Genomic DNA, 72,089 nt, shown 5'->3' with positions numbered 1-72,089 from the left:
GAGAATACCACCTGTCTCCAGATGTGGAATGGTGGTAGCAGCAGTGTACAGATTTACAGGAAGCAATGAAGAGGCACCAGGTGGAGACAGGGCTGTGTGAAGGGACTATGATCATCTTGGCCAACTGCCACAATTGTGTACTTGACTTTTTTCCTTGCAGGAGAAAATAAGAGGTGAGACTTAAAGTTAGGAATGGGATAAAATCAGGGAAGAGGTGTGATAGAAAGAGGTGGTCTGTTCATTTACAGAATCTTTAAATCAGAAAGAGAGCATGTATACTTTACAAGTGGAGATATGTGCTGTTTAATAACTCCACAATAAGCATTATTTACCACTTTTTTTTTTTCCTTGAAGCATTTATAGATCTGACCTGCAAATAAAACCAACAAAGTTCCATCCCTGGTAGAAACATCCCATGTAGTAAGATCAGAGAGGCAATAAAAGCCTGTCCTAAATAGCAGTTCAAGGCACTTAGACCTCAAGTCTCTCCCAGTTTAAGGATTGGGCCCGATCTTACTTTCAGTTAGCCTGGATGCAAAGTCAGAACTTTTCTCCTGTTTCCACATTCCTTCTTAAGCACTAGTTGACCTCACAGAGGCAATTATTAAGAAAAATTAATCAATCCATTTTTATGTTTTACTCCTTGGCTTTGTTTTCATTCCTGCAGCTATTTGAGTAACTAGCAGAAACTAGGCCAAACCACCTGTATCTCTCTCATCGCTGCAAAATCAACAAAGCCAGATTATGAATGTGCATTATAAACCACAAATTCCTGGGTACTTACCACTGGTTATACCAACAAACTTTTTTTTTTTTTTCTTTCCCCACTGCAACTGTTTACCGCTCTTTATTAGATGATTGAATTTATTCCCTGGAAATGTTCTGTGAGGCACTTGCAATGCTCAATGTGCTGCAGCACTGAAGGAAAGAACGGGCAAAACAAAACTTGTATAGTATGCTTTTTGCAACTAGACAAAATTCACTGTTTATTTACTGGACCAGTGCAGATAAGTTATTATTTTGTCATATATTAAAGCCCTGGTTATTTTTCCAGCATTTATTTTCAAAGTTACTCCTAAGGAGAGCACTTCAGTAGTTAACCTAACTGGCCTCTGCACACCACTTTAACTGCAATTAAATGTAACTGAACCAGAAGTTAAAATATTACTGAAATAATAGTTGTGAAAACTTTAGTATATTATCAAGCAGTCTTTTTTCATAAACATGCAGAAACTCACTGTTCACTTGAGACTTTACCTAAGTGGGAACTGCACAATTTTTTTAACCTTTATTTTTTATCTTGACAAGAAAATACCAAAAGCAATTCTGAAGAAAACATCTCAGCTTTTACTTATGGGGTTACTTAGAGGGGCTCACTTTTAGCATGTGCAAATGATCATGTAAAAATTAAACTGTATCATTTAACAATGTGATATTAAATGTGATAAATCACTCTGTTGTCATATATGTGATTCTCCAGTTCCTTTCTCATGCCCTATACTAAATCAAATGCAAGTGGAATGCAGATTATTTGCATGAGCTTCTACAGCTGTACAGTGTACCTGAAGACATCAAGGTTGCAGCCAAACCAGGAGTCCAGGTTTGGTGAACTTAGTTCATCATAGTAACAAGGAAAAAAAAAAAATCTAAGTAGTGAACATAGCTGATTAAGGAGTCCTGAAACCAAACTTTTCATATTCTGATGTAAAATAGCAAAATGGTCATGCAGGTTTAAAAAATAATAATTTTTATTAATAATTACAAAAAAAAATTAACTTGAAAAAATGCCCCTTAAATGAACACACTCTTCTAGATCAAAGGGGTGCTTTGAAATGCAAAATAAACCTCTTTTCTTCTGCCATGGGTTTGTGTATACACACAGATGTTAATCTGAGAAGCACTTGGTTAACTTCTGCTGACCTGAACTATCATCAGTTTAGATAAAAATTATGATTGTTAGTGGCCTTAGAAAGCTGTAAAACATACAGGCTGTAGCTGCAGTTGAAGGAAACTGAAATGGTACTGTCAGATCCATAAATCAGAGCTTGCAGTGAAGAAAAGTGGTTCAGCAGCTCCATATGGGCCTAGGCTGTGAGACCACCCAGCGGGACAGCGAGCCCGCTGTGCTGCACCTTCCCTGCACCAGTGACCTGCAGCAGCCTGTTTGGGCCAGGCTCAGAAGGGGACCTACAGTCCAAAGAAGGGACTTAGGCCACTGGAGCTCACTAAGCTCTACAGTTGGGTCTTTACTTACCCTGAGGTCAACAGGCCTCCAGAACTAGCTCAGATTTTTACTGAAAATAGCCCTGAAGTCATCTTCTGCACATGACCAACCCTGCCGCAGCAGAAGAGCTCATGCACGACATGCAGGCTGGGGTCCCGCAATGCCTGAGAAACTCAGTCGAGCACTTGGTCTCAGTGTGGAAGTTTTAAATCGAGCATCCCATGAAACGCAGCAGGGGTTAGTTCTGTTTTTCAGAATGCCATGCGCATGGGTGGGAGCAGGATACAGCAGATGGGAAATGGTCTGGATACAATCCAATCTCTGTTTAGTGAACCACTGTCCAGACTGTTTATATAATACTATAGGTGAATTTGAGGTCTTGGCCAGGACCTACTTAGAATCTCCAGGACAGAGCCACAGTGTTTCCAGGAATGTTTTAAATTGTGTCTTTGGGTTGTTGGGGTTTTTTTAATCTTTGCTGTATTTGTTTTGGAGCATAATGAGTTTGGTATCCTGGGCCATTAATATCATGCAGCAGTCTGTGTGGGGATGCTTCCTCTACAGATGCATACAAACCATGTAAGAATGAAGTGTTTTCTTGTTGGAGAGGAATTTTAAAGAGATACTGTCAATTTTAAGCTTTGGGGAAAAAACTACTATTATTTTAAAGAACAAAAGTGCTTCAGTATTTGAATAGCTGTTCTGCTTTTCTACAGTATTTGCTGAAATACCTTTTCTATGTTTAAACAGCCATAAATCTAGCCTTTTTTGCAGCCTGGGAAGCGTACAGCTTTGGCCATGGAAGCTTATGAACAAAAGAGCTTTGAAGTGGGCTGTCTCCTCTTCAACTGCTCCAAATATTTGACCTTGATGTATCATTGAGAATAAACTGGCAACCTTGTTGCTGATAAAAGCTTGCTGTTCTCCAGCTGTAAGGAAAGTCATCTGTCTTAAGAACAGATTAAATTATTAGTCTGTCGGGCATCTGAAATTAGAAATTTCTGCTGGTGCATCCCAGGTTTTGGAATGCGGTCCTATGAAATCTAACACTGCAGCGAGGCAATTAGACCTGATATCAGAATATCATTGGACCAAATTAACCAAAGTCCATGAAATAAGCCCTGAATATGATATTCACATGAAAACAGAGCCAAATTATGCAGGAGTAATAAGGCTGTTTTCAGTATGAAAATATAAAGGACTTTTCTCTTCCATCCTTATTCACCACAGACATGATCTGGCTACACTGACGTCAGTGGGAAACATCCTGTCCCTATATGGAGTGGAATATCAAGTATTAAAGTAACAGTCGAATAAGGTGGCATAGGCTAAAGAACAGTGACTGGACCTGCTGAGGTAGGAAAACAGTTTCCTTGCCCCAGTTTCTTCAATCTATAGAATGAAGCAAGGGGTTTCCCTTGTTGTAGTTAGCACTTACTTGCGTAGAGTAAGACACAGGCCTATTCTTCTAAGCACTTCTTGTAAAAGTTATTTTAGCTCAAAACATAAGAATGTAGCAATCACATGGAATTTGGAAGCTTTCTCTGCTTTGGACTGTAACAAGCTTTCAAGGCTGCTGGTCGATTGAACAGGGTGCTGCTATGAGGGGAGGAATTCAGGGATTCAACCCCACCTAACTTGAGCCACTTGCTTTAGGCATTTGGATAGTCATCTTTTCCTCTCTCTACAGTCAATAAAGAAAGAAATACCACCACAGATAGCCATCTGAGGACTGATCACACTGTGGTGCTGCTTCTCACCCAACATACTATAGACACAGCCTAGGTATGCAGCTTAGGTACAGTCTGCTCCATAGCCATGTTGAAGAAGGACATTAATAAATAGGATTTCTCAGAGCACCTAAACAGGCAGTATATACTGTAACAGGATAAAACAGTATCCCACAAAAACCATAGAAGTAACTTGAAACCAATGACTATCACACTGCCTTACTTTTTCTTTCTTTCTTTGGTCCATAGCACGTTAATGAATAAAAAGCTTTGCGTGAATAACCATTGGTTGTGGCTGATTACCTTACTCAAAAGGTCTTTATCCATGCACACAACATTCCTTTAAAGAATGTTTTAGAACAGATTCTAAAAATTGGAAGTATTGGTCTGAATCATTCCTGATTTTAAAATATTTTTTGTTAGTAACAGAATATCACTTCTTATATATGCACATGTCATTAAGATCACTGAAACATGATGATGAGCAACTTGTAATTGCTAGGTATCTGACATTATCTATCTCTTCTTGTTTTTAAAGTAAAAATTACAATAAAATTATTCAGAAAAGTAGACAATAATGCCTAAAACTATTGATGATGAAGATAGTGGTTTAGAAATCAACCTAGCTAGGATAGGCTTAGAAATAATAAGCCAAATGTATGCTTAAAGACAGGGATTCTTAGGTATGTGTGTGGCCTCAAATGGCCCCTTTCCACTTTCCACACTGTACATCTCTGCTGTAGTTGTAAATAATTACATTTTTACCTACAGAACTGTTCACTAGCCTTTTCTCTGTCTTTCTGCCAAGATCAAGACTGAAGACTGGAAAGCCAGTTAGAAATATGTCTTCCCTGTCAGAGCTGATAACCACATTCATTACCAGTTTGACACTGAATTCACAACCTGTATTTCTTCTACCTCCTGCCTTTCCCAGCATCTCCCCACCTTCCCATCTTGACTTCACCTTCTCACTAACAAACCCGGAAACACTTTGCAGAGTTATTAGTATCTGCCTGCCTTTGTTTTGTCGGTAAAAACGTAGTTTTTAAATGAAAAAGTGAGAATTTCTCATCAAGCCATTCCTATACAGGCAGGAGGAAGGAAAGGAGGAGGAAAGCATCTGTGTGTGGTACTCTTGATTTAGCTGAGGGCTTAATTAGTAAATATATTTGTCAACCCTTCTGTTCTCTACATGTCTTTAAAAGAAATGACTGTGGTGATATGATTGAGAAGGACTGTTTATAGAACTATGACTCCCTACCTAATTATGTTCAGTTTGCCAGCTGTGGCATCTATTTGCAAGGTTGCACTTCTGGCCGGGGATTATTAGCAGTTTATATATACCAGGTGATATATTTTCATACAATCCATTGCTTAATGCTTTATCTTCCTTGAGGGCATTAGAGATGTTAGGGTGAAACCTGGATTCATGTTGAAGGGTAATTTGCTTTAGGAAGAAAGAGGTTTTTACAGTGAATAAGAATTACATGCATCATATAAAGATGCGGCCAAGATTCTGGAAAGTGACTACTGAATCTGGGTATGTTTCTAAGATTCCCATTCTAAAGGATTTACTTTTCCAAAGCAACAGAGCAGAAAATCAAGTCCTTTAAAAAGAGCTAACTTGCACACCAGAAACATTGCTTATGACACATTAGCATTTGTGTTTATATCTGTGAATGTTTGTGATTTACTTCTCACTGAAAGAAAAAAGATTGGAAAAATTGAAGACAGTTGCCTGTAAGGGCACTGACCATATTGTTACACACAATCACATTTTTTTAATCATGTAATTTCCTGGACAGCTGAAATAATAGCAGCCTGTTTTAGTGCCCTTGAACCAGTTTCTAATGGTTGATTGCACTCCACAGTAAAGTCTGCAATACAACTGTCATCAAAATCAGCAGCACCTTAATTGTGACACTGAGTAACTACAGCAGATGCTGAGAAAATCTCCACATCTGCCCAGGCTTGGTTTGGCTTCTAGGAGAATCATGGAGATGCCAGTCCAAGTAGCAGAATATTTCCACCATTAACAAATTGGACTAAGTTTTACAAGGCCTGAATTAAACTCTCAGCTCAGCCACTGTGAAACAGGAGCAATAATGTTTTGATGTTTTGCTGATCGCTTTTATTTTCAGCATTTGGATCATAAATTCTCTCGGTAGAAACTAATTTTTCTGAGTGCAGTGATGTGAGGATGTAACTTAGTTTGGAGAGGGGGGCCTCCAGGTATTAATACAAAGATGGTTTGAGTGTAGTGTACACTGGAAAGACTGGCTTCCAGAAAAGACATACTAGCTCTTAAACACGATCTCTGTCACACAGTCCAAACCCAAACAGCAGTATGCATTTTGAAAACGAATTCAGTCAAGAAGTCAGCAACAGTGCAGGTAGAGCAAGAAAAAGAGGTTGTAAACTGCAGAAAAATCAGAAACTGACGGAATGAGCATCATACAACGGACTCGTAGCAGGTGGGGATGCAAATGACTAGTATCAAACAGAGTAAAGTATGGCTTAGGAAAAGAAGAGCAAAGGAAGAAAGATCTGAGACAGAGTGCTTCATTCAGAACAGGTTGGGCAAGTGACTGTGCAGTTTGAATGGGAAGACAGAGAAAGCTCCACTGATTTCTAAGTAATAAAGACGCTAAGATGAATGAAAAATAGTAAGGTGAATTAGGAATCAAAGAGCTACAGAAAGAAACAGGGCTGGAGTAGCACTCAACAAATGAAAAGACAAGCTGATGGAGGGGCAATAATTGGGAAAGTATTAAAGAAGGAGGCCTCCAGTCAGCGAAGATGCTAAGTGGTGATCACACACAAGAAAGAAGAGAGAATGGAACTGAGAAGAGGGGATGTTCAGAGGGGGAATGGGAGAGATGACTGAGGCTTGAAACTGCAGAAGGGATGTAAGGATTAAGTAAAGGTCATATAGAAAGCCATTGCTTCTCCTTCAATCAGAGGTATCTCATCTTTTTTGTCTTCTTATCTCCCTGTCTTGTTAGTTAGACAGCACTTTTGTATTTACACCACAGTTGCATTACTTGTTTTTAACATTTATTATTTCAAGCAGCTTGCAATACGACCTTAGGGGGGGGTTAAGCTTTTATAGCAACCTTTTACCTACCCACCACCTCTTCTCAAGCAATTTCCAGTTCATTCCTGCCATGACTGAAATGCTGCATGATAGCATCTTTGCAAAGCCTACAGAAGCAGCATAGGGCCAAAAGCATCTTATTGCTTCTCAGTTTGCATTTCCTTAAAGTCAGTTTAATCCCATATATTTAGTGCTGTAAGCAAGCAATTTCAGAAAATTAAATAGGAATTTCCCTATGTGTTTATGACATAGCAGTGATGATAGATTTTTGTTTGTAGTTAAATATTTCCCTGCAGTGTTTACCAATTAAACATTCAAGGCATACAGGGAAAGTGATTGTGGGCTTGACTGAAAGCCAGCTGAAGAGAGGAAATTTCATTGATTCAGCTGTGTTTTAGAATTGATAAAACCAGTCCAGAGACTGATTTGTGAATAAATGCCAGTCACGAGTGGTGTCCCCCCAGGGCTCAGTTTTGGGGCCACTCCTGTTTAACATCTTTATTGATGATCTAGACGAGGGGATCGAGTGCACCCTCAGTAAGTTTGCAGATGACACCAAGTTGGGTGGGAGTGTTGATCTGCTCGAGGGTAGGGAGGCTCTGCAGAGAGAACTGGACAGGCTGGAGCGATGGGCTAAGGCCAACTGTAGGAGGTTCAATAAGCCTGAATGCCGGGTGCTGCACTTGGGCCACAACAACCCCCAGCAGCGCTACAGGCTTGGGGAGGAGTGGCTGGAGAGCTGCCAGTCAGAGAGGGACCTGGGGGTGTTGATTCACAGCCAGATGAACATGAGCCAGCAGTGTGCCCAGGTGGCCAAGAAGGCCAATGGCATCCTGGCTTGTATCAGGAATAGCGTGGCCAGCAGGGACAGGGAAGTGATCTTACCCCTGTACTCAGCACTGGTGAGGCCGCACCTCGATGACTGTGTTCAGTTTTGGGCCCCTCACTACAAAAAGGACATTGAATTACTCGAGCGTGTCCAGAGAAGGGCAACGAAGCTGGTGAAGGGTCTGGAGCACATGTCGTACGAGGAGCAGCTGAGGGAACTGGGGTTGTTTAGTGTGGAGAAGAGGAGGCTGAGGGGAGACCTCATCGCCCTCTACAGCTACCTGAAAGGAGGTTGCAGAAAACTGGGGATGAGTCTCTTTAGCCAAGTAATAAGCGATAGAACAAGAGGTAATGGCCTCAAGTTGCGCCAGGGAAGGTTTAGACTGGATATTAGGAAGCATTTCTTTACAGAACGGGTGTCGGGGGAGGCAGCGGGTCTGCCACCAGCCTGACTGAAGAAGAATTTAGCCTTGATGAAATTCCAGTGTATCCATGAGGGGCCAGAAAGTCCCGAGAAGAGCTGAACAAGCAAGATAAGAGAAACTGTGAGCTGAGAAACAGCACGAAGAAGCTGCAGTTCTGCACATCTACACAAAGCACAAGGAAGAAAAAGAACTAGCCAATAGTAATGTTGAGAAACAACTTTATGACCAATAAAAAGAGCACACGGTATTGTAATGAGGATATATAAGAAAAATGTGAATAATAAAATTTAGAGACATTGCTCGCACCAGTTTTTGTTGTCATGTCTGTCTCTACCACGACAAACGGGTTGTTAGGCGTTGGAATGGGCTGCCCAGGGAGGTGGTGGAGTCCCCATCCCTGGAGGTGTTTAAGAGTAGGGTCGACTTAGCGCTTAGGGATATGGTGTAGTTGGGAACTGTCATTGTTAGGTTAATGGTTGGACTAGATGACCTTCAAGGTCTTTTCCAACCTAGACGATTCTGTGATTCTGAGATTGAAATGTGTGCATTTCACTAATACATTGGAAATGGGAACTCTTGCTTATATGGACAGGAACATTTATAAGACATTTAACTCCTAAACAGTTTGTAAATAGATTTCTGAACAGTTGTGTTCTACAGAAGGATATACTGTAAATGTGTTAGTTGGAGTCACCATTCAGACAGACTGCATACAATCCAGGCAATGAAATATGCCATGTATGATGTACGTGATATGAATAGGACTAGTCTGCCAATAACACATGAGCTATCCCTTAAAGTTAGGCTCCATGAATTATTATGAAGGCAGAAGTGAGGCTCACTAACAGAAGTATGCCTAAAGCTAATGCCACTGACAACATATAATTTGACTAGAAATATTACCTACAGGCAGAAAACTATGATCTCTTTCCCACCAAAAAGTACCATTTTTGTTTTAAACAAAACATATACAAAAAAATTTTTTAATGTATTTTTAGCTTGATATTATCCGTGAATGAGAAAGAAAAACAACAGGAAAATAAAACTCATTGAAAGTAAAGCCAGTTTGTTGCCAAGTGGTCAGTAGCCTAAACAGTCTTACAAGTGTAGTAATAATAAACTTGCTCTCTTGTCAAGAAATTTAAGAAACTTTTTAAAAAGTCCCTTAAGTTTACCCTGCAAAATCATAATCATGTGGTCCCATAACTGGAAGAAGGGATCCAACAGTAGGAATGCTGACAAGAACACATTTTCAGGGAAGCTGAGTACTTAAAGAGTAAGGTGCTTAGTAGTATTTCCTCCAACCATCTTGGCTTCCTCCTGCAACTCTATTGTGACTCCTCCCAGCATGATCCTACAGAGCTTGTTTCAATACCATCAGAAAGCACTGTCGCAAATAACGTTTCTGCAGATCAGATAGGCGTAAGGCACTCCGACATCATTACTCGTGTCTGGTTTATGACAGGATAAACTTTTATCTCTTAGAGCCAGGTTTTTTAAAACAGCTAAATAGTTTCAATGCAGGACAGTATGTGGGAAAGCAGAGCTGTGCACTGCTTCTACACTCTTACAGTGCTGGAACCAGCAGAGGCTCCACAATAAGTCTGGCTGCACGTAACTGCCCATCACACAAAGGACAATGGGTTTCATCTGCCAGGAAAGCCCTGGGCTCCTTGTGTCAGCAGCTCTCAGTGGCATAGTGTAACCATGTCAGAGTGCAACAAAATCTGTGGAAAATATTTCTGAAAGAATGGAATCAGGCAACTGCATAATTTTGTTCCAAAAGGTCTGCATGACATATTGGCTAAAGTTAAGCTGTATGGCATTGTTTGACATACTCAAAAGTGGTTGTCACACAAAAAATGTATCTTGTCTTCTCCTGAACCATTTTTATTGCAAAATCTGTTCTTCATCATACGTTGGTCAAAAAATGAATTAATACGCTTTCACATTAGCTCTTGCACACTTCCTAAGCAAACAGTAAAAGTTAAAGGCTGGCAGTTCAGTATTGTTTATTGTTTCATGGGGCTGTGTTAGGTGGAGTATGTGACGAAGAGAAATACAATAGTGTACACTTTAAAACAGGAATCAAGAAGAAAATACAATCCAGAAGTTTCATTTCAGCATTCTCAAATGTCTTTTTGAATCAATGTCTTTTAGCATTGGCAAGACACCAATTGGAGCTCTTTTGGCACAATGAGACACAGTAATGTAGACTATGACAGATGTAGTCCTTGAAAGCAGGGCAAAACAGAAAGAGAAGGCAGGAAGAAGTGAGCACTCAGAACAGAGCAGCTTTTTGCTTGAATTCATCAGAGTACAAACTCAATGCCACCATATCATTGCCTAGATCAGAAAAGAAACCTAACTGTGATTTCTAATACCCTGGGGGTATGACAATACATTCTTTTCTTCTTACAACTGAACCCCTGCATAGTAACAATTCCAACAAAACACTGAAAGCATAGGAGCCAGACCAAACTTAATTACTCACCATTTGCTTTAGATCATAAAAGTAATCTTTCTATCAAGATTTAATTGAAAAATTAAAATGTTTCCACACCAGAATTTCTAAGGAGACTACCTATTCATGGACATTCTTAATTTTGCATGTCATGCTAGTAAAGCTGGGATTGGGGAATTACAGGAAATAAAACAGCTACTTGCTCTTTTCAGGATTCATACACTCACAGAAGTAAGACTCTGAATTAATAAACCTTGAAAAAGAAAATACAATTGCATGTTATTACATAATATATTTGAAGTCCTTAAATTACAGAACCCTGTATGAATAGCCTTCCTTTTTGTAGACGAGCAATCTTAAAACTTTGTTTCCCCAAGCAACTGACATCTTTATTGCCTATGCTTTGACATAACTCTCATCAAGGGAGTTTTTTTCCTCTAATTTTGTCTGGAGAGAGGAAATGAGTGACGCTTTTATTTTTGTGTAAGAAATTCTTTTGCTCTGTCTCTTTTTGGAAGTCTGCATTTCTCTCACCATTTTCAGCCTAAAAGTCAAAATAGAAATGGTACTCAGAAGTCCTGTTTTTGAAAATTATACTCAGGTGTTACCAGTACAATGTAGCTGCAGTTTCTATTGGAAATTCCTTTAAGTATTTGAAAATCTTGCCGCTCAAGATTTTCACCTCACACCTCCTTGAAGAAAACCTTTCAGAATTCTGATGCTGGGACAAAAAAAAAAAAAAGTTGCATTTGAACTCTGCGTATGGTAGACATTCCTATTGGACTAATTTTCTGATTTTCTTACATTCTAGGTTAACATTGCTGGCAATAGTAGTCATTCTATAAGTGTTGCAGCCAAAACCGCTACAAAAATTACTTGTTATCTTTTGAACAACTGCTCAATCATTAACAATAGCTACACATATCATTTTGCGTTCATAAGAAGTTCTTTCAGTTCAAAATTAACAATCAGAGTAATGAAAAAAACCTAAAAAAAAAAAAAAAGAAGAAATTTCTTAACGTAATGCTTAAATAACTGGAGAATATAATAAAGACTGAGGAATTATTCAGATAATGTAAGGCAAGTAATAAAGAAGCATTATGGAAAATTTATGTAGACTATCAAATACATTGTTCACAAGAGAAATTTACAGTTAGCTGTTGAATTTGTATTTATTAAAATGTCACAGCTGAAACAGTCTCTATCCTCATGGATTTACAAACTAATAGAGAAAGCAACTACAGTTACCACCACTTTTCAGGTAGGTTCTAATTTATCCAAGGTGGAATAATCAGTAGCAGTTTAAGAATGATAACACTGATCTTCTAACTCCCGACCTACTGCTCTAATTAGAAGACATTTCTTTCTCTTAAAGTATCAGCTGAGATATTTTAGTGAAGACTGACCTGGCACCAGTGAGGGTCAAACTCCATAACCAAGTACACGTTATTTGACAAAATTCTGGGTTGCAAGCACACGTAAGTTTTCTGGTATTTATGACAACAGGCTGGTTTAAGCTGACAATTTTTATGTCAATTTGAAAAGTCATTTTGCTGTAATTAGTGCCAACTATTACTTTATTGAGTTCTGGTGAAGTTTTGGTATCAGACTACAATACATTAATATTTCACCCTATCGATAGGTTTAGTATTTTTATGTAAGTTTTGGAGGAGTAACTACATTTTTGTCTGTTTCTCCAAATTCGGTCTATTCATTGTAGCTCTAATTGTGAAAGTATTTAGGTGAGCTACAGAACAATCACTTTGGATTATATTCTTGACTATGTTTTGATTTAATTACCTTGCATTTGAAAATACAGATTTTTAATTAGATGTTACCTGACTTCTTAGAGGAGCTGCCTGTGAATAATCACAAAGTCCTCCACAAAGTCCTTCCAACTTTTTCCATGATGCTTTTAATAAACTCAAAAATGGTCTGGCAGGCAATAAAATGAGATCATGGCCTGCTGAGTCGATCGTTATTATCTTACTGTATTGTTTTTTCCCTTGGAAAACTCATCTCTCTTTCCTCAGCATATGTTTTTTCTTATTTACAATATAAAATGAATGGAGAAGTTTGTGCAAAAGTTTCTGCTAAGGAGTAAACTTAAAAAGTAATCATGGCTCTAACTCCCCACATGGCAACTTTTATTTCACGCTGAGAGTACCTCTGAATAGAACAAAATGAATTTAATATGTGCAAAGCACTCCATTGATGTGGAATTCACCTGAACTCTTCATAGTCAACAGATAGAAGCAGAGCACATTTTATCTGATCTGTTTTAGATATCTACTGCAGAGTGAGATGAGTTGCACCTTAAAAATGGCTCTCTGCTGGTTGTGAATGCAGTCAAGACAAACAGATCAAATGCAGGCTTCTGGACTGTAGACATCTGAAGCTAGATGAGATGAGCTTTGCCCACAGGGCTCACAGGAGAGCCTGATGTGGAACAGCTGTTCTGCACTGACACTTTGGCCTTTTAGACAGGCACCTTTATTTAATCTGGAAATCCCTTTGAGAAAGAGACCATCTTTTTACTTGGAATTTGTATTGTACTTGCAACCAAAAGGTTTGCTCATGACAGGCAAAATGATAATACCTTGTCACATGATAAAAAGCTGACCTAGTGAACATAAACTAATACGCCTTATAGAGTTACGACAGTGTTTATGACTTAATTGCAGCTACTCTGATTTATCGACATGTATTTAAGCATTTTGTTCATTCTCCCCAGTTTCATATTTTGAATGCAGTTATGTACAATTCTGCCTAGGAAGTCAAATGACCATGTAACAGACAGAGTATTAGTCTAATCTTGTTTGCAGGCCCCAAAGTCTGAAATTCTGGCTCCCTTGAGGTCAGCAGTAAGTTTGTCTTTGGCTTTGGTGGCAACAGCATTTCACGTAAGAAGTCCTGAATCCAGTGCATAATACAGAGATGAGAAAAAAATTCACGTTCTCATTTACCAGCACTTCTCACAGAGTGCACACTGAGGCATCATCACTCAAAAAGGAATTAGAAAAGATACAACTTTATGAAAAACAGTATTGTACAACATGCATATAAAGTTAGGTAAGTATTACTGATCTCTACTTCAGGTAAAACACCCGTTCCACTGTCTTTTTTTATACCGCCTCTCTTTTGGTCATCTGTTTTACTGCCTCCTCATGCTGCCTGGATGAATTAATGATTCTAATTTTAATCAGTTTACCATCCATTCTTCTCTGTGCAGGACTTCCCTCCCTCCCTATAAACACTTTGATCAGAAAGAATAGTATTTCCTTCATGCTATGTGAGGCTAGGGTTGCAAATTATCAACCCATGTCTTTTTTTCCCTAATTTAGAGTTTTAAAAGGTATAAAAAGAAATCCTCTCTCCCTGACTAGGGTTTTTTTTTAAGATTTCAGTGGTCTGATTTCATTTTTACATTATTTCAGCTGTAACCACTAATCTTGATCGAAAGAAAGGAGAATGCTGTCCACTGGATACAGAGTGCTGTGATGAAAAACACAGGAGATTTACAGTGTGGTTTTTTGATATCCAGGGGCTAACCTCTTTCTGAAGTCACCTGCATGACATGGGAAACGATCAGTCAATTGACAAGATGCTGTGACTTGGCTGGATTGGGAAAACCTGCGCATTACTGGTTTTGTGACTACAATTATTAGGAAATAGAAGACAAAACAGAAGAGGAACAGCGAAAAAAATATGGTAACAGAAAAATTACTCTGTTCTATTGCTGATGGAAATGAGGAGAGGGCTATCCTAAAGTCCTAACCATATCGCACATAGCCACCCCCTGCACTGGTTTTCTGACCTCACCTGAGCTTGCCATCATTCTGCTTTGCATACATGGAAACAAGGCATCAGAATACAATTTTTTCTGTTACCTTCTTTTTGATTGTGAACCACAGGCCCTGTCCTGTAGCTGGGTCTGCAAGTCACCACTTGGGAGTGGTTAAGATATTCTAACAAGCTGATGCAGCTATCAAACATAACTTCTATAGCTTAGGTCATAAAGGAAGACTAGTACTAGCAGGCCCTATTGATGTCTGAAGAGGCATATCCGGACTACGTGACAGGCATGATGAAGGTGGACAAGCCAGGCAAGCCCTTTGGGTGCTATCCCAAGATAATGATCATCTGATGTGAGATTGGGAATCACTTGATGAGCTAGCCATGAGATCAGATGATGGCTGGGGATGAAGAAGGAGTGGGGGAGATCATATGACAAAAGCTATAAAAAGGTTTCTCAGGGGCTATTTTCAAACACCAAAAAGGGACTGCTTATAGGATGTAGCTGTTCTGAGAGATGACAGAGATGTTAAGGAAAAGCCTGACCCCATTTTGCTGTGTCATGTGATGGGTTCACAGACCATACTGCGGTTGGGGTGGAAAAGCAGTGTTTATCTAGCCTTTCCTTGTATTTGGTTTGGGGGTGAGGAAATATTAGTTGGGATTCTGGGGAATTCTCTTGTATGGTCAAACATCTATAGAGAAACATAGAAAGAAACCCTGTCAGGCCTGTGGCATTTTGGCAGGTACGAAAAAGACCCAAGCCCTAAACCCCCCACTATGTGCAGGTTAGAGGTACGACCCTGGGCTAAGCTTAGAGGATGCTGGTGGGGAAGCAGAGGTAAGGAATGGTCTGTCAGTGGGTTTTGTGGCTACTTCTCAGTGTTTCTTAGTTTCTGTCAAGCTTGAAACCTGATTAGTGAGTGTGATAACACAAGTAGGGTGTCCTTGAAGAAGGTGTGTGGGGTGACCAGGACCCTGGGGCCACTGGACCTGAGGTCTCACCTCCATGGTGAATAACCTCTGCCCAAAAGAGACAGACTGGAGTCTATTTGGATCAAAGGAAATCCCATCGTAAGGGTTCAAACGCAGCACTCTGGCTGAAATCCAGCAGAGGGCTCTCAAAATCAGAGAGTATAATAGCTGCTATAATTTATGGTAGCACTTATTTAAGCAATTAACTCTTATCTGAGTTCACTAAAACTTCCTGAAATTGTTCTCTTGTTCTGTGAGAAGTCTTACATCCTATGATATAATTTGACTCTCCAGGGTCCTTGTTTGCAGAACTTAAAAAAAAAATAAAAATCTTTACTCATCTTGTAACCTACTTGAATGTGTTTCCTTGTTCAACTCAATATGCTTGTTTTTAAAAGTTAAGAGATTTTTTTTCATGGTTTCCAGTAAGATGTAGGCTCCACACTGCCTAAATTTAATTTGAAAGAGACAGTTTGCTATCTTTTTTTTTTTTTTTAAGTCTCCAGAGCAATGCCCCAGCAAGCCTACTTATTTGATTGTGAGCATCCAAGAAGGGGAAGATAAATTGTATTTGTTTTAGTAAACAGTAACATGCTCAGACACAAAAGTAGAAGTAAGAATGAAAGAAGTAAAGTCATTAGAATACTGAGTTCTAGTTTTCTTAGCTGTATTAAACAATGTTCAACTCTAGAAGACATTAATTTGTCTTATACAATAAGATAACACTGTGTCGCAAAGAGGTGAACTTCATCTTTGGTCATAATTGTTGTACTACATTCCTACCTCAAATAATTTTCTAAGAGCAACCATCACTTACAAAAACCTCATCATACTTTTCTAAAATGAAGTATTATCTTCCCTCTGCTACCCCTCAAAATTCACCATGACTTCTATCAATTATAAGCAAATACTAACAAACTAGAGCTGTGTTTAAAAAAAAATAAATGTCTCGGGGGGGAAAAAGCTGACCCAGTATACTGCATACACAGTGAAGGTGATGAAAGTACTTCCAGGCATTTGCATCAAACTCTAACCCTCCTTTGCTTGCAGCTCCTGCTTTTCCCATTTTGGTACTGTCTTCTGGCAGTTGCTTCAGCAGGGGGCTGCATGTTTGCACAGATTATGCTGCTTATTTAATTGTACTGTATAAATGCCTCTGCTTAGCATAAATTTATTCTGTTTAACAACACTTTGAACAGACAGAATCAGGCATGGGGAGAGAACCTGTGTATGCACATATATTTTAAATAGGTATGTTTGATTTCAAGGCTTTAATTAGCATTGTGAGATGACCACATTATTCATGAGTGACAAAGTCATGAGATGTAGAGGTATTCCTAACAAGTGTTAACACAACCCCTGTGAACTCCTGTCTCACATGTGTCATGGCTTTAGAAACATGTTTAGCCATTCAGGAAAAAAAAGTCTACTAACATTGAGCCATCCTAGCTCACCCTAGGTAGGCCTCAGAAAGACCTGAAGTTAATGAATTTCTGAACAGGTCCTAAACGTGAGGAAAAAATCTTTTTGTTAAAGGATATTTCTTAGCTGTCTATGAAAAGAAGTTGATTTTAACTTTAATTCCTGAGGTGAACTTTGGATTGTGGCAATTGCAGGCAAAATATTTTCAGACCAACGAACACAGGTGGATGTAGCCAGGGAAGATGAAAGGAGCCTGTGGTTAAAAATGCTGTTGCACTCTGCTTAAAAGACCTTGAGACTTGAAACACTTGGTATTTCAGCCCACCATGGTCCTGTATGGAGAACAGGGGTGATGCAGGCTAGAACGCCCCTCTAGTGCAGGTTATTGCATGCCATGCAAGGCCTTTGTCCCAATTATTTTCCAGTGCAAGATTGTTCCCGTCAGTCCGTGTCTTTTACCTAATCTGTCCAATCTACCTGTAGAGGGTAGGGCCTCTGCCCTTGCTTTTCAGCCCAAAGCTTTCCATACCTCGGCAAACACCGGTGTCTCAACCTTTTTTTCACCATTGCACCCCCTTTTGCAGTCTCTACTAGTTTCAAAATATGCACGTAATCCTACACTGAATAAACTCTTTCCATATAGCCTGTGCTAATCCTAACAATATGATGTCATCCAAACTCCACAGCATTTGTGAAACATGTTTTAATATTCCAGATCTTTTGATCTCGTCTCATAAATCAATCCCTCCATCTCTTTAATTATTTTAATTGCTCTTCTTTAAATTCCCTTCAACGTAATTTTCTAACAGGAAGATTCCCCAAAATATCCCAGGCATGACTTAGTTAAGTAGCATGCACAGGGTAGTCATGCCAAAGAAGCGGAAGAGAAAGTCTATTAGTTCCTTCCTCAGTGATGGGATCCTTCACACGGAGGCTTAAATTCTGTGGGCTTTGTTATTATGCTGTTCTGTAAGACCATATGTAATTTACTGTCCACTTTCACTCCTACATGTTGATAATGCAGATTTCTTCCCCTTGTTGAATGTTTTCCTACAGCTCTACCAATGTTTCCCAGATGAACCTCTTCTTTTCCACCCATATTCCTTTTTTGAATTTGTTCATGCTGTTTTGCCAGCTTTCCCAGCTCCACCTAGCCTAATGAACAGCTGCGAAAGCCATTTATGGCTAATAACTGTCCTTTAAGTCAAAGTTTAAGAAAGAAAGACTTCATACTGTTCTCTGAAATAATTCATTAACGTTTTCAGCCCCTCAGTTGAAGTCCACTACCAATCCATAAAATTCGCATCCATATAAAAAAAGGACCTGGTAAGACAACTGCTCTGTTTCTTTTTTCTGTTGCAAATTTAATTAAAAAGATGATGCTCCACCCCTCTTCAAGTGCCAGTCCAGAACAGTCGCCTTAAGTAGCAAAATTAATGCCAGGAAAATATTTACATGACAAACTGGTGTTCTTTTTTTTTTTTTTTTTTTTTCCTGTAAACCCAGCGAAGTTGCTCATGTGTATATAAGGGCATAATTTAGTTAGGCACCTGGCACGTATGAACAAATACATTTGAAGGTACTTAGGTGACAACATCACTATTACCTTCTTCCAACTATTCCACAATGGAAAGATAATGTAATAGGTTGAACTGAGCAAAAGGCATTGGTTAGTTCCTTGCTGCCACCGAAACCAGCAAAAAACAGTCTAGTAAGCTCCTTTATGTAATGAGGTGACTGAAACAACTGCAGCCGCCACAAGCAAAGGTGAGAGATGTAAGAGATCATAAAGTACAGGGATTTTGCTGGCTGTCTTCTGGCAGCTGCATGTCTGAAAAAAAACAGCAGAGAGATCAGAGACAGCAGCAAGGAAGCAAGGAAGCATTGATTTTGGTAAAAAAAAAGAAAAAGGCATGGCACTAAGAAAAAGCAGAATTCCCAGTAAAATGGCAACAAGGGTATCCAATCCACCCAAATGGGACTATGTAATCCCCTGTAACATCCAGGATTGGATCAAAGATGTTGAATGAGAATCTGCAAACCCCTACATTTTAGTTAATAAATGATAAAAAAAAAAAAGCCTCTCAGAGATCTTCTGTGTCAAATGAACACCAGCTGATGAAAGTGTAGTTATTACAGACCTGCAGATGCCTGTGCCTCTTTTGATTTTTTGTGTATCTCCAGTGAATGTTTTTGCTTTGCTCAGGATGCATGTGTGGAACCATACTGTTCAAAACAAGGATACTGTAAGCTTGTGCTGAAAAAACGTTATTGCCATTTACAGAAATAATCACGGTAGCACATCAGATTACAGAATAATGATTACTTGCAAACCTCTTAATTGTGGAATCACATGAAATCACTGATGCCATGGTATTGTGCAAATTCGATCTCTATCCTGCAAAGAAATGAAAGGAACCAAGAGCTGGCAGAACTCGTGGTAACCAACAAAGTTAAACATCAGTCCTATCATTAACTACTTCTAGATGGTATTTTTCTGGGTTTGTAACTACACGTGGCTTATGTCGTTTGTGGCTTCAGCACGCTATTTTACAGTTATCCTTTATGTAAGAAAAAATGACATTAAATGAAAGGCTTTAAAGATTCTCTGGTGATGGTCCCTCTGAGGCCAGGGGAAGCGAGAGCACCCTCCCTGCCCAGCAAGGGCAGCGGGTGACCAGCAGCCCCGCGGCAGCCCCGGCGCTGAGGCCACCATTGCTGCTGGGAGTTGACCCGGGGGGGGCCTTAGCGCCGGGACACCATGGAGGGACTTCGCTGGGGGTGGGGGGCAGTGAACTGAATCCCCGAGAACATCTGGGCTCCGGAGGGTACTTCTCGGACTCACACTTCAGCCCCAGCCCGGGGGGTTGAGGTGGGAGGCGGCGGCCCGACAGGCGCGGGCACAGGCACCCGCCGCCGCGCTGAGGAGCCGCAGCCATCGTGGAGGGGCGGCCGCGCCGCAGTGGCCGCGATCCCCGCCCCGCAGCGCGGGGCCCCGCCGAGCCAGGCCGGCACCAGCCCCCGCTGCCACACACCGCCCTTGCACGGCGCCCGCCGCTCCCGCCGCAAACAGCCCCCGTACCCCCTGCCGCCGCCGCCGCCATTCCCTCCCGCCAGCCGCCAACGACCGCTGCCCTCCCGCCCCGCCGCCATTGCCCCGCCCCGCCCCGCCAGCCGGGCCCCGCCCCGCCCGGCGCGCGCCCACCCCCGCGGCGCCGCTGCAGCCCCCGCGCCCATATAGGCTCCCCCGCCGCACTCCCCGCGCCGCTGCCGCCGCCGCCTCCTCCAGGCATGGCACAGGGCTCTACCTCACTATGGCAGCACCAGCGCGGCACAGCACCCTGGACTTCCTGCTCGGCGCCACAGGTAACCGCCGCGGCGGGAGAGGGAGTGGGGGGGGGGGCTGCGTCCCTCCTCGTCGCCCCCCCCTCCCCCCGCCCGGCGGTGTGTCGCACCCCGCCTCCCCTCGCCCCTGCCGCCGCCGAGGAAGCGGCGCGCTCGCCCGCCAGGCCCCGCGCGGGCGCCCCCTCCCCCGGGCCTCCCTCTGGAGCGCCTGCCCGGCCGCGTGTCCCCGGTACCCGCCCCCGCCGGCGGGCAGGTGCCCCCGGGGTCGCCGTGCCTCCGCGCCCCCGTCCCGCACCGGCCCGGCCAGGCGGGCGGCCCGCTGCGGCCTCCCGCCTTGAGCCCGCTGTGCCGCGGGGCCAGCTCGGGGCGAAGCGGCGGTGCGGGGACGGGGGGGTGCGTGTGTGTGTGTGTGTGTATGGGGGGGGGTGTGCAGGTGCCCCCGCCCCGGGCGGTCACGGTGGTGCGTTCCGGCCGGCAGCAGGGCGGGCTTTCCCCGCCGGCAGCAGGGGCAAGCGGGCGGGCGGGAGGTGCGGCGCCGCGGGCCTGGGGGGAGGGCGAGTGGGCCTGGACGTTTCCGAGCGGCCGCGCCGGGGCTCCCCGCGAAGCCCGCCTCGGCCCGGCGCCCCGGTTAGTGCAGCCCTCGCACCGCGCTTCAGGCGGGGGCGATGAAACGGGCTCACAGCTCCCACGGAGTGGGGCACGGGTACGACGGGTGAATGTCTTGTCACTTCGGTATTTCTCTTAACCCCGTTGCAAAAGCGCGAAGGAAGTGATTAGCAATGAAACTCGGCTTCGGGTGAGCCGCGGGCCGTTCCAGCGCTTTACTCAGCAGTTAGCTGTAGGGGGCACGTTCGAGCCAGAAACCGAGGAAACCACCACGTTTTTCAACGGCCAAGATGGGCGAAAAGGTTTAATCGGGGGGGAGCTGCCTCGGGCGGCGAGGCCGGTGAGCGCTGCGCGGGGCCGCCAGCCCGGGCTGCCCTGGCCTGGCCTCCCCGCCGCGCCCCCCCCGCCCCGCGGACAGGCCCGGCGAGCCTCCGGGGGCCTGCTGGCCTTCCGTGTCCTCCCCCTCTCTTTTTATTTCCCTTTTTGGAAGGAGGCGGAGAGGTGTGAAGGCAGTTCCCCGCATCTACAGATAAAATCTATCCTTAGCTTGATTTGAGAGAGAGGTTCCTGACCCCAGGGGCTTTGCTGCGTGCTGCGCCCTTCGTGGTCTTGCTGCATTTGTGCTTCAGAGCCAGGAGCAGAGAGGGGGAAGGTAATCATGGAGTTGTTCCCAAACAGTGCCCTTTAGGATATTCTGCTGTGTTTCGTGGTGAAAGTCTTCCATTTTCCATTTTATGGTGAGAATTTTTTATAGTGCAGTTCAGTCACTCTAATGGTGGGTGAGATAGTCCTGACATTTTACTTGAACCTTGTGTTTGACTGATCTATCATGAACAGAATTGGGAAGCTAAACCAGTCTAAAAGCAATTTTCACGGATACCATACAGCCCCTGCAATGACCTCTTTACCTGTTTAGTTCCCTGAACTATCATGGGTTCAAGGGTTATATCAGTAACTGGCTTCTGCAGAAGAGTCAGAATTGCCAGGGAAAAGAGTAGGACTAGGTGTATTGAAAATAAGTTGCACTTATATTAGCTGCTCTGTGATTAAAAAAGTCATTAATTAAATAGTGTGATAACAGTCTTAAGTACTGTTTTGATTTCAGGTTGGTTTTCTATACCATCTCCCTTTTCTTTTGAAGACAGTGTTTAGATCTTTGGTCAAGATGGATTGTGCCTAACTGGGGATGGGGCTACAGACCAACTGTGGAAGTATTGCTGTGTAGATCAAAAGAGGGAAGAAGCTTTTTTCCTTTCATATGTTTGTTTCAGCATAATAGACATTTTCAGTGAGATGTGGAGAACTTACTTCCACCCATGACAGCTCTGAAGTTGGCTTGTACTTTTCATGTGGAGTTTTTCCTCTTGTTTAGTGCTTATGGCCCAAAACGTAGAGTTGTCTATAGAGGAAAAATTGGTGAATGTATGTTTGTAGTTTGAGTTAAAGGAGTTCAGTGCTGAATCATGGGTCATCAGTTGAGATTTTTACTTGTAAGCTCCATGGACAATAAAACTTCTGAATGGTCTGGAATGCTATGAAATGGCATTTAGTAAAATGAAATGTGTGGTTTTGGCCTTTCTGATCTTGTGAGGATGACATGTTACCTCTGCATCTCAGCTGAAGCTGCTGCATCTTTATGTTCTGGAGAATGCAGAGTCTGTTAAGTTTTTGATAAATGCACACTCCTTATTCCTTAAAACATTAACTGTGCCTTCAGTTTTTGACAAATAAGTATTTTTAGTAGGTATTAATATAGCTGCTAAATTATATAGCTTGTAGGAAGGCAAGACTTTATGAAAGCAAGTTTGTTCAGTAGTTCGTGTTTTATTGCAATGCATCTTGTAATAACTGTATGTGGTTATGGTGTCTTATTTCCTTAAGAATCTGCTTATATGCGAGTTGTTACATATGGTTGATGAAATAATTTGAATATGGTTCTTGGTGTTAGCACAGAGCTATCCAGTGTTCTCCTAATCCGGAAGGGAAGAAAGGCTTCACTGGTATTGTCCAGCATCAAGATTGAACATGACTGTAAAGGATGGTATTTCTGAGATGTTACCATTTTTCTGGGTTTTGTTTGTTCCTTTGTGCTCTGTGTGTGTCTTGTCTTCATCCTCACTCTTTTGAGGTTCTTGGGGAGTAAAGAAGGGAGGCTGTCTTTCTGTGTCAGTGAAAAGATCTGGAGGACACAGCTCTGCATTAGGAAGATGGGATTTTGTCATGTGTTAATACTTGTGCAGCTATTAGCTAGCAACTATTCGTGCTACAGAATATGGTGTAGGTTCTGGTGAGTCAGTCCCACTTGCTGGCTGACTTGGGATGTGCCAAAACCTTTCAACAGCAGCCCTGTTTCTTCAGGCAGTACCATTCTTTTGGGCTATTGGACTGTGGTGCATGTCACATACATTCTTCAGGACTGAAATATGTACTCAGCACAGATCTTGAGAATGATAACTGGAATAGTAGGCATTTCTTAGTGTTTGCCATCATCACTTCTGTAAAGTTGATGGTGGTTGGAGGTATTGAGAGATGCCAGCAATGCCAGTGAAAACATGGGTGTAGAGAGTTAAAGACAACGAGTCCTCTTGGGCTGGTTTGAGACGGGGGAGAACACAGCACTGTCTTGGGAGCGGGGCTGCATGAGATGAATGAAGCCAGGTACTCTCTACTAAAAGCTGTCAGTTTTCTTCAAACCCTTCAATAAATTTTTTTAATGTACTACAAAATTTACAAGTTGGTCAAAAGAAAAAAGGTCCTTTTGTCTTCAGAACCATACCTTCCCTAATTATGCATCCCATCAGTTTTTAAAAATAGTAACAGGCAGTTGAATATAAGCAGAGCTGAATATTTGATAGCTGGGTAACATAACCTGACTTTCTGTGATGGTCTCAGCAAAAGCTGATTAAAGTAGTAGCTGTAGAGCTCAGTTCTTTGAGCAGAAGTATCTTGCTTATCTGTGGCCCCTGAGATAAGCTGACAACTTCATCAGGCAAGCAGCATAGTGTTTGTTCCCTATCCTAAAATGCAAGAAGAGTGCTTTAACACTTACAAAAATTGATGCGGATTGCTCGCCTACCTTAATTTGGGCATAGAAGGCTTTAGTCATGCCTTTCACTTCTGGGCTAATGACATTTTTATTAGTCAGTTGTAAATGAGGAATTTGAGACTCCAAGTTACTTAAAGGACTTTATGATGAAGTATGTAGATGCTTTGATGCCTTACACCTTTACAGAACTGATTTTTAGATTACTCTGTTGTAAATCTGCTCATAGATGGGAGTGTTTCTGTCCATGCATGAAGGTACCATATAAGCTTAGTTTTCTTGGTTCTTGAGTATTGAAATGATTAATGTTCAGGTTTCTTTAATGAGGGGAGGGAAAGATAATATGGAGACTCTTGAGATTTTTTATTTACTTCAGAAAGTTTCTTTCAAAGGGTAAGAACTTGTTGGAAAACCAGCTTTAACTCAAAGTTTACTGTATGGGATTATTGCTGGATGGATTATACAGTTCATAGTACAGCTGCACAAACAGTTGTGCCAACAACATTCAGGACCAGGGCACAGATGAGTGAGCTGGTAGTGGAGAGCAGTGATTACCTGAGCTGATGCAGTTACTGAAATAAATTATTATGAAACTCTTGTGTGAATTAGCACACAATGGAAATGTCAGGGCAGGTGAGGCAATGTTTGGCTTTTTGAGAAGAAGGATAAGTGGATATGTATACGCACATGGTCTGTTTTTCTTCAAATTAGTATTTTCATGGAGATAGAAGAAGGAATGACCTTTTGTGGGATGAGCCTACTCTTTAGGCCCTCTGTCAGTGGCTTTGTTCCTGTCTTCAGGATCCACTGCTCAATTCTGACACTGCATGTGGGGAAAAACTTGGTGGGAAAATCAAGCCTGTCATCAGTAGGAATACATGTAAATAAAAAATGGCTAATGACTGCAGTACTCATGTCTAAATGTTCTTGGATGTAGACAACATATTAAGAGATAGTCTTTACTAATAAGTTGTATGAAAGAAAAATCTAACTGCAGTCATGTATATTGGATTTGACTTACAAAAACTGTTTAAAACTTTAATAGTTTGGTTAGTGTTTTGCTGCATAACTGCACTTATTGGAGACAAACTTGATTTGCAAAACTTTTCTTTTGGAGGTTTTTTCAAAGGGAGACACTAATTGCTTTATAAGTTAAAGTTACATAAAATGTCTCAGCTGAAGCATCCATTACAAGGTAAGAAAGTGCCACTAACTCTACTGGCAATTTGATGTCTTAGACTTTTGGCCTATTTTTAAGCAGACAGGAATGCTGTCAGGTGAAGCTTTAGTATGCAGTCAGAGGTGTAAAGATTTAAATAACCCTCACATCCTTGTTTCTTTTGTTTACAGCTGTTTAATAATACTCCATGATATACTCCGGTGTTTGACATCCTTAAGTGTAATAGATAACTGGTTGTACATGTGTCCTGAAAGAATCTTGATTATAAGGTGTTCTAAGTTACTCTACTAAATGTTCTTTCAGTAATGAAGTTTTTACTTAAGCTATCAAATAGTTAAATATTTGAATTACATGCAGTTAAGCTAATATCTTCATTCTTGTCTTTGTTTTGATTGGAAGTTTTAATGTTCTTCATAGAGCAGGACCATAGTTTTATGTGTTTATTCTTGGCTATGCTGATCTAAACTTTTGGAGGGGGGCAAGAGTTGACAAAGCTTTTAGTTCTGCATCTGTTTAGAGCGCTGTAGTTGAGTTTCCTTACTTCAAGGACTAATGAAAAAAAATGCCTGAGGGGACAGTCTCCCTAACAGGAGTGTCAAAGAGAACTAAATGATGAGGAGGGGTGCTGTATTGGCTCTACCATCTCTGAAACCTCTACATGTGGAAACTACATGAGTTCAGCTGCTTCTGTGTGAGCTGTATCCTGCTGTACTAAAGACAGTTTGGAATTGGTGCTGATTTGGTTTAAGCAGATAATCAGCAATTCTAGCTGTTGAGTCATGGTTTGTTCCACACTGAGTGTGGAAATGCCAGAGAAAGCAGGAAGAGGTGACTGGCATTGGAAACTTGCCCTCTCTTGCAGCGTTCTTCCACAGTCAGTCAGTCTTGTGTATAGAGGAAGAAGGCTTAAATTAATACTAAATACTTAGCAGTTTCTAAGATTATAAATTAAGAACTCATCAATAGAACTTTTGAGCACTTGGCTGTATATAGTTATTTTAAAATTAATATTCTCTGTAATGGGTGTTTTTGTTGCCTAACATACTAGAGATGCTAGGGGGTTGTTTTTCTTAGGAGGCAGACTCTGGTTCTGTGGCTGGAGCTGGCTGCAGTTAGCAGTAAAAACAAATTAAGTATATTGGAACATACTGTGGGGGGAATGGCATCTCTGAGCCTTGTAGCTCAATTTGACTGGTTCTGTCAAGTACTGGGTTGTCTGAAGTGCTGAAACATCTGATTACAGTGATAACATGCAGATGATATGTTTATCTCTTTACCCTATTGATTTATGGTATGTTATCAAAATTTGCTGACTCCTTAACTATGATCTGTATGTGAAGACAATGTGAATAAAGATTAAACAAGACTCAAGTAAATGCCTCTGGAACCTCTTATCAACCCTGGCTAAAGGTGTGTTTGCAGCTAGCTTGTAGCTGCAGCTCAGGAATGGATCTGTTTTAGTTGTGCTCCCTTAGCAGCCTCTGTGAGTGGTGTGGGCTCAGCCTGTGCTCTTGGCTGGGCTGTTTTAAGCTGAGCCCTGCAGGTCTCCACAGTCTAGTTCTGACAGGTCTGGACCAAGAACTGGCCTGCTGTGTGTCAGAGCACAAATGGGGCTTGTCAGGAGGTGTTAATACAGGAATTAATAGCTTTCCATTTTTAGCAGTAAGGACTGCTGTGAACTCATTCCCTCCTTTTGTCAGTTTCCAGTTTTGAAGATTAAAATGCTTTATGAATGGAACTCTGAAAATAAAATTATCTGATTCCCCAACATCATGTCAGGTACTGAATGGCTGCTTGCTCAGGCATGAAGGAATTGTCGCATGCAAAGGTGGAGGTTAACAGCATGGGAGATGTTTTCTATGAGGGTCTGGCTTGAGGCTATGGAACAAATTCCTGCAGGAAGTAAAGACTGCTTTTGAAACATCAGTATTTCCCATTTCAGGTGCACTTCTCTGCCCATGCCTTTTTAATAGCAAAATCCTTGCAAGGAGAGAAAAGTACATAAAACAAGTACTAATCACTTTGCTTCATACATTGATAGAAGATGGTCAGGTTCCAGGTGCTGTAAGTGGCTTGAGAGATGTGAGTGAACAGGAGAGCTGGTATTATTTGGGCATGCTGAAGTTGTGTTACCAAGTTCATTTTCTCTCTTACTGCCTTTTTGGATGGAAGGGCTACAGATGCTTCAACAGGTGGTAACATCTAAAATGTGAACACTCTTTACATGCCAGTTGATGGACTTCAGTTTATGAATTACTGGGAGAGACAAATGAAGTTATTGAAGCTGAGACGTTGCAACCAGATTTGTTGGTGTTAAGGCTCAAGCTACACATCATATGAAATAAATTTTCTGCGTGCGTAAATACTGTGTCAAGGTGGTATGCCAAACTCATGTATGAGAATGTTGGTTTGCAAATGCCTTTGGATTACCTCTTTGCCTACTACTCAGCTCTGATAATCTGTTCGGCTGAAGTGTTGGAAGAAGTTTAATTAAATGCTGTCTTTCCATGGCAAAATTAAACTTGACCAAGCAGCAAGTCTGGAAGTCTGTTGTGAGACAAGATATTGTTTGTGGGTTGTCCAGAACAGTGTGACAAATATTTCACATGTCTGTCTCTAGATAAGCAAGTGTTGCTTCTGTATTAAAGTACAGTGAATTTGTATGAAGTGTAAAAACCTGTGAGAATCTTGCAGGGTAAAGTAGCAATTAGAGAAAGGAAAAAAGTTAAAAGCTTTTTTCTTAACTATAGTGTGATTATTAAACAGAAATGTGACTTACAGAGTGCCAGCCACTGTTACTTGTGGAGGCCTATAAATGTGTTTTCTTCCAGAGTTACCAGAGAGTGACAGAACTTCAGGTAAGCTGTGCACCATTCCAGAAGATCTGCATTTAAAAAGTTGTTAACCATAATAGGATGTCACATTGTAACTATCTGCAATTAGATGCTAGGTATAGGAAAACTACTTTTAAAGCATATATTTTATCAAAAATACAGAAAGAAGTAATTTGTAAATGTCACAGTGAATGGGAGAGACTCTTTAAACATTATTTAACTCTGCATGTGATTACTGTGAAAGGTATGGTAACCTGGCAGTTCTTCGCTGCTTTTATCCTCTTTCTGACTTTGTTTTTGAAGAGGCAGTACTTAAATAGCTTCTTCAGAGTTGTTCTGTCAATCTGGCATGCTTGGTGTCTTATTTTTTTGTCTTGAATGTTCTTGTAGGAGTTGCCCTACCTAACTGAAAAGCATTCCTCTAATAGCCAGCTGAAAATGGTCCCTCAGGTGCTTTCAGCAGCCATGAGGGGCTTGAAGTTTTACCAAAAGTGAACAAGGAAAAACCCCTGAATAGGTCCCTGTGGTGGGTTATTTTTAAACTTTGCTAGTGCATCATGATGCAGAAGTCTTCAGGGGTGAGCCTTCTGATGTTGATGAATCTGTGAGTGGGAACCCTGTACTTGTGCAGTAAACAAGCCAGGAAAAGTGTGCTTGCAGTGCTTGATTTCACAAGTAACTCCTCAGTCATGTCAGATGATAATCAAATACTTGCGCAAATCAAATCAAGGTAAACTTTGGAAGGTGATCCTTTGTATTCACTCTTTCAATTAAAGTAGCTTCAGACTTGGACATGCTGCAAGTATTAACCTTGACTTTGCTGACTCTGCTGTAGTCAGCCACTGTTCCAGTGAAGGGTTTATTTTCCTGTCTCTGGATATTAATGATGCTCATAATAATTGAGCTGTCCTGTAGGCTAGTGTTTGTGACTGGTTATCTCTTTGCACTGGTACAGATTTTCAGAGACTTCTGTGGATGATGTATCCTGGCTCCTACAGATACTGTGCAAGACCATGGCATAATGCAGAGGCAACATATACCTGCTGTCTTCCTGAACTCTTGACTGGTATTCCTTGTCTAATGAGTGGGTACAGATTCTGGATGGCAGAATTTTGGAGACTAGAGAATGCATTTAATACTACATGTAATAAAAGTTTAATAACAAAGCTGAGCTGCTTCATTTAGATTATGTTTTAAGCCTTCTTTGAGTCAGTCTGCATGAGTTAATAAAGTAAGCTGTACACAAGTGTGTGGCTCTATGTGTAACAGTCCCGCAGACAGACTTATGTCCTCAACTGGTCAGTAGGATTTATCCTTCCTGAGTGCTCATAAAATGCAAAATACCTTCAGTAAGGCTCTGATCTCTCAGAAGTCAAGAATATAGTAACTAGGAAGTCAGTCTGTGGGCTGACAGGAAAAAAGTGGCCCCTGGTTATAAAATTTATTAATAAGCACTTTCATGTTCACAACTAACCTTAAGTTAGTCAAGTGTGAATGAGCTCTAAATTGGTAGCAAATGCTTTCTTCTGGTTCTTTTAATATGTATGTTGCAGTGATAAGTCTTCATTTGTGCTTGAAAACACTTTCTAGTTTACCTAATTTCATATGTGTGATGTGCTTGCTTTATTCAAGCAAGAAAATGATTTGTTTAGGTGACACTTATATTGGCTTAGTGACTAACTTTACATTAAAGCATGAGAACGTAGTTTTATTTTGATGCTTTTGCTTTGTGGTTTGGCTCACATGAAGGGTTGCTATCTTGGTAAGGGGAGGAGGGTAAAACAGAAAAGTGTGTTGTGCAACTGGTACAATCTGTGGTGTTCATTCTGCCCCTTTACTCTGATCTGCTCTCTGCTGTACCCTCTACCTAGATTGCATGCCTCTGCTGTATTCCAAAAGCGCTGAACAGCATGGTTATTAACACCAAACCATAAACCAGATGACCAATGATGCCAGGAATGTGACATTAATTTAGAGAAAAAATGACAAAGTATACTTGAATCCTTTTTACAGTAATGGTGATCAGCTTCTGCTGCAGGCTTGATGTGTAGCAGAGGTCACATTAGAGAAAAGCTCCTTGATACAAGGATCCTTGTCTCTAAGAAAACTTTTGTACCAGAAATCTTACATGATGAGGAATAAAACTGTCCAACCTTATTAGCATTCTTTACTTCCTCATTTAAATGATGTGTTTGAAAATTCATGGGAGACTGAGATAAAGAGTGGGAATGCTGTGATATAGTCTAGTAAACCTTATGTTTTGCTCTCACTGATTTAATTAAACTCCATGTTGTGGTGTTTTGTGATTGAATGTACTGAAATAATCAATTCTTGTAACTGCATTATCTGTACTTGTAGCAGAAGCTCCCTATTTAACCTTTTCAAAAAAGTTTTTGTCTTAAAGACTAGATGGAAATGGAATATTGCCTTTAAATGCTGCCAATGAAAGTGTTCTGCCACATCACTTCTACTTGAATGTGGAACCAAACCTGCTGTTTGCATGTGTTGAACTCTGAATGATAAGGTACCTTACAAAATTGACCTTATAGTTAAGATCATGGCTGTTGTGTGTAACTGTTTCAGATCAGTCTCACTCTGTGTTTACTGGTGGTACTTTGAGATGTGATGGTGCCATTATTCTGCAGTCTGATAATAGATGGTTTTAATAGTGTAATCCTGCAACTGGAAATGTCCCCTTGATGCACAAACAGTAAGGCTTAAACCTCACTGATGTTGGAATGTATTTTTAGTGAGGCTGAGGTTACAGAAGACTTCAGGAACTTCAGGTTCAGAAAACATGGGGTATTCAATACACAAGGTGACTTCTATTTTTATGTGCAAATCCAAGTTTTTGGTTGTCCCAGTTGAGTAGAAGAAGGGTAAAAGAGTAACTTTAATGTATTTTCTGTTATGGAAGTAGATGGAGCTGATAGACCTATAGTTGCTGAAAACTTAAGGTTTTATGTAGGGTTTTCCCTTAAGGGTGATTACAGAATTTTACACTGCTTTTATGAAAGAACTGAAAAAGAAAAATCTCTGTATCAGAGCTCAAAGGAGGAAGTGGGGAAAACATGGTTTTATGTTAGTGAGACTGTATCTCTGGGAACTATGTTTTTATATACACATGCACTTTGCACTGCTTGCAGAAGTTGAAGCACAGCTATTCCTGTTCACTATCCATACAGTCACTTTTGGCTGAATTCTTGCTTAGTGTTTTTTAAGTAGTGACTCACTGGTGTGTACACTGAACTTGAATTTTTATTGTGTAGGAACGGCTAGGGCAAAGTGGCTATATAGCTCTGGTCTCTTTACATTAATGTTGGAGATCTGGACAAAGGTTTAAGGTATTCCATAAAGGTGATATGTGACTGCATGAGCTACCTTAGAAAATATTTCTGTGCTAGTGCCATCTGAAAGCCTGTATATATTTTGTGTTACTTCAGTTACCATTATTACTAAAGTTACAGTAGTGTTTTTTGAAACTACAAGAAAAAGTTCAGCTTTTTAAAGGGGGTCTTAAAGTTGAAATAGCTTCTATTTTTTCACCTTGCATTCCTTTGTCTGAAGCTGTGCTTCCACACACCTCATTTTGGCAGAGGGAAGACAAGCCAACTTTGGGATATTCCTGCATGTAGGGAAGATGAGGGATTAAGGTAGGTGTAGATTGTGGAAGGTGTGTGGTACTCTTTACCCAGGACCAGGTTCCTTGTAGATATGTTACTGTGCAATGATTCTCTCGGTGCATCTGAGAGAAGAATCTGGGACTGAAAGAAATTCAGTATTGCTCCTATCTTCAAAAGAGCAAGAAGGAAGTTCCAGGAAACTACAGCCAGTCAACTTTATCTTAATACCTTGGAAAGTGATGGAGCAAATACTCTTGGAAACTATTTCCAAATCTGTTGAGGTCTAAAAAGTGTTTGGATGTAGCTGACATGGATTTACAAAGGGGAGATCATGCCTGACCCACCTGCTGGCATTCTGTGGCTTGCTGGAGGTGGGAAGAGTAGCAGTTGCTGTTTTTCTGTAGCTTAGCTGGGCTTTCCACACTGTTTCCAATAACATCTTCATGGACAAAGCGGTGGGAGTACAGTATAGAGAAATCCACAGTGAGGTGGATGGAAAACAACTGCTTGCTCCAAAAGGTTGTGATCAGCAACAAAGTCCACCTGGAGGCCAGTCAGATGTAGTATACTCAAGGAGGTGTCGATAGTGGGGCCAATGCACTTCAATACCTTCATTAATGACCTGAATATTGGTACAGAGTGCATCCTCAACAAGCTTGCAGGTGAGACAAAACTGGGAGTGATTTGATGCACTGTAGGCACTCCTGGTCCACAGGTACCCAGTGAAGTTCAACCAAAGGGAGTGCCAAGTTTTTCACCTGGAAGGAATGACCCCATACACAGGTACAGGCTGGGAACAGCTTTGTCTTCAGCTTAGTTATCCTTCTCCTCAACTCGGGCCTGCTGAGCCATATCTGGAGTGCTGGGCCCAGTGCTTGGCTCCCCAGTACAGGAGAGAGTTGGTCATGCTGGAGTAAGTCCAGTGTAGGGCCATGAGCATGTTTAAAGGACTGGAGCATCTGTCATACAAAGAGAGGATGGATGAGCTGGGACTCCTCAGCCTGGAGTAGAGAAGGCTCAGGGGGATCTTAACCATATAGAATCATTTAGGTTTGAAGAGACCCTTAAGATTGAGTCCAGCCATTAACCTACCACTACCAAGTCCATCACTAAACCATGTCCCTAAATGCCATGTCAATAAAGTTATATATATATTATATATATGTTATATATATATTTACTCTTCCCATCAGTTTTTTTCAGAGAAGGCAGAGCTGGACTTTCCTCAGTGGTGCTCTGTGTGACAAGACAAGAGGCAGTGAGCACAAATTGGACCACGTGAAGCTCAATCTGAACATAAGAAAACACTTTTCTTTGTGAGAGTGGTTGAACATGGAAATAAGTTTTAGCCACAGGCAGTGGAGTCTCTATCTGTGGAGACAGCAGAAACCTGACTGCTTGTGGCTTTAAGCAACCTGCTGTCATTGAGCCTGCTCTGAGCAGGGGATTAAATGAGAATCTCTAGAGGTCCCTTCCAACCTCTGCTGTTCCTTTGTAGCTACCTGACCTGGCTGTGCCAGGGGGATGTACACAGGATTGACTGTATGTAGAAAAATGAGACCTCAGGTGAACTACAGGCTTGCTCAGAGGGTATGATTGCATCATTGACTTAAGCAGTCTTTCACCCTTCCCTCTTGCACCTTCTTATGTCAGTACTAGCTCTTAAAAATACATACTGCAAGCTGGTTTTGGGTGCTTACCACACCACCCCCCTATCCCCCTAGTTGAGTCTGGTGCATGAGTGTAAAGGAAGAGGCAGGAGAGAAGATGGGAGTGCTCTGTTTGGTGACAGTGCAGCTTTAGCTTGTCATTGGTTAACACACAAAATCATTAGGAATTCAGTCCCAAGTCAGCTACATGCTTTGGGGAAAAGGTGGCTGGTAGCTGTGGAGCATGTGTGGGGAGGGAAGAGGTGGGTTGTGTTTAGCTTGTACAGAACAGTAGGAAGAGGAGAGGATCATTGCAGGAGGAACATACAGTATTTAGCTGGGTATAAGATGAAAAAGTATCGTGCTCTCAGAAATGCTACAAATACTACATTAAAGACTTACAGTGTCTGGCAGAGAGATTTATCCTCTCATGTGGGTGTGTTTTGTGTGTATTTCTCTTAGCAGTCTGAACTGTTGTAAAGGTGATGGTAGTGGAGGGGAAGAATGAGGGTTGAATTCTCCTGTTGGTAGCTGGGTATCTTTAATACTTTGAGAGCTCATTCTGATTCATGATTGTTTTACCCGTAATTTCCAAAATGACACTTGGATACACCATGTAACTTATTGACTGTGGTGATTATATGCATGTGCCAGTAAGTTCATGCACATGCTGTGATGGCACAGTATTATAGCTTGATTTGCCTGTATTCACTATGTAGGTGGAAGTCCTCAGAGTAGGAGTGTGGGAGATGTTCTGTGGAAACTTCAGAAAAAAGCAGCCTTCTACTCTTAACTTCCTGTAATACAGAATAGTAAAATGGAGTAAGTGCACAGGGAAACTTCATGATCTGTTTTTCTCATGGATGGATAAATAGTAGATGACTTCCCACTTGCTGCCCTTTTTAAGCCTCATGCCATGCGGGATTTGTTGAGCTCTGTGTATAAGTCAATGTGAGGAGGTTGATTCTCCCAGATGCAAATTGATTGAAAGGAATAATTTTGGTATAGATTTCTGCTTCCTGCTGTTTCCTGCTTTCACAGAGCTGGCAAGGACAAAACAAAGGATTCTTCTGGAGGAGGTGGTGTGGTTCTGACAGGAGACTTTCAAACTTAATACCCGGGAGGTGTGTGTTGCTGAAGCCAGTTGTTTCTTATGTGCATCTGTTAACATGTCAGGCAAAAGCTAGCTTCTTTGTCATGGGGGGTAATGAAAGTGGGCTTTGGGGTGTCCTGGGAGGGGGTCCTTTAATTCTTGAGGCATAGGTTTATTTTGTAGTTGTTGAAGGAAAAGGGACAGTTTAGGCAACTGTTGTCATTCTGAACTCTGAGCCTGTGGTATTTCTGTGGAAGCTTCTCTGGATAGTGATCTCTGGAAGGAGCTAGTAGGATGAAGCTGTTTGCTTTCCATAAACTGTAGTGCCTTTTTGTCTCTCTTTAAAAATTATTTCTTCATTTGTTTTAGTGCCTAAAGGAAATCTAGGACATGTGAAACACAGGCACTTGAGCCTGAAGTTTCTCCTCAGCTCTGGATTTTAAAATTTATGACATTTTGCTCACTAAGCATTTCTGTAGCATACCCCTAACTCTGGAGTTTTTTCATAATTAAGACTGAGATAAAATGCTGGCATTGGAAAAATGCCTCAGATTAGTCTATGAATGAGAGGAACCCCTGTAACCCTTTAAGCCTGGTTACTGTATTACCAGTAAGTGGTGGTGGAGGGAGGCACCATGAGTGGCCTGACTTGACTCTGGTGGGCTTGGTGCCAGAGCAGTCAGGTGTGCTGCTGCAGCAGGTTGAAGGCCCAGCTTCCTGCTGCCCTCCTCTTGAACTGCCCCTGGGACCTCACCTGGCTAGAAATGAATCTCTTCTCAGGTGTGTTCATTACTTGTATCTGACACCCTCCCACCTTGTCTCTGCACATTTCCTGTGGGGTTTTTGAGGAATTGGAGGTGACAGGTAGAGTGCCCATGTGTGAGAATTTCAGACTTGCACAACACAATGACTTAATATATTGAAGTGATTAATTTACACATCTCTGAATGTGCCAGTCATTCAGGTTGCTGTTTACTATTAGCATATTCTGCATTTTGGCTGCTGATGTGTGCTCTTTAATGTATTCTTAATGAAGCAGTTCACTTAATTCTTTTTCCTTCACCTTTCTGTATTGAAAGTGTAGCTACCAAGGGAAAAATACACCAGAGATGTGAAAGCATATATAAGTGCTTTTGTGTGCTATTGTTTTGGTTGTGTTGCATTCTTGCTTGCTAGAGGAAATAGTTCAAAGTCAGGGTAAGAAAAATTTGAAGTCATAAATGAGGTGAATATTTTCACATGAGAGTTATTCTGTTCCCATAGTTTACTAAGATCTTGTCAATCCTCTGGTATGAGAAGGTCTTAAACCAGAATATTTTTAGAGATAGTCTGGCTCAATAGCAGATTACTGAGCTCAGTGTTGGGAGTATCTGGGTGAAACTAGCCAGTGTTATTCATGAGGCCAGACTGGGTGCTTACAGTAACTCTGGACTTTGAGCTGTGCTCATGTTCACAGATCACTGTCAAATAATGACTTCTTGGCTTCTAAAATTTCAGAGAAACATCTGCAACTGCTGCAAATCTCCAAGTGTGCTGGTATTCCAAAACTGTCTGGTTTAACTGGGCATTAACTCTCTTGAGAAATGTATCTCTTGAATCTTATACATGGTGTTTTTGTTTCTGTTCTGTAGAGTTGAAACTGGTCCTTTTCATTCCTTCTGGCAAATAATTATCAAATAGTTACAGTAGTATTTCATGCTTGGTGACCAGTGTTTTTCTGCTTTAGTCCTGAATAGCAAAAAAAAGACTACTTGAATTTAACATCTTGATGTAGATTCAGAGGTGTTCTGACTGTAATCACAGTTATCCTTTTTGCTTATCAGTGCTTGATATAGCATATATGAGCTTGGAGTGAGGTGGTGGCAAGTGGATTTGGGTGAGAGATCCTGAGTTTCCTGAAACTTCCTGATGCCTTCAAGCAACCACTGATGCCTCAAACATTTTAAAGGGGAGTCTCCAACTTCAGAGAATTAATTAGCCCTCCAAGGCAAATTTTGTGTGGTATAACCAAAAGGAGACCTGATGAAAGAACATGCTGTTTTAATTTCCTGAAGTTAATCGCTTAATAGGAAGAACTCAGTCAAGCTTGTGCCTGGCTGCTTAGCAAAGAAATCTGCTGCTGAATGATGGGCAGCTTCTCAGGGATTAGTATGTTCATGGAGCAGAACAATATCTGTGATGATTTGTCTTGCCGTCTCTGCTAAGACGTGCCTAGTAGGATTCCTTGAAGCTGCTGAAAGTGGATAGGCTAAATGTGGTATGAGTACTTTGGTTCTTCCAGAGCCTGTTCTCCATCTTACTACTTTGGTATCTTGCAGTAGCTGCAGAAGTGGAGTGGTCTGGGGGTTAGTTGCATACTAGTTCAGTTTGGGTTTCATGCTAATTTGCTGGCCTGGAAGGGTGTGGCATGTGTTATTAAACTGAGTTCTTGTTTAATGTTGTTGCGGTGGTGAGAAGGAAATGAGCTTGGGTTTTGTAAGAGATGAGGCAGAAGGTAAAGAAGTGGGGCAAGGAAGCAAATGCCAAGCAACAAGAGGGAACCACGTGTCTGAAGTGATGATAATTGTTATAAATGTACAGTCACTTTGTCAAACAACTAATATTTTTGGTGGTTCTATTTCCCTATAATTTGCAACATGAGGAGTTAATGAGTGAGATGTAGAAGGTGAAAAATAAATATCTCAGAACATGCATTCAAGACAAGATAGTATAAAGAGTAAGAAGCAGAGCCTCTCCACTTCTAATAAGTATCGTTGGCTTGCTCTTGACTTGTGTAGAAGAAAATTAAAGTAAATGTTGTATGTGTTATTTTGATCTGTCTGCTCAAAAACATACAGGGATAATAAGAGTCCAGGATTTACAGATTGCCAAACATAGGTTTCAAGCAATCAGGTTTTCAGTTTAGTCTACTGCAGAGTTGTGTAGAGATGATAGATGAGCCAAACTTTGTTATTTACTTGGTAGCGATTTTTTTTTTTTGTTTTGAAGCTTGTACAGATAGGTAACATCCTGGAAACTATAGCTGATGTCTGCAGGCTACACTTACTGGTTTCCAAGGTGTATGCATTTGGGGGCAGGGAGTAAAACAAAATAATGACCTATAACTAACAGCTCAGGGCAGGGGGAACAATGTGTTGGTACTGAAGCATCTGGTTATAAACTGTGCCTCTAATGTGACTGTGCCAGGTGATTTCTCTGATAGACTGTAAATCCTGGTTGCATTATTGACATATTGCATGACTGTAGTGACTTAGGTTTGTGTTTGTGAAGAAAAAAAGATGATGCTTGCCTCACTGGGACACCCCATAGATTAATATTGTATAGACATCTCACTGACACACTTACTGGTATGACAGCCTTGCCAGTTTTGTTCCTGTTCTGGTAGGTGCAGCTTTACCAACATCCTTCACTAACTTGCCCTGTCAATTCCAAAATCAACTGACAAAACTTGCAGCTTGTTTTTGGGACGCTTGTTTGAATGGAGCATCCAAAATTGTTGTAAGGGAGATTATTTTTAAAAAAACACCCCACAAAACTAATATGTACAGCAAACCAGAAGCTTCTGAAATGAGCACATTCTGACTGAAGAAGTACCTTTATGGATGAATCATCAGCTTGCTTTTGCAGATAATTGCCAGAGTAACTTAGTTATTTCCAGGTGAATTTTTGTGTGTTCTTATGAGTCAGAAGTCTTTTCCATAGCATCATGGAGATATTTCAGCTGAGGGCCTGCTCTGTCCTGGATGTTAGAAAAAGGATGTTTCTGTAGGGCAGTGTGGATAGGCTACTTTGCCCTGTCTAGTTTTCAGTGCCTTTGAAGAAAAAAAAAAGTTGAGCTGTAAGACAGGGAAACTACTAAGTTTTTTGTCAGTGCTGTGGTTTCTTTCTGGGATTGTTTCAGGTGATGTAAAGAATTACATGGGTAAAGGACTTGCCTGGATTGTGATACAGTAGGTGACCAATAGTAGCCATAATAAAAGTACTCATTACATCCATTGTAGATAAACACTTTTGCTCAGGTGTAAAGACTGTTATAAAATAAAATTGTTTGAATCCCCATGCACTGAGGAATATCTCTTGGGATGGAGGGGAGAGGGTACATGAAAGCTATTTTTCAGATGGAACTCAAAGAAAAAGTACTCCAGGCTCCCAGCAAAAACTGTTCAGCCCTTAAAGAAAAAAGGCAAAACTGATTTGAGTGGAAAATCCTTACTGATTATTTTTTTTCTTAATCTTACAGCTGATTGCAATGCCGTTCTTAAAGCTCTACAGCCCATTTTTCAGGAGCAGGGAATGACAGAAACAGTTCATAACTGGGAAGACCATGGTTATTTAGCAACCTACGTTAAAAAAAATGGCAGGTGAGTGGATTTTCTTTTCCCTCCTATAGACTCTGTTCCCTCTGCTCCCTTACAAATACTTATTTCTCCCTGTATTGGGTCTCCTTCTGGGATGCAGGCAGGGCAAACTGTTCTTTTACTAGCCTTGTGTACGAAGTGACTAAAATAAAGCAGAATACTGTTGATAATCTTGTCTGTAACATCTTGCAGTTTGGATATTGGAACAGTTGAATTGGTCAAGTCCGGGTGGTATTGATGCAGTAACATTATATGGTGTCTTGGTCTTAGGGCCAGTCCTTCCAGATGCAGGACAACTCAAGTCAGACAAATGTATTTGCAATTTTTCTGACAATTGAATGTCTAAATATGTTCAAGTCTAACCTTATATATAACCTTTTCCTGATGAAAATTTTCTGTCTTGTTGTATGTGCTTTTAAACATTTCATTATACGCTTCAAATTCTCAAGCAGCTACTGAAGTAACTAACAGCATGACAAAGGTGGTTGGTGTCATTAGTGACACTCTCATAAGCAGAATCTACTGGGATAAACTAGTAAGCAAAACCACATTCACTTCATTTCCTGAGGCTGCTGTAAAGTGTCAGGGTTAGTTAATTATTGTATACATTTATCTGGCCTATTTATTTCCTTCATTGAATGGCCTTCATTTGTTTCCAGTTATTCAATTGTTTGTTCTTGACATTCATTGTGGCAGTTGCTGCTTTTGTTCTTTTTGAACTCTTTACTTACTTTTGTGTCATTCAGGGTTGGGGTTAAGCTATATAAGCTTTAATTTGTTGTCTCTCTTCTCCTGGGTGTCCTGTTAAGCAGCTCAGTTGGCCACACTCCTAACATGAGAATTGTCTAAGGATTTTTAAGTTGTATTGGTGTTTTTTCATAGAGACAACTGACATATTTAGTAGGAAAATCAGATCCTATGTGGGTGTGTTGCCTGCCGGAATTTGTGTCTCTGTAGGCTTATTCTGTGTGAACCTATTTGTATGTACAGCTCTGTATTTATGTATTTCATATATAAAAGTAGTGTATAGTAGTATAAAACTACACTGGTAAACTTGGGGCGTGACTTAAGGTAACAAGTAAGGGGGCATGAGTAGTAGTCCTATGTTTATATCTTTCCCAGTCATGCTCTATGAAGTTCTTAATATATTTCGGTCAGCTTTTCAAATGTGACACTGGCTTTTTCAGATGAAAATTATTTTGTTATACTTGACATGTCTAGAAAAAGCTGTTACTTGTCTCTTGGTTCTGTACAGTCTGTCTTATTCTGTTTTTAGCTACTTGTGCTCTTATGTTCTTGAATAATTTGATAAAGATTCCAGTTCTGGGTAACCTTTTGTGTCTGAGGTCAGTGATAAGCTAGCCAAGTTGGTAATTTACTACTCTGGTGCTGTTCTTCCTCTGTATTGGATTAAGCTTGTATTCAGTTCCTCTAAAAAGATAGTATCAAGGATACACGGACTCTGAATAATTAGAAGGTAAAATGTCTAAAAGTAGAAAGGACTTAGAAGATTTAAAGGTTGGCTTGCTTTGATTACATGGCTTCATTTTGCTTTCCTGCATTTCCTTGAGTCTGAAAGCAATGCGAGATGCCAATTCTCAAACTGGCTTTCCCCTTTGCAGTCTTACCTGATCATTCGCTTTAAGACAGCCTCTTCTAAAGGAGTGGTTTCCAGAGTTGAATTACCTGTCTTTTGGCATGTTCCAGGAGCTATCTGGAAAACTGTCTCCTGTTGTATAACTTTTCCAGGAGATAACTGAACTGGCATCTAGAAGCATCTCTGAGTAAGATCCTTACAAAACTCTAAAGTATCTGACCTGATTTCTCTTACTACACTGTCAACTGAAAATAGTCATTGCTGCAAATTTCACTGTCTTCCTCAAGTGCTAGAGTATAATACTAATGAATGTTTGAAGGGGGAAGAAAGTATGTAAAAGTTGACATGTCTGTGTAGGAGACCTGGGAAGGAATTAATGGGAGGGACAAACCTGTGCACTGGTGTCTAGTGCACTCATGGTAACAGAAGAAAGTTGGTCAAGTTGCCAGTTTACATGGCAAAGTAGAGAGCCCATGTGGGGATGTCCTTGTTGCTCTGAGTATAGGCTTGGGAATTCAACATATTAGAGAACTATAAATAAATCTACCTCCAGTCAATTTTTTGATGCTTTTCAGAACTGTCCTCAAGTAGATAGTATGGTGGAGGGGAAGTGGGGAGAACAGGATGCTGCTTCCTGAAAGTCATGTGAAGTAGATGAGCTTTAGCAATTGCTGAGCATTCATACTGATTCTAAATGGGTTCTTTCCAGTGTGTTTTACTGTTGTTGATCTTGTGCTTTCCAGCAGCATGACACTTTGAATCATCTAGCTTTTCACTATGCTGCAGGGGGAGGTAGGGGCAATCACTCAGACATCTATATTGCTGTAGACTGGCAGCTTGCTTCCTGGATTTCTTCTTTAGGGCTACACCAGCAGTTTGTCAGCTGGTGAGGTCCTGGGTTGGTTTGCTCCAGAGTCTTCTCCCAAAAGGCAGTGTTAGTGAGGCTGCACAGTTTGGACTGTTCCTGCTGTCACACAGTTGTATCAAGTAGTGAAGTAGCCTTACTTTTCTCAACATACAACCCTTGTGCCATGCTCCAGGGCATGCAGTGCATATGATCAGCTTGATGTAAAATATTTCCCTGGTGACTGCAGCAGAGCCCTCGGGTGACTTTAGAGGCTTTGATATGGCAGTTAGTGGGTTGAGGGAGAAACATCACTGTCTTGAGGCTGTAGGAATACTGTGTGGGCCACAGGGAGAGCTGGGACTAAGTGACGTAAGCATGGATGTGGCCTGCCGGTTCTTGGGGAATGTTCAGCTTCTTGAGCCATCCAGGCTGAATGCAACAAGTTCAATGAAGTATTGGTTCTCACTTGTTTCGTAGCATCATATGCTGTGCCTAAACTAGAACTGTTTATCTTTTCAACTCAGTGAGAAGTATGATAGAGAATACTGAGTTTCAGGAAAAAAATGTGGACTTGGATGTCTCAGTATTTAGAGCATCTAAGTAAGACATGAGTGTGCTTTCTTCTACTGCAGCACCTTTTTTGCCTTTTCTGATTTGCATAGGCAGATTGACTTGCTCTGTCACTGTCCCTTTGACATGTTTTTTTAGCAGTCAGGTGTAGAAGTCTTCCCTTCTCCTTGTAAACATGCAGGTGCCACAACCCTGCTTTCCTTGTTCTCCCATGTGTTCTGTGCTTCACTGTCTGCCTCACTAATCCAACCATGAGTGGGCTCCCCAACAGAATAATCATTAACTGTCAAAGTTTTAGTTGAGCTTGGCTTTAATGTAAAATTACTGTTGTCAGCTTGATGTTAAATTGTGTACAAGTGTTGTCAGTTCAAAATTACATTTGCTAATGAAGACTCTTAATCCTTATGAAATAAGTTCTCAAAGTTCTAATATAATACAGGTCTGAAAATAGTTGAGCTTCAAAGAGAAGCTATCCAGGAGAGCATCCTAAACATAATAGGGAATTGCAGTTTGATACAGCCTCAAAACTAAAGAATGAACAAGAGTGTACAGAAGAGTTGAATATTAAGAGGGGAATGCTTGCTTTGCAAGTGGCTGTTTTTTTTCTGGTGCAGTATTAAATGCAAATTAATGAAGAATGGTTATTGCTTTCTCCTGGTATATTCATTGCCATCTGAACTCCAGGGCATACTGAGTTTATCTTCCCTGGAAATTACTGACTTTAGCTAGACAACTTATTGTCTGTAGTGGTGTTCATTAAAGTACTTCTCTGTGCTCTGCCAGCCCCATTAAACTCTGAATTGGGGATCAGTAGCATGTGCAGGAGAAGCTTTCTGTCAGTTCTGGTACCTCAGCAGTTTTGTTTTCTTAAGTTTTCATATCACTTAAACTGCATATACTTTTCTATGGCAGACTTAAACAGTGTCTGTTTATGTCAGTTGATACAGTTTCAGTTAACTGAAACAAGGGTGTGAACACTTAAAAACCAATGGACTGAACAGTTAAAAAACCATGCAAAACAGAAACATTTGATGAGTGTTAAGAATGAACTGGTGAACGTACAGAGGATTTGATACTAACTAAATAGGCTTTATTTTAATGCCAGTAATTTAATGTCTGCATTTTATTTGAGACCTAAAGTCATAAAATGTTTATGTTAAAGTATCTGTCATAACTAGGAAGAAATTAGCCAGGGCAAAACTGTACTTCTGGAAATGAAGTAGCCACAAGTTTCCTGTAAGGATGGCTTGGTGTTACTGGGTGCAAAAATTCCCCAGGATGAAAGATGCATGAGTTGGTGCTGCATGAGTAGGGGCTCTGTCAGTATGCACGTACAAGCACATTTCTAACCAGCCAAAGGTGACTGAGCCGTTGCAAGACAAAGATGCCCAGCTGTATGTAATAAACTGGGTACTAATCCCAGGGAAAAAACGTTTGAGATGAGATAGTAATATGTTGCTAAACGGTGTCTACACTCCAAAGTCTGCAGAGATAACCCCCGTAGCCTGCAGGGTGCCCCGTGCTACAGATTGTTGAATTGTGGGCGCTGCTGTTGACAAAACTTTGTCTCGGACCCATGGAGGGCTGTGACAGTTAAACGAATTGGAGCTGATTTGGGGATTAAGCCATGCTTTCCTGTTGTCATTACCAAAGCAGCAGATCGCTGTTCTCCTTTGTCTGAAGCTAAGCAAGCAAAAGTCACATGTGGCAACTCTACCTGGTCCATTTACTTTGTGATTTACTCAGACAAAGGACCTAATTGAGGGAAGTTCAGCTGAAAACATTTACTAATGTGGTTGTCAACACAAGGCTCTAGAGCTGGGTGGGAAATGGCTCACTTCAGCCACTCGGGTCCCTGTCTCTGGTGGTGGGGATGGATACATGTCTGTCTGCTTTGCCAGCCCCCTTGCCCAAACGCTGGTTGGGGAACAGTTGCGCATGCAAGAGAGGAGCTCTGCATCCCGAGTTTTGGGGCCCCAGCAGTCTTGTTTTCCTGAGTTGTTTTCAGGTCACTTCCAGAATGTTTTCAGGGTCACCTTAAGCAGCATGTTCTACTGAAGTATCATGGTAGTTTAGACTGGACAGTTAAAGACTTCACATTCCTAACTTTTTAAATCTCATTTAATGTATATAGTACTTTGTACAGAGTCATAGGGCCCAGTATATCTTAACAGATTTTAAAAAAGTTACTAAATCTAGGTTAAGGAGAAAATAATGAAAGCTAATCTGTGGGAATTGTTGAGTATCTTCTCAACTAATACTATATTTTAATGGCATCACTGCTTGTGAGCAAGTACTCTTCTGTTACACACTCTTACCAGGGTTTCTCTTGTCCTTTGTGCATCCATGCTCCCTCTTGTCATGTTCCATGTTCTTTAAAAACCCACAAAATCTGAAACTTAGAGTCACTGTTTCTTCAGTAGAAGACTCTTACAAAAGCTTTGACCTCCCCTCTACACACATCCATTTTTAGCTTCTGTGTCTGAATTCTTGTTTAGAGAAGTGTAATCCTACTGGCATTTGACTTCACTGTTCACAGCAAGATTTACCCATTTGAAGTTGGTTTCTATGTCACTAAGGTAATGTTGAATAATGTTAACACCATGAAGGGAGGGCTGAGTGTTTTTTCTTTTCTGTGTTAGTCTTTTGCAAACCACACTATATGCTAGTCAGCATATTTTAAAGGAGCAGGATGAACATTCCTCAGCTCTTTGTTTCAGATGAAAATGTAGCTTATTCATGGAGTTACCTAGAATACAAAAATGGACTGAAGAAGTAGAAGTAGTTGCTAGGACTCAGCAACAGTTTAGAACCATGGTAGGTTCCATTGGTTTAATTTACTGATCTTGTAAAAAGAACAAGACTAATGCTATAGTGAAAAACCGGTTGCTTAACTCCTTAAGGTCCCTTAGGTTCTCTAAGATGAAGAGCACTTAAAAAGTATGCTTTACTGAAACAATGTCATGGCAATTTTTTTTATTTGTGGTTTTTCTAGTATAAGCAGGTTTTCATTTCTTCCCTGGTGTGTAATTTGACAGGTGATGCTTTTATTGGCAAGTTATTCTTCAGATACTTGAACTATTCTGTCTACTCTAGAGTGACTCAAAGTTAGTCTGTCAGCAGATAGATGCTCTTGACAGGTGAAGAGGGGTTTGTTGGTACCTGTCTGTCTATCCAGTTTTATTCTCTAGGCATGGTGGTAGTGGAAAATCCTTTCTCAAATATGTGGGACTGCAATGTTTCTTACTCCTCAGTACAAGTAACTAAGGTAGGATACACATTTTGGTTTAGAATGTGTTGATCTCCCTTCTTCTAGTTCTTAAGTAAAGGTGTTCATCCAAAGCCTTTTTCAAACAGTTAATTTTTGATTTATGCAATTGGGATTTATTTCTTAATATCTGATGTTCCCCGTTGTTCAGGTGGCAAGATGCTGCACTCGATAGAACTATTTCTGTTGTTGAGGCTCGTTTGCATGTGAACACAACAAGCTTGAGTACTGCCTTAGAAGATGTGGCAGGTATACAGGTGCAGCAACAAGTGGGGCTTTGTTACAGTGGGGCCGCTTTTCACATGCAGATTTTGTTGCCTAATGGAAAGGAGGGGATCCCTTCTCGCTGAGCTTTTTTCTCACTGCTTTTATGAACGTGTATGCAAGCACACACCAAAGGTGTGGCAGGTGTTTTATTCTGAAAACGGGAATTAAATTTTTCAGTAAGAAGATGCAGGAAGGGAGACTTGTGAAGAAAGCTTCATTTTTCAGTTTTTCCCCTCATTTGGATTGTACAGTAATCTTTGCTATGTTTTCATAGGTAGAAGATGGAAGCTGTATTATCATAGTTCTTGGAAATCCTCCTCTAAAAGAGCTGATGCTGCTGAAAAGCTGCATTCATGTACTTTCTGCCAAGCAGACAAGTGTGAAGTAACAAAAGCCAGCATAGCCTTTGCTCTCTGCTGATTGAAGCTACTAAGTCTTTTGTGGGTTCAGCCTTGGCCTGCTGCTGTTGCCTTCATGCTACTAGACTGGTTGCTTTTCCGAATGTGCACTTGTATGGTTTGCTGTGTGTTTACATCTTTACAGGTGTCTTATTTTGGATGTTTATTTCCAACCAGGTGACTTCTAACCAAAGTATAAACAACCTGGATCTGTATTGGCTGCTTTGAAAATTTTGAATTTAATTCAAGGTTGTTTACCATAAAGTAACTGAGATTATCACCCAGACACTTAAAACTTGAATTTTTGTCCCACTGCACCAGCCTGGTGCCCGCCTTTCATCTCTCTCCCCTGCAGATGTTAGGACCCTGCTATTCCAGTAGAGTTAACAATTTGATGAAATGAATGATGGTTCTGCAGTGTTACTGTCTCTGTATTCTAATGCTGTCATATCACTTACGATAAGTCCGAAGTTGTGTGGTTGTGCTTTTCAGAGCCAACACTCTGCCTCTTCTTGCCTCTCACCTAAAAAAAGACCTCAAAGCAAAGACAGTAACATAATGTGCTGAGGAAATATTTCATGTAGTCACAGGGGAAGTGAAGACAATGTGAGCTGTCAAATCTTAGGACAGCTATGTGATTCTTGTAGGAGAAGAATTTAAAAGGAAACTCAAGTCATGAGACAATTAATCTGTTGCTTGTTTGTGTAAGTAGCAGCCCCTGGAATATGGGAATAAACTGATGAAAAGTGTTTCTAACTGTGTAAATATTTCTGGCACTGTACCAGATTTCAGAGAACTTAATAACAGTGCTGTCTTACGAACTGTAAATACTTGTTTCTCTCTGTAGTGCTGCAGCTCTGAGGGCCTGGAGCAGGTCTACTGACTTCACCAGGAATGTCCCTTTTCACTCTGGTTGTGTCCAAAACCTACTGGAGTGACCAGTGCTTCCATCTAGCGAGTTCTGCTCTTTTGTCTTCCTCTCCTTTAAAAAAGAAAAAGATATCTCCTGGAACCTTGTGATAAAGCTATTTGTTCTTACACTTATGCCTTACTATTTTTTCTTCTCATGTTAGGCATGTTACAAAATAAATCCTTGCTGACATGAAAGTCTTACAAATAGAATCCTGGTAGGGTTTTCTCCAGAGCTTTCCCTTGCAGTAGCAGTTCTCTCCATGCTAAGTACCAGGAGACTCTTGGAGGGATATGCAACTGATTTGAGTCCCTTTGGTTCAAGGTGTTGTAAGGTCACAGAGGTGTGTTAAAAACTCTGAAGCCCCATAGAGACTGGGGGGTGAGCGTGTGTGTGTCCTGCCCTCTCTTATTTGCTGTTTAGTGGTTCTACTTGTGTTTTAGTGCTACTGATGGGAACATCAACTTAAGCTGTAAGATGTGGTGGTCACTGTGCAAAATATGAAGTGGTCCATGTATCAAAAAAGTACTGAACTGTGTCAGCCATCAGTGAGTGTGGCACAACATCCTAAAATGTGCAGTGTTTACCTGCTGAAATTCAGAATAGCTTCCTCTGCTTTGCTTTGGTTTTGGCAGGAGTACAGTCAAATGAGTTTGCTGGTTCTTCCTAAATACTTTCTTATATAGCTTGTATGAGAGAGGCTGCCTTAGAGTTTTGAATACTGAAAAACACTCATTCTTCTAATTAGCTCATAAACCTGGTCTCTTAAGTGGTAGCACTCTGTGGTAGTTAAAGGGGGGGGGGGGGGGGGGGGGCGGGAAGAGAAAAACATCTTTGTTTACTCCTGAACTATTTTCTGTTCATCCTTTCATCAGGGTTAAACAGTATGTTTCATTTTATGCAGGAGTAATTTCCTGGGGTGGGGGGGGCAGGGAATGCATATTTTAAGGCTATTCTGTGGTTTCTCTTAATAGCCATTGGGAGTACAGCCCTCTCCTGGTCCCTAATCACAAGCACTTGTCCGGAGGACACTTAGTGGACAGCTGCTGGGGGGGCGGGGGGTGTCACTGAAAGTGTGGCAATCTGCAGGTTCTTGGGAGGGGGAACACGGGCATGCACGTATTGCATAGAAACATCTTTCTTCCTGAAGGTAAGACCTGTACATAAAGTCTTCAGGAAAGCCTGAGACTTCCCAGGCCTATCTTTGGAAGGGAAGTGGGTAACAGTCTGGTTTCTCTGTCAACTCTGAACACATCACTGCGAGAGTGTTTATTCTAGAATCACTTCAGTTGGTTTCATCATTTGATCATTTTAGTTACCAAAAATTATAATCTTCAGATAACATTTACAGAATATTCAGGATTTTCTTTCTGACTGTAGCTGGGGGTGTTTGCTAGCCAAAGTTCCCACTGCCACAGGAGAGGTGGTGTTCATATTGAGGCTAACAATTTAGGAAAGGAGCTCTGGAAGGGACAAAAAAGGTGGGAGTGGTGGGGAGATGGGAGGTCACCTAAACTTTTTGTCTCAACAAGAGCTGGTATGTGTTTTGCCTTCGAGGCTGAGTGGGATGATGAAAGCAGACAAGAAAGAAAGGGGCATTCAAAGAACTGTTTACAGCTTTACCTGGGGTTTCTCTGTGTTGTACTAATGAACTTCCACCCCTGAATACCCTTTTTTCTTTGCTCAGCTGTTCCTGTTACCATCCCCTCCTCTGCCCTCTTCTTTCAGTGTATGCTTCCCCTGCCTTCCTTTACGTAATGCCCTTGTAGCTTTTCTGTTTCTTCTTGTCTTGTCCCCTCCCTAGTATGGAAAGGATATCACCTCTGCTACTCTGTTTTTATTTTCTTGTGTCCTTCCCCATAGTCCTTTGTTGCAAGTTCTTGAAGGTCCTCTATTCGTCCACCGAACACCTAGCATGGTGAAGTCTTGCTCTTTGGTATTTAACTGCTCTTGTAATAAATACAGTATACAATAGGAATTTTGTCTGTCTTGCATCTGTATTCATCAATGAGAGTTTGTTGCTGTAATTTCTTTGCCAGTCAAGACTGTGGCTTGCTCAGGACAGTTATTGTTTCTCACTTACAAATTTTTATTCACCTTTGAATGTGGGCACTGTTTTTGTGAATAGTTGCTATAAAGTTTAAAAAAACCCAAGCAGACAAAAAAGTAACCCTCCCCCAAAAGAAACCAAAAACCCAAAGTACAACCCTGAAGAAGTGAGAAGGAAGATATAGGGGGAAGGAAAGTGTCCAGTTTTCTTGAGGCTTGATTTCAATTAAAAAACAAACCCAACATAACACACCTCTTCAAGCAGGCCTTATTTAAAGAGCTGAGACTAGTAGGTAGTGTATTTTGCCCTTGTACCATAGTTGTTCTGGTTTAAACACCCTGTTCCACTGCCTTGTTGCCTGATGATTTTATTAGTCATGTAGTGACTGGCATGCTCTTGCAACTTTGTTTGCTGCTTAGTGACTTCCCAAGGAAGACCGGAGCTGGCGCTGCCAACAGTTACGGACAGCAGGGAAAAGAAATGTGCATTCTGAATTTAATGTAACTTATTTCAGACTTTCCTCACTCTGATTTGTTGATAATAAAATAATCACTGCTGTGTCTCTTTCTTGTAGCTTTGCCAATTTGAGAATTCACCCTCATGGATTAGTGTTGGTTGATCTGCAGAGCTACAATGATCATATGAAAGGAAGAGAGGAAGTTGATCAGGTATGAGTGCTTATCTTACTGGGCTTATCAAATTGCATGGGGAGCCCCTTCTCTTCTTTAGGTGTATCAAAGTGTATCTTATGGACGATTTTTAAATATCAAAGTTAGTTCAAACCTGAATACTTCCAGATGAGTAGTAACACCTGTTGTAGTTGCACACACATACGAGTGCGCATGCAGACACATACTCTTTTGCGTGTCCTGGGCCTCATCATCTTTGCTGTAGAAGTTATAAAGACATAGCAGCCTTGGTTAGGGCTCAGGTCTGTTCAGGTACCCAGAGCAGTGAGGGAGAAGTGATATTCAACCTGCAACCTGATGTATTAGTGTGTGATTTTTTTTTTTTTCTTCTCTTATCTGAGAGATAGGAAGCCTCTATATTCAAAACTTCTTCCTCATGGAGAAAAATTTCACCTTCCCTTATATGAAGGCTCCAGCAATTGGATATTGCAGGGGAATAGGCCACTGCTTTGGTGGGAATGAAACCTTACAGGGTTCTTGAGTTCCCTCTTTTGCTGTGCCTGAAAGGTCTGGCTATTTTATCCTGCAGGACAGCTAAATGCAGTGATGACAGCTGCTACAATATGCACATTCTTGCTAGTAACGAGGTTAAGGTGACCAGCTAGTTATTCATAGGCTTCTAATGTTACATTTCAAAGTCTTCTAATGCAGGTGCTGCTTTTTATTGCCTTCCAAATTCTAATTTAACAGATATTTTACATTAAGTGATCACCTATAAATTCCACCTCTCATTTGATATTTTTTTCAGCTGCTAAACAAAGTAGAAGAAAGAATGAAAGAATTGTTTCATGGTAATATAAAAAGGGTGAAACGGTGAGTTTGTAAATCTACTTCTGTTGTGGCTTGTCTGCATAGTTGCTAAAGATAATAAGCAAATAATGCTTTGCTGTACTGCGATGAATAGCCTGGAGTATGAATTTATGCATGTGATTTTCCCCAATATTTTAAAATTGTTTTATTGCAGAATTAAAGGTACTGTGAGGCTTGTCACTTTTTTAAGCTTCATCTTCAGTATTGTTACTTTGGGCAAGGATTACTGCTTTAATTTGCTGCACTGGTTGCATGAAATGGTGGGAGAAAATGCAACCAGGAAGTGAGAGCAGACTGCTCTGAAGGGTCTGGGGAGCCAAGGGTGGCAGGGGGATAGGCCAGGGCATGAACTGGACCCTTTGGGCCATGTCCCACAGCTTGTGGACAAGGTGAGCAGGGCTGGTGGTGGTGACCGGGGTTGGCCCCGGTTCTGTGACTGCCAGGCTGGGCTACAGTACTGAGGCAGCACCAAGACCAAGCTGGGTGTCAAGTATTGGCAAAAAGACTTGGGCAGGTATGGGTGGAGCTGCAGCATAGCTTGGGCAGGGACCAGCTGTGAGGGTTGGAGCTAAAATGAAGCTTAAGCCCTGGTGAGGGTCGTGCCCCAACAAGGTTTCCTGCAGCAGTTTCCTTCACAGCTCTGCCCCTGCTGTGGGCACTCATGGCAAACACCCCTGGAGAACCTGTGTGCTTAGGGCCCTGCCAAGAAGATAAAAATGTTTTGTAGCAAGCTTTTTTAATATAACTGATAACTGAAGAAGGGAGGCTTTGCAAGCCTCCTGTCATTTTGGTTTACTTAAATACAAGGTTATATAGTAAGATGTAGGGTTGCTAATTGTGCTTCATTGCTTGTTGCTGAAAGAGCATTCATGCTGGAGTTCCCCAGGGGTCTGGAAGGACACAGCTCATGTTGGTGCCTTCCTGGCAACTGTCTGACAGTGACTGACCCCATGAAACCCGGGAGCACTTAATGCAGGCAGGCACTTGCTGGAGGGTGCAGTGGGTGCAGAAAATAGGCAGAAGTGGAAATGGTTTAAGGAAAGCAAAAAGCAGTGTAAAATCAGTAAGATTTGGTAAAGCCAAGGTGCAAACTACAAGATGGGAAAACAGCTAAGCAGTAGTGTAACAAAGTGATCTGAAGGCTATACAAGACCACAGGTAAAGTGGTAGTGATTTTAAAAGTGATGTTATACCTCAATACTGGTTTTTTTGTGTTTTAACAGGTGTATGGAAAACATAGGTAGTTGTCTTGCTGTACCTTGTCCTTGTAAAGCCTTACCTGGGGCACAATGTGCAAATGTAGATAATCTTGTGTATGTGTATATGGGGGTGAAGCTCTCTTTGATGGTATTTTAATACTGAAATATTAGGAGTTTGTGGAATTCCTATGACAGGAATTTGTGAAAAATGGGTCAGGAAAAAGTCTGTCTGAAGTGATCTGCATTAATGGGGTTACCTTAGTATAGGATGATGAACCTCCTAGAACAGTGGATCTGGCATGGATCTTGTCTCACACCCCTCAACTTTTTTTATTTCTTTTTGTTAAATTTGCTTTGCATCCTTCTAGTTTTAGCTTCACACGTGCAGCAGCTCTGCTAGAAAAGCTGTTCCTGCCTCTTTGTTGTCTTGACATAGTGAATATAGATGTTCATGCTCTCACCGTGTGCTGCCATCTTGTGGCTCCCTAACGGTAGAAAATATTTCTTAAGTGTTTGAGAATCACTAGTAAATTTAGAAGCTTGTCTATGTCTGGTCTCCTACTACACCCTCCTGTGGAAAAAAAACACCCTTAACTCTCAGAAGTGTGTGGGGGAAATCTGATGAACTCTGTGCCTGCACATGTTGCTTAATAGAATGCAATCATTTTGATCATCCCTGCCATTTCCAATATAGTTTGTCTTTACAGGTAAAATACTGATTTGAACCAAGATATTTCTATATGGAATTAAAAAACCAAACAAACAAAAGTAACAAAACCAAAACAATCTATGCAGATGCTTGAACCACTTTTAGAAAGTAATGCAAACTGTTTAGCTGATGTACCAAGGATTGTGCTTATACACTCCAGGGTGACCTGGCTCAGTTTGAAATACTATAATAGTTTACTTTTTGTGTTTGTATATGTATTTAAAATGTGTCTCAGTACAACTTTAGAAGGGTGAGATCCACTAATCTCAAAGAAATAACATTCTTAGCTGAGCTGAAGGTGGGAAGAGGTTTTGTCATGGTGTTTTGTCTGTATTTTGCTTTTGTATTGTATCCATTTCTAGCCATGAGCCGATTCTTCTGTAGAGGCTGGTATGTTATGTAAATCCTCTCAGGGTAGAAATATTCACATGCACATCATAAGTTGTACATAAATAAGAACCATTTACATTTCATCTGTGCCTTAGCATGTTATGTATATTTAACATATGGCTGATAAGTTTCTTGTATCTGAATGTTAAATCTTGCAAGTTTTCTTAGATCCCTCTTGTAAATATTATTATGGTGAATCCATAGGATGTTTAGAGGGAGATTTTCTAGAAAATAAACATTCTCAAATGTTTTGTAATCTTCTGATTTATTCTTTCTAGATTGCCAGCCATTTTGAGAGGAGGTGTCATTGACAGATACTGGCCCACAGCTGATGGGCGCCTGGTGGAGTATGACATAGATGAAGTCGTTTATGATGAAGATTCACCTTTTCAGAATATTAAAATTCTGCATTCAAAACAGTTTGGGAATATTCTTATCCTCAGTGGGGATGTTAGTAAGTATCATCTCATTTGAGGATTTTTTTGTGTGAAACTAGGAAGTGGTGTTTTCTATCTTGCTATGGCACAGTTTTAATAGATTACTAAGGGTCATGATGCTAGAAGCTACATATGCATGTACACATATATCTGTTTCCTGAATACAAAGTATTTTAATTGGAAAGGCTGACTAGGGTAGAATCTGGAGTACAAAAAAAGATTTCTTTCTCCAAGGTCGTCTTTGCTGTGGAAGGTATCACAGGAGAATAGAAGTCAGTGTTCTCTAGCAGAGCTTATTCTACTCCTTCTATATGAGCTTTTACCCATTTGTTGCAAGTCCAGCCTCTTAAGGGCTTCTTTTTGACATTAAGACAAGCTACTTTGTGGGTCTTCAAAATGCAGTGGGATTCTAAAGAAATATGAAGAAGTAGGAGCTGGTGGGGGGAGTGTGTGAGGATAATCCTGCTGCTGCCTTAATTCTCTAAGGGAATTACCTGCTTGGTGAGATACAGGGCAGCTGTATCTTAAACCATTTAGCTGTTTTGTTGGTGAACATCATCTAACTTAATTTTCAAAATGCTCGGTTGAGTTCTAAGTTCATCAGAAGAGTGACCCAGTGTTTATGGAGGGTCTTTATATGTGGTACTCTGTGCCTGCTGATCTTTGTATTTTTGAAAGTGAACTTGGGAGAAGATGGGCTACTGTTCTTTTAAGCTGGATAAAAATGCTATTTGCAAGAAAATGTAGGTATCAAGGAATATGCTTTGTAAAATCTCTCAGTACTTACATTGAAAAATACTGACTGAGGTAAATGAGGGATGTTACTGTCTAGGTCTGGAATACCTAATTACAGTCTAATGGCAGAGTAATTAAGAAATTTGTCTATAGCTTTTTGAAATCACCAGGAATACGTCTAACCATTCCGTTAGCTTTCTGCAACTGTCAGGGGGACTTCTGTGCAGATGGCAGCTGAAAAGTGTTTTTATTGAATTCATTAGAAAGGTATTTTCTAAATCAGTTAGAATTGAATTTGAAATCACCAAATTAGGTATTCCATACTTTTAACCAGAAACTTTCATCAGAGTTCCATATGGAGATGAGGCTTTGTTTGAACACTGTCACGATGTGCCTCAAAGGAAAGTATGCCATTACTTATCTTCCATGGGATTTTAAAATACTGCTTTGTCATTGTTATTGTGCACTTATAAGCAAAGTGCTGATTGCCTAGCAGAATGATAGGATATGTCATGATGTGCTGCTGCACACAGCTTTGACTTTGTAGCTCTGATACGTTGTTATAGCTTAGGAATGTTTTGCCTGCTTTGAAGCTAATGGTGAACAAGTCAGCAGAAGGCATGCTTCAGGGCCCTTCAGCAGTTAATGGTCATACTTAAGTTTCTGTGCAGGGATCCATGGGGGTTCAGCTAGGTTGCTCTTAGTTTGGGGTCCAGAATGTGCTTTCAGAAATCTCCTGATTAGTCTTGCGGCACTAGTCTGAGGTAAAAAAAAACCTGAAATATTGTGTGGACATCAGGTCCTAAGCACAGACAGTTTTGCTTACAATTTTGCTTCTCTTGGTGTGCAGTACTTCCTAATGCTGAGGTAGCCATTGCTGCTGAGTTTGCATTGAGAACTAGAGAAATCCTGTGTGGGATTCTCAGGAGGTTCTCATTAGCTTTGGTAAATCAGCAGCCTCCTGTTACCTGGACTGTCTCAGAGCTAGGTTGTTTCTGTAGATGCTCTTGCTTTGGTCTGTATTATATCACCTCTGGATTAATACCAGTTAATGAGAGGAATTAAAGATGTAATGTTTCTGTTCAACTCTTTCTCTTCCTTCCATTCAGATCTGGCAGAGAGTGACCTGGCATATACTCAAGCCATAATGGGCAGTGGAAAGGAAGACTACACTGGGAAAGAAGTGCTGATCCTAGGAGGTGGTGATGGAGGTATACTATATGAGATAGTCAAACTGAAGCCAAAGATGGTTACTATGGTAGAGATATCCTTTGACAAACAACTGGTCATTCAGCTTTCTTCATCCTGTGTTTTCTGCTCATGTCTTAACCTGATAGTTAATTGTGCTCAGTGCTCTGATTTGCATTAGGAGATAGGATCCAAAATGATTATATATATTGTGCATTATTATGTAGCACATGCTTTCAAGTTCCCAATTCATACTGTAATTCTTGAGTAGCAATTTACATAGAACTGGAAAGGAACACTTCTGTCATCAGACTGATATCTTGTCTGCTAACAGAAGACAGGTCTGTTAAGTCTGTGGTTTGGGCTGAGCTCTGCTGCCTTGGGTTCTTGTCTTTTTCTAAAGAAAGCTAGAAAAAAATAATCCCTAGAAGAAAAAAAAGTTTAATCAATAGGAATGTTGGGGCTTTGAATTGTGTTGGTGGCAGAATGACCAACTCTTGTCCTGCCTTAATACTAAAATAAATCAAGTTTCCAACATTCTGTAGTTCAAATAGTTTGTAACGTAAGCTACTGTTAGCTGTATGAAGTGTTGATCATCCCTAGGTTTTGGGATCCCCTTGTTCTAAAAACATAGGTTAAAGTCTAGTTCACCTTCATGGGGTTTTAAAATACACCGTCCCATTGTTCACATTTTGAACTTTCACAGTAATGGTAACCTAAGGTACCAGAAATACTGGTTAAAACCAAAAATAAGCACTTCCTAAACTTCCTAACTGGATCTAAAGGCAAATACATAAGGTTGGCTATTGCAATATGCATACCAAGATACACATCTTACTATTCCTTTGTAAATGTCACCTTTTTGAGAATTTCTTTCTGAAGAAATAGAAACTGTTACCTGTATTATTTCTGGAATGTAGAATGCCTTAACCAGCTTCAAACATTGACCAAATGGTGATCGACGGGTGTAAGAAATACATGCGTAAAACATGCGGAGATGTCTTAGACAATCTGAAAGGAGAGTGCTATCAGGTAATTTCTTGTTTTTCTTCTATTAGAAGTAATACTTCAGATACAGTTATACCTAACCTGGAAGACTGCTATGGCAAAGTTTTGGGGGAAAGTCTTCTGATCTTTCTTAATCTTGGGAAGGATTTCTTCCTTTTTAATAACACTTATAAATTTTAATAGCTGGTAGTGGGATTTGAGTTGGAAGTATAATTAGTGTCAAAATATTTTAAGTCTCCATCTGCAGACTTTTAAAAATAATTATATGTATCTTTTTAGGAATGTGAGATAGAATGGTTATTGCCATAGCTTACAAATAAAGAGGAAATAGCAGTAAGGATGCAGTGTTAAATGTCATTCCTTAAATTGAGTCAAAGAGAAGAAACATGTGTTTTAGTTGTCCTGTACTGTTGAGAGTATCTGAATTTGTAATACACACTTTAAAATGATTTTTAATTTGCAGGAAAAATCTCTTACCATTACACTGCTAGTATATTAAAAATATTAAATTAAAATTCATGCATCCCTGCAGTTAAGGTCTTTATGTGCTGCATCTGACAGTTTACAAACTAGCTGGGGTGTAATCTGATACCTTCACTGGAAATATTTTCTTTCTGTCTTCATTACTGCTTTTTAAGGCTGTCACAGATACTAGTTTACAGGTGTGAGTTAAAAAGAGCATGCAAAAAATTAACAGGAGTCACATACTACTTTGCATGAGTCAGTGGCCCTTCATACAAATACCTTATTTTACTCATAGGTTGCAGGACTGCTAACTTACCATTTAGTAGGTAGAACAGTGGTCACCCAGCAATGAGTGACAGAGCTGGGAAATTCAGTGCTGTATGTAGTGCCTGTGTTGTCATTGTAACTCCTACAACTGTTTCTCCTTTTTATATGGTGTAAAAAGTTGAAAATAGAACTAAAATTAAACATATTTAACTTCGTACTTTTCCCCTCCTTAATTGCTATGAATACACATTTCTCCCTTTTACTTGATCAGTTTTAAGGTGTTTTGAGGACTAGCTACAGTATTTCATTCTTACAGGTTTTAATTGAAGACTGTATTCCCGTACTGAAGAGGTATGCCAAAGAAGGAAGGATGTTTGATTATGTAATTAATGATCTGACGGCTGTTCCAATCTCCACATCTCCAGAAGAAGGTTAATCTAATTTATCTTCCTAAACTTCTGAGGATTTTCCATGTTTCTGCTCCTCTGCTGCATAATAGTTGGCAGTTTGCAACAAAAATTCTTTGATTCTTGCCTTTTTTAATAGCAAATCTGAGAGGTAAAGAATGATAGTAACACATCTGTTCCTTTTGAATTTTTCTTGAATGTTAGAAAAAATTAGTAAGTGCCTAGGACTCTTTAAAACTGTACTCTTATTCCAGAATAATATGAACTCATGTAATTCTTGAGAAAGTATTTGGAGTTCACACTCCAGTAAATTTTTCCCCACTCTATAATTTCTTGGAAATATCTCAAAAAATACTCTGCAGAAAAACAGAGATAAGTCCATCATTATTGCCATTGTGTGTGGGTTGTGTGGGTGTTTTACTGTTTTTTTTGTTGTGTTGTTGGGTTTTTTAAAGGTATAGGATAGCTACTTTTTAAACAGCAGATATGTTGCAAGTCTTGAATATGTAATAGTGAACAAGCCAGTGATGTGCTGTTCTGTTTTTAAATCATATTCTATGTGCAGATTCCACATGGGAATTTCTGCGGTTGATTCTTGACCTCTCCATGAAAGTCCTGAAACAAGATGGAAAATACTTCACACAGGTATGATATCTGCATGTGAAAAAGCATATGTATTGAAATCTGCATTTTTCAAGTAAAAAGAAGGGGACAAAACCAAACCAACTAACTAAAAAACCTACTAGTAAGCTGTCTTTCCTTTTAATGACTCATTGGGGATTTTTGCATTTAACTTGGGCTTTACTAACTGACTTTTTTCATTATTTCAGCTGAATCTGTAGTGCTTGTGTCTTTGAATTTAAAAGCATAATTTCAAGAATCAGCTAGGCATGCTACAGAATATTTTAGCTGTAAGCAATTATTGGAAGAGCAGAACAGATGTACTTTATAAACAGATACATGACTTTTAAGCTAGTGTCTCCAGTTGTAGAGTATAAGACATGAAAATTTGTCATCCATAAAGGTGTAAGAATTTGACATAGGCGCAGTGGGATGAGAAAATCAGTCATTTGTGAGTAAATACTCTCTTCTTGCTTAGTATCCACTCCTAGTGCAAGTCACTGGTTTGACTTCTGCAAAATGGATTTTGAACATTTGAATGTGCTTGGCATTTTGTGAACTATTTTATGTAGTCATAAATAAGATTTTGTCCTTGTGCATGAAGTCTTTAATGCAACTATTTTAAAATAAATAATTTAAGATTTGTATATTTGCTACAATATAGCCACCTTATGAATAATAAAATTGTGGTATAGCTTTCATCTGAAGATACTTTCTGTATGTAATCCTGAATTTGGAATGCCACAAAGCAATTGTACAAAAATGTGACAAGACCCAGCAGATGGTTGAGTGAAGTACAAGTCTCCTGAAGTTGTGTTTTTGTCATGCCCAGACCTTAAGTTGTCTGTGTGGAGCATCCTAAAATAAAAAACTAGCTAAAATTATGCATTTGAACTCTGCTCCTATCAGCATACAGTTTGAGGTGTGTAAAGGAATTGTAAAATTGGACAGGTTTATAAAGAAATGCCAAACTCATTCTGTGAGTGTTTTGGCAACTTTAATGTGCTGCTTTACTTTAAAATGCTGGGGTTGTATGGGCAAGATAAATTATCCTGTGATTAAAATGTAAGATATGACTAATATGGCTGTATCACTGTAAATCGTAATGGCTTTTGTGTTCTGTTAATAGTGGAAATATTTTCGACAGACTTTGGTATTGCAAGGACACTATGTTTTTGAATGGTGCAGACATTTATGTTGCAGTTGTTAGACTTGTAACATACAGAGTGAGACTAGTGGACTTGATTAGAATGTATGTAGCTGACTTTGCAGAAGGACTCTGGGAAGAAGTTTTTGCTGAAAGCTGGAGTGATGACTGTGCTGCAGCCAGGGTGCAGGGAGGTAGTTTTGTGTCAGCTGAAGACAATAGAGGCTGAGGCTGGTGCACCCCTGCTGCCTGTCCTGTCCTGGTGGGAGGAGATAACGCAGCTCTCCAGCATCTCTCCTTGCACAAGAAGAAAGGACAGCAGTACTGAACTGGCCCTGGCAGGTTTAAGCTGTTGTAAAACTGCAATAAAGAAAACAATATTAAGGTTGAAGAGGCTTGAATTTGGACTTGTAGCTAACTGGTAGCCAGTGAAAGAACTGGAGTATAGAAGCAATGTACTCCGGCAGTGTACTCTTATCTTCCTGAGGGTGTCGAAAAAAAGGAAAATTAATACTGGGGCAAACAGCTATATCGGAGCTTTTGCTATAGCTATTGATACGCTACCCAGACCATTTGATGGTCCTTGTAGCCTCTTCCCAGTTGGGCCTGATTTAAAACCAAACAGAAAACCCTTCAGAATACTCAGTAGTCTGATTACAGGAAGAGCAGGCTTTAAAGGGTGCTTTAAATAAAACCAACTGTCTCTAACTTTCTTTAAACTAGGTTTTGAATTAAACTAATTGAAGCTGGATATCCAAAGTATTGGGTTAGACTATGGACAGAAGGTCAAACATGACCACTACCAACTTTGGTAGCTGGGCTTACTCCCACACTGAGAACTCATAAATGGTTTTGAATGCTCTGTTATCTGTGAAGTGCCAGAACTTTTTAGCTCTGTGTACTAATATTGGAAGCTTAAGTTACTTTTGTTCCAACTGTCTACTTGCAGGATGCTTATCTTAGGTAGCAGGCTGTATGTTACTTGCTGAAGTAATCACATGACTTCTAAGGCAACTGTGGTGGTAAAATCCAGGACTTTGTGTGTTCCCCCACCTCCAGGCTTTCTTGAAGTATGTTTTGGTTCTCTAAAACATATGTTAAATATAATTAAGAAAAGCAACTGGGGGAATGTCTACCTATTTGTGGAGCCTGACCTTTGCTATGATGAGGAAATGTCTCATAGGAAAGGTGCTGCAAAAGGGTCATTGTCCAGTTGGCTACTGGCCAGTAGCTATAGTTGCTTCTTCTGTCTTGGCATTATTTTGTACTAACATTTGAAACTTCTTTTCTCTGTAGTTTGTAGCATGTTTTCTGATAGTTCTGCTTGCAGGGGTTACCTTGTGCATCTTGTTAGAATGTCACTTATTTTGGTGCTCAAGAAATGCTTTGCACAAAAGTGGAATTTTGTTTGCAGAATGCCGGCCTTTCACATACTGTATTGCTGCCTGACTCTCTAAATGCCATTGCTGGGGAAAAATAAATGGAAATGCTCATCACCTCTTCATTGAGCTCTGTACAAGTTTTGGAAAATGTTCTCTTCAGCACATGAATTGCCAGCAGTCAGGATCTGAAGCTGTCTAACTCTAGATAGATATAATTTAACTGAGATTATCAAAGTAATTACTTTTTTGTCATGCTACTCTAACACACCTGGTTGTTCCTTGGCATGCCATGGTGATCCTCACAGCAGTCTCCAAATGTTAATGCAGAATATCCTTTCACCACTAGGTGGAGACTGATAACTAATATTGGCTAGCAGTTTATTAATGTTTATGGAGAGATTCTACTTGTGAAAGGTTTTTCAGACTATTCGTTTTCCTGGGGGATGCAAGAACATATGTGGCTAATTTTAGGATGTAGGAGGGACTTTCTGCTTGTTTTAGCTCTGGAAAGATAGAAAGGCTAGTTTCTGGATCTCGTTCTCTGGTGCTGTAAGTCTGTGCTCAAGTATATTGGTGGAGAAAAACACCTCCATACTTGCTCTATGCATCCACAATAGTAATCACAATAAGAAAACTTACTTGTATGGGTAGCAGCCTTGCGTTTCATGTCATTGCTTTTTTAGCTGCATCATCCATATTGAGAGTCTTGCAGCCTACAGAGGACCTGAGCAGAGGTGAGCTTTAGGTCCCTTTGCCTGCAGAATTTGCAGCCCTGTCTGTAAGTTTGAGACTTGAGGCTTGTTTGTGGAAGCTTGTTGAACATAATCCCACTACTCTGATGCTCAAGGGTCATATGGCTTGCTCTGTTTTTGATTCTTTCTCCTTCTGAAGCTGATGCTGTGAAGTGTTTAGTAATATAATGTGGGGGTCTGGGTCTGTGAGGTGCTCAGTGTTGCCATCTCCAAGGGGAGCCAGTTACAGGTGCAAATTCCTAACCATCACAGAGGAGAGGAGTGGGAGTCAGTGAGGATTTAAGAACTTGGCATATCCCAAGGTTTAATCTCTAATGGACCTTCCCAGTGACTTGTTTTTGAACATGGTAAGTGTTTTTATACTACTGGACCTTTGTAAAAGCCAGTACAATTTTTAGATTGCACAAGTGATTTTTTTTCAACTTGGAGTATGTGTACTTGTAGATACTAGTGTGATATGTTTGTGGTTTTCTGAACCATCACTATCTTGTGCTTTCCAAGTAGTACATGAGGATTGTCCCAACAGCCGTGAAACTATGCTCTATAAGATGCAGAGACTGATTGTAAGGTTGTCTCTGTCAGTGGATTATGTGTAGCTAGGAAAATGCCTTTTCCTGTGCGAAGTTCTCATTCTGCTGATCTAATCCTCTGAGGTTGAGTAGGCTATCATTTTCAGTCTGTTTATGAAGTGGAACCTTTAAAAATACCTCTGAACAGGAATTTGCTCCTTGCTAGTCTGGGTCATCCAACCCAGGCAGGGTAGAAACAGTCTGAGACCACTCACCAGTTTGGGTTCCAGTAAACAGCACTAATCACTGGTGCAAGGGATCGGATGTCTCCCACACATACATACAGCCCTTTACCAAGCTGTCACTTCCTGGCCACTCTCTAATAGTGTGACCCTGCCCTCTAAATGTCCAGACCACTGTGATGTTGCTCCATAGTTACACTCCTTTTTTTGACTGCTGTGTGTATATTCTAATTAGCACTTCCAAAGAAGGAGCAGGGTTCTCCTGACTGCAGTGCGAAAGAGGCTGGAAGAACAGATGTATATTTCTGTGTAAGCCTGTATGATTTCTTGGCAGTTTGGGAATCTATAAGGGACAAACATTTCACTTGTGTTACTGAGAGTTCAGTTCTAAATTAATTGATCATTTGGCCAGTAGAGATACCTTCAGTCAGGCTTGCCTCCATAATCTCCTTAAAAGCCATCCCTGTCACCCAAAACTCAAACCTGGGTTTGCAAAGTGTTTCATGCTCTATGTATTGCATTGCTTCTTAGCCACTCAAGTGAGAGGGGGGGGGGGGGGGGGGCGGGAATCTAACCTTGGCCATGTTCAACTCTGACACTTGTTATTACAAAAGAATAGAAAACCATGTTAAATTAAAAATAAAATTCTCTAGTATACTGTCAGACGAGGATGTCTGGTAGCAATGACATGTAGGGTTAAGACATGTAAGAATGTCACAGGTAAGAAATGGGCAAGTATGGAAAGGGACCCCTTCCATCTACTTTCAAGTTACTTTCTAAGCTTGGAGGAAGCATAGTGGCCAAAATTCAGCCTATAACCAGTTGATGGACACATACCACTTACAGGTGGGTAAAGTTAACTGGAACTTATAGGGGTAATTTAAACATTCTTTTTACTACTTTAAGGGATGTTTTTTTATTGTCTGCCTGCAATTGTATTTAGTATTTAAATCTGTTGTGCATTGTGCTGTAGAAACGTGAAAACTAAACCCATGGTAATACAGAATGTATGCCTTATTAAAGCCCAAAAGAATGAGTGTTGGGAGACAGGCATAAGCTGTCAAAGTGTGTGCAAGCACTGAGGACACTCTAAATGCAGAGTCTGTGAAACAGTTCAGGAATTGTCTGTTTTAAACAAGGTCTTATAAATACAGATAAGTTAATCTCAAAGTTTAAAACTACTTCAAATATTCTTGTGTTGGAGAGATGCTTGTTAGGAGAAAAAAATCTTCAACATTCTCCCATTTCTTACCTGTCAAGTTGTTTGACATGGAACAAAGATTAAGTAAGGGGGGGTGGGCAGAGGAGTTTGGAAGGGTTTTTGTATATGTTGAAAATTGACTGAACAGTGTGGGAGAAAAGTCTGATTTTGCTTATTTCCCTTTGAAAAAGCATAACTGGTGAGTCATCAGCTTTAAACCTTATTAAACACTGTTCAGTATTAGTTATTGTTTGAATATATGGTGGCTGTTCAGAACAAAAAATGTATTGCTCTACCACATAACTATTCTCATTAGGCAGGGGGAGTTAAAATGAGCACAGGTTATTAGACTGATCACTGTATTGCATTCTGGGCTTGGCTCCCTGTGTCATATTTTAGTGATACAAGAACATCCAAGTGTGATATCATTATCAACACTGTAGTCTTAGCTGATAAAGCTAGTCACTTCTTACAGAAATGTGTTAATAGCAGTGATTTTTTCCAATAATTTTATTGAAATAAGTTCCTCTAAGTTTTGTAGATTTGTTTTTAATTCTTAGCTTATTGTTGAGTAAAGCCAAATAATTTAAAAATGTAAGTATGCAGAACTAAAATCCTGTGATGTCTCTAGAAGGAGAGGTTAAAACATTTAGGTGGCATGTCAAAACCTTTAGGTAAGATCTTGATTTGGGGACTGGGGAGCTGTGGATTTGAAAAGTAAAAATTGTTTATTGGCATGTTTCATTGTTCCTGTAATTTGTTTTCCATGCTGTCTGCAGTGATTTATCTGTTGCTGGAGAAGGGAGAAAGGATGAAATACTGAAGCAACAGGCTGGGAAACTGGATACTTTTATCTCATTGTGTGTCCTATTAAACTTTCTCTGTAATAGTGGTATGCTCCATAAATTACCTAGCAGTGTTTTCTATTTATAACTCAAATTACACACGTTGTTTTTAGTTTTATTTTGCATTCAGTCTGATGTTGAAACAAAATTGTATGTTTGGTAAGGGGTGGCTGAACCAAATAACTGCTACACTCCCCTGGGTAATAACAGGTTACTAAAGAAGTACTACACTAGTCTGTTCATTGTGTTTGTGCAGTTGTGCTCAGTTAGTGTTCATCTCTTACCTTTTTTACAAACCTCTTTTGTTTTCTGATACCCAAAACCAAATATGATATATTCAGTATAAAGCATGCTATCTTTCTGTACCAAATAAACAAGTACACATTTGTGGAATACGATCAAAATGATAATCAAACACATGTTTTATGCAAGTTCTTCTGAAGGAGAGCTTTCAAGAATATGATTTTAAGTTGAGGTTTTCTTTTCCACTTCTGAAAACTTGAGTACAATGCAGAAAACTCATTGAGCATGATGCAAAAAATGCAGAGAGAGAGTATGGTAGGATGAAGTCTCTTTTCACTTTCTCTAGAAATAGAAATGTTTTGAATACATTGTGAAAAAATCCTACCAATAAAAAGAAATAAAACAATAGTTTAAATCCCAAAGTCAGAATGTGCATTATACACTTTATAGTTACCTGATGTTACATGGAAAAAGCAATGTAGATGGAGCTGTTTAGACATACTGATTTTAAGTAAGATTGCTGCTTGTTTCAGTCTCTGCCTGTTATACATTCTTTTTAAAAGCACAGGTAGTATTTGTTGGTGAAACTCATCTTAGTTCCTTGCTTTGTGAAAATTAATTTTCAGTGTGTGCACTTAATTATTTTTAAGGCTGTTGTTAAAAATCTGGGAGCACTGAAAAGCAGAAGTTAAACAGTAAAGTGCAGCTTTTTTTAAAGATTATTCTCTTGGAGTTAGAAGCTTCACAGTGATAGCAGAGCAGTGCACATGTGTGAAACATAGGTAGTGCAGACACTTTGGAAGTCCTGAATAAATCCTTTGTTCTGGGGGTCCTATAGAACTTGACCTTCATTTCAAGTTAAGAGGACTTTAAAATATTGAATAAGCATTCTTTCACAGTCAGATGCAAGTTATGTTATCTAAGGGCAGGAAGGGACAAGATCGCTCATTCAGTAATTGGAAAAAAAAGTTAAAATTGTGTGTGTGCACAAACATTTCCAGAAGTCATTCAGAGCAGAGGGAAGATACTGTCATTCCGTAGGTGGAGTCTGTGGCTTTAGGCTTTCTTGTTCTTGTCTTTCTTGCAAAGTTCAAGGCTGTTAAAGATCAAAAGCAGTACTCTGCTTGGAAGTGCTTATGCTGGAAGGCTTTTGGCCTGTCCAGTCATGAGCAGAAAGAGTCATCTAGAAACCAGAAAGCTGACTGTATTAGTGAATGACTGTTTCTTCCCCTATTTTTTTGATTTAACTAGACCCTTTTCTGCCTAACACATATCCTTGTATCATCGAGACTAATGTTCTTGTGATCTGAAATAAACAGCAAACTTCTGTGCCTTGGGTTTCTTGCCATCATTTTGTGGGACTTTGGCTTGTATGCTAGGTTAGCAGGAACTGTGTATTGATTAACATTAAAGTTTCCTTTTTTGTTGTCTTGTCTTGTGTGGTAAACATTGTTCCTCCACTAGAAGTGGTAAAGTATGTGGGAGAGCTGAGGAATTTTGTTGAAAGTAACACTGGAGAAATGCTAGTTAATGCTTTTATTTCTACTGATTAGAAATCAGAAAAAGAAAGTAGGCTTTGTGCGAGGTCAAGGTAAAAGGCTTCTATAGTAAAAGGTAGTAAACCCAACCCAAGTGGGGAAGGATGGGGAGAGATGTCTCCTGAAGACAGCTGATCCTGTCCCACATATGGCCAGATATGCATGTGCTGTGTGGTTGGGGTAGATTTATCATAATCATCTAATTTACTGTTCATGTGTAGCGTGCAGAATGGTTGGGCATCATGTTTGGGGCCTAGAGGTTGAGCTGGATGTTCCTCCTGAAAGTGGGGGAGGTAGACCACCACAAAGCAATTCATCTGACTGTTAGCGTGTCAAGGAATGTTAACATCTTTTCTTCCTTGACCAGAATCGTAGAATGTCTTGTTTCTATACTGTGCTACAGCAATACCAAATACCAAACATATTTGGTGCATCTTTATTCAGTGTCTTGTACCTGGAAAAAAGCTGAGTAATTTGTAAACAATGCAGTGGTTGACTATGTTTGGACTAATTTAAAGTTGAGCAAAGTTGAATAACTTGTATTTGCCACATTAAGATCATTGTATTTGAGGTCATAAACTGCCATCTAGCCTACTCAGTTATGTAGGCAAGAAACTTGACAAAAAGTTTTATTAAATTTGTACAACTGACTCATTGCTTTGGGTAGTTTGTGTGTGTTCAGTCTGTTCTGTGGGCTCACTGTTGTTGCTAAATCTTCAAACCTGATATGGATAGTCACGTCTCTAATTAGAACTTTCTCTATATGGACATCCCAGGTGTATGTTGCAGTAACTTCTGCTTGTTAATACTTTTGGACAAAGTTGTGCTTGTAATTAGGAGTTGTTTTGGGATTTTTTTAAATTCCTTACCACTTGTAATCCTTAAGATGCGTTTGTATTCCAAGAATGATTTGTTTGGGTAATATTTGTCTGTCTGGGAAGAAATGCTGTGAATTCAATGTGTCAGATATTTCATAGTTGCACTGTTTGAATGCTTAGATCTATTTTTTCTTTTTATTTTGTTCAGAAAAGGATATTGCTAATATTCTTAAATGAGAAGACACGGGTCCAAGGAAAAGTATCATAAGAATCACTTCCTTTTCAGAAGCATGATGCACAAACTTAAGACAATGTAGCCTTCAGCCACAGACATTCTGTATAATCTATTTTGTTGTATTGCTCTGTGTAAGAATCTGTTTAAAATAAAGAGGTTATAGGTTTTTTTAATAGTGCATTTAAATGTTGTGAGACCTAGGCAATGTTAAGTAACTGAGAAAATCTGGACGTTGTAATACTGTTTACTAATATATTTAAGCAATCATAAAGAAAATGGTTATTGAGTAGATGTTAGAGGTAAACAACACATGGTGGTCTGCTTTAAGTGGAAGCTCTAAAGTAATGGTTGCTTCTGCTAATGAGAAGATAGATAATCCTCCCGTACTTACCCTTTCTTGAAAAGATACAAATTGTTGTTTGCTGTAGGCAGAATGAAGACAAGCTGTTCGGTATTTGCCTTGTAAATCTTAAATATTAAGAACAGCATGCATTTGGTTCTGAAGTATGTGGGAGCCTGGCGTTAATGTCAAAATGTATATATTCATCTGCAATTTTAATTATTTGATTGTAACTGGGACTCTTCTGTTTTTTCTGCAGGGAAACTGTATCAATCTGACCGATGCCTTGACTCTGTATGAAGAACAGCTTAGCAGGCTTTATTGTCCTGTGGAGTTTTCAAAAGAAACTGTGTGTGTTCCATCCTACATGGAATTGTATCCTTAAAGATTGAAAAAGAGTAGAGAGTGTGTATTAATATGTCTATCCTACTATTGCTTGGAGGTAATGAACTAAAGTTGAAGAAGGCAGTTCTACTTTTAACACTACTAATGGTTTTTCATAGTACTTCAGTCCTATTTTGAGGATAATTGCAGGAATTATTTTTTTAAAGGTGCCATAAACTCGCTGCTGGTGAGATGCTCAGCACCTTTCAAGATCAAGCTATGTTTTTGTTGATGTTTTTGAGTGTTTCCAAGTCTACTGTTTATGTGATGTAGGATAAACTTTATGACAGGGTAGTGCTGCCTGGGAGTTCTGGCAAGGCTGGATCTCCTTTTTTTCTTCAACAAAAAACCCAAACTAACTTCACATAGATTAGTGTGATCCAGATCTTTAAATATTCTGATTAGATGTATTCTTGAACATACAGCTCAGACTGAATTTTTAAGGGGGAAAAAGTGGTTCCTAACAATCATTGCTAGTTAGTGTTAATGAAAAAAAATATGCAAGTTGAAGGGTATACACATTTCCTGCAACACCCCATTCCTAAAAATAGTTCAGAATGTCTTCATTTTGTGGGTGGCAGGCAAGTTAAGAAGCTATAAGTTTCAGCCTCAAGCCATTGGCTCTAGAGGGGCATTTTGATTTGCTATAGAGTGGTTCTGCTGGCTTCATTTGCCTTGAGTGTTTACCACTTCTGTGTGATCTCCCAGGAAATGCTTCTGCAGGGTAATGCCTGCTGTGGCTGTCCCTCTCTTGACAGGATAGGTCTTTGCAGGATCTGCTTATTCATAATATGTTAAGTGTGTGAAACTGCCACAGCCTTTCTTCTGTTCTGTGTGTTCATTTTGCCTCCCTTCTCTGTCTCTAATATTGATTTTTGTTTAATGCTGTAGCCTGCTGTTCTGGACTTCACACTGACTGTAACAAGCTCCTCCTGTTTCTTATTATTGTTAGCTCTCCTGTGAAACTCAGATTTGATCTTAATGTTTTCAAGACAAAAAAAATGAAATAGGATATGAAGATATTTGCTCTTGTAGCTTACAATTTCAATGAAACTGGTTATTTCTGCCTTTACAACAGCCAAGCCTTAATGCAACATGTATGTAATTTGAAGTATGCATCCTCAAAGTCTTTTAAATACTTCATTGTTTCTTTGGAAGTATGCAAAATGTTTCTAAATTATTTGAGTAGTAAATGCTACTTCATTCCTTTGAAAAACACATTTAAATGTTTCCAGTAAGTTAACAGATGTGAAATATTTAGCAATAAATTTATTAAAACTGCCATTAAATAGGTATAATGGAGCTTGAAAGTGAACAGTTCTTAGAGAAATGGGGCAGGCTTTTTCTGAATGAATTAACAATGATGTAATGGTTATAGGTACAGGAATGTTAAAGAAGTCATCTTGATGACTTCAGATTAGCCCAAAGTGCTCTAACTTTTAATTTGGCCTTGATTTGTATTTCAGGTGCAGGTTATCACTTTCCTAGAAACTTAAAGATTTCCAAGTAGGAGTATGTATCTGAATGGAAGGTTAATGCTGTCTTACAGATGACTGAGATGTGATAGTTTACAGTGGAATTGTGACAAGTAATTAAAAATCAGGGTTTTATTTCTTTGAGGGATGTGACACATTTGTGGCATTCTGAAATGTCTTGAGCCATTGAACAAATCTTTTCACTTAAGTAAATATTCATTTTTGTAATCTGACCAGAAGTTACCTGCATGGGTACCTGCATGCAGCCAAAGTACTAAGCTGGCTTATCACTTGTTATTGCTACTTGTTTTGCCTACTTCAAAATTGTTATTGTGCGTAATTGTTACTTGAAATTCTGGTGTTTACCAGTGTTGCTGTGGAGGTCATCTGAAATTCAAGCAGCTCTTGATATAAAAGCCAGCACTCTGTTTTAAGGAAAGCACGTGTGTGTCTGAGGCCTTCACTAAGACCTTATGGCGAACATGGAGGCTCCCATGTGAAGCATGTGTGACCTCACTGTGTAAACAGAAGAGCATATATCTTTATGTGGTGTTACTAAGCTGTAAATCCCAGAAATCTATGCCTTACTCTGCAGCTGTTGCTGTAGCTCTTAAAAAGGTGATGTTCATGTCTCATCCTCCTGTCTGCTCCTCAGGAAGCAGGTGGAATTACATAGCTCTGACTTCGCTCATGTGTCCACCATGGCAAGAGGGCTCTTGAGGATCAGTTGTCTGTCCTGCCAGGAGTACATCAGAACTGTGGTTTGAGCATAGCTTCTGCTGAAGCTGGGCCCATCTACCCCCAGAGGATCAGCAAAAAGAGCACTGATACAGCTGCCAGTTGCTCTGTATTTGCTTCTAGTGCAGTCTAGTTTGTTTCTAGCTCAGGGTGACATAAAGGTCTGCTTTCTGAAAAATGTTTCAGTACCTAAGGCAGAAGCTTTTAGAGAAGAGCCTAGGCAAAATTTAGATGCATCTGCTGAGTGAGTGTTCAACAGAACCCCTGTTGAAGCTCTTAAGACAGTAGGCATTTAAATCTTTGCCCACTAAGATACCTGTACACCTAGTGTTCAGCTGCTGAACAGCTCAGTATTAATTTTGTGTCTGCGTTAGGGTTTCACAATTAGGTAGCTGGATGTCTCTTTCCTACTCAAGCTTGATACTTTACAACTGAGAAGATGAGCAAGAGGGATCCCAACTTGGTGCACTCCTGACTGAAGCTTTGATCATGTTTCCCAAAGTACTTCTGTAGTCTGTTCAGTGGTTGCAATACAAAAAAATGCACCACCTGAAAGTCCGCAACAGGAGTTAGAAAACATGGGTTTGCAAAGGACTTCAGTTTCAGTGAAAATGGGATGATCTTTTGAACTGTTGAGTCAAAAAGAGGATCCAGGGAGACTTAACTTTTGGGATTTTTACCTACCCCATCTTTATGAGCTACCAGAAGTTTTCAGAATGGAAATATGAGGCAAAAGAACGACTTCCATTTTAACTGTATACTACAAACTTTGCTGCTTTTTTTTTCCTTAACTACTTATTTTCCCCAGATGGGTATTCTACACTATTTGGAAGAAACAAACTGACATCTGAACATCAAGATTATTTGAGATTATCCTAAATGTACATGCTGCATGGAGCATATAGGCCTGCCACGTGCTGCATATTGGCATCTTGAACCTTTAAATTATATGCTGTAGATGATCCTGAAACTTAGTCATGCTATTGATTGTGAATTCTTTAAATGTTTTTTATTATTATTTTAATTTAAAAGCAAATGGAAAATGTATATTTTGATGAGCTAGGGTGTTATTTTTGAAAGTCAACTTAAAGATGAATAAGCAGCAAAACTATATAGCTGCTGAATGCACTGAACCTTTAGAATGTGATCCTTTTTATTTTTTGTAGATCTTCGCAAACTGGTTGATTAAAAAGACATCTTTAGCATTTCATCCCTGAAGGGTGGTCCATGGAGTTTGTTTTGGGTGTTCTCTTTTTCCACCAGATTTTTTTTTCTGTGATTCTTTTTAAGAATGGAGGGATTTTTGTTTAATTCTTTTTTTTAAATGAACACCACAGTGCTTCCATATAGAAGGGCATAACTAAAAAAAAACCACAAAGGAGGGAAAAAAAGGAAAAAATCTTCTGAAAGGATACTCCAAATTCTTCATTGCAAAGGGAAGAAAGCTAGTCTTAAATTTTGTTTATTTACTCTAGTTGCATTCATCATTGCTGTAATCTCTTCTGCAGGAGAAGAATCTTTGACCTCTCACCTCATGGAATTCTTTAGCTGCTGCCATATTCATTGTTTGGATTTTGGCATGAATTTAACAGTAGGTTATAGAGGCACTTTGAACTCTTATCAGTGTGAAAATTAAAGCTGGTTTTCTATCCCACCACAGTGCAAGACATTGAGTGTAATGAGGTTCTTGTGGGCATACACTCCTCAACCCTATGGTAAGCACTAGGTTCTTGAAGGAAAGGTTGCTTTAGAGGGCAGAAATGTGGGTGTGATCCAGATTCATGTGCACCAGTCTTGAATGTTTTGAGGCAAGTGTGTATACTTCAGTAAGGTGAGTCCTGGTTGTATTGCTGCAGATTGACTGTGTTGTGTGGGGCTCTTGCTGAGTTAGAATTACTTGCACTCTAAAAACCAGTGGAAGCTAGGTTGCATTGTAGTCCTATTCTGAAAGAGAAAGCATTTTTCTTTAACTGTTTCTCATGTTGTCTGAAAAGTTTATATTTTTGTAAGAATGGGCTGTGTATTGACTAAAACTTTCAGTGTTCAAAAGATTCCACTTGAGAGGAGGTAGGAAGGATATAGCCATTCTGTGCATTTCTGTACCTTTCCAAGATGGAATAAAGTGTACTATTTCCCTAAACACTCCAATCCTGAACGATAATGATGTTTTTTCCATTCAACATCTAATATCAACATTTTCTTACTTCTATTGGAGGGAGTTGATTCTCTTCCTGATACTTAATGAAAACAAACCAAAAAAGCATTCCTAAGATCTGTATTCTTAAATCATACATAAAGAAGAATTACTGTCCCACATATATAAACTGTTTATGAAATCTGAGTAGCCTATGTAAAATTCCAGAGTGATACTAGAAGACTTGCAAAAATTTGCTCTTCATGTGGTGTATAATTGTGTTGTACAGTTGCTGTTAAAATGCTTTGTTTGGAGAGACAATAGAAGTATTCTTCAGTCTTATTGTTTTAAACCATTGCAGTTAATGTTAATTCTTTAATGTACATGGGACACAGTTCTTCCGTGGCCTACAGCTTGTGCATCCCTGAATACTCCCAAAGAGCAGAGCCTCCCTCTAAACAGGAAAAGTCTTGCATTTCACTGAGTGTTTTAGCTGTTGTACACATCCCAGAAAATACCTTGATATTATTGCCTATAACCTAGTAGTGACCCTTCACTTATGTTACAGGACTGCAATCAGTAT

The 72,089-nt window shown here is 40.2% G+C and overlaps 1 protein-coding gene across 2 annotated transcripts; it reads left to right on the top strand.

Moving 5' to 3' along the window:
* Positions 1 to 20,148: 20,148 nt before the first annotated feature.
* Positions 20,149 to 71,520, top strand: SMS (spermine synthase). 2 transcript variants are annotated; one of them, XM_074814654.1, is made up of 11 exons: positions 20,149 to 20,326; positions 38,574 to 38,694; positions 49,173 to 49,266; positions 50,036 to 50,100; positions 52,674 to 52,849; positions 54,677 to 54,833; positions 55,700 to 55,787; positions 56,812 to 56,926; positions 57,468 to 57,547; positions 67,035 to 67,150; positions 70,181 to 71,520. In XM_074814654.1, exons 1-11 carry the CDS (start codon positions 20,275 to 20,277, stop codon positions 70,221 to 70,223), a joined length of 1,107 nt encoding a protein of 368 aa, XP_074670755.1. In that variant the 5' UTR covers positions 20,149 to 20,274; the 3' UTR covers positions 70,224 to 71,520. The 2 variants fall into 2 exon arrangements, with proteins under 2 accessions (XP_074670755.1, XP_074670757.1); XM_074814656.1 differs by lacking the exon at positions 20,149 to 20,326 and adding an exon at positions 30,205 to 30,492.
* The last annotated feature ends 569 nt before the right edge of the window (positions 71,521 to 72,089 follow it).

This window comes from Strix aluco, chromosome 2 (genome assembly GCF_031877795.1).
Source record: "Strix aluco isolate bStrAlu1 chromosome 2, bStrAlu1.hap1, whole genome shotgun sequence".
In the NCBI taxonomy this organism is placed as follows: Eukaryota; Metazoa; Chordata; class Aves; order Strigiformes; family Strigidae; genus Strix; species Strix aluco.
The sequence above is the reverse complement of the archived record's forward strand: the minus strand, read 5'-3'. Positions and strand labels throughout refer to the sequence as shown.

Bases quoted from the DNA above. Each gene is read 5' to 3' on its own strand.
- SMS (XM_074814654.1), top strand. From the start codon at position 20,275: ATGGCAGCACCAGCGCGGCACAGCACCCTGGACTTCCTGCTCGGCGCC. The intron at 52,850-54,676 runs GTAAGTATCATC...CCTTCCATTCAG, and splicing joins TATCCTCAGTGGGGATGTTA to ATCTGGCAGAGAGTGACCTG. The intron at 55,788-56,811 runs GTAATTTCTTGT...TCATTCTTACAG, and splicing joins TGAAAGGAGAGTGCTATCAG to GTTTTAATTGAAGACTGTAT.